This window comes from Morus notabilis, unplaced genomic scaffold (assembly GCF_000414095.1).
Source record: "Morus notabilis unplaced genomic scaffold, ASM41409v2 Scaffold1315, whole genome shotgun sequence".
Lineage (NCBI taxonomy): Eukaryota > Viridiplantae > Streptophyta > Magnoliopsida > Rosales > Moraceae > Morus > Morus notabilis.
In genome coordinates, this window is record NW_010361046.1 from 353,634 (window position 1) to 414,581 (window position 60,948).

The following is a 60,948-nucleotide window of genomic DNA, read 5'->3' on the forward strand; positions in this document are numbered from 1 at the left end:
ATTGGAAAATAATCTTCTTACCCAAATACTAATTTTTGGCTTTGACATGATAATTAATTTGGTAATGCATTGGAATACAGGCTTTTCTATATTTCTTTAGTTTTTTTTCCCCCCTTTCGAAGTAAAGAAAGCTCGCTTTCAAATAGCTTGACTAGTTGCTAGATTTTCAACTTGGTTGATAATTAGTAGAATTTAATAAATGCTCCATTACTGGTTCTCTGCATGTAGACTGTAACTTTATCTAGTAAGAAAAGGTATATAATTATCCATTTAATTAAATTATATCCCGTTCATTTCGCTGATTCAAGTTTAAAATTCGAGTTTTACTACAGTAAAAAACTCTCATAAACAATCACATTTAACTTTTTTGCTACAGTAAAAAACTCTCATATAAAATCACATCTCAATTCGAATTAAAAACTCAAATCGGCGAAGTGAACGGACATTTCTCATGAACCAGAACCCACATGATTTATCTCAAAGGAAAGTGGAATGCACATAAGTGTTGTTACTTTAAGGCCCGTTTAGTTTGTTAATTTGAGTTTTTAATTTAAGTTGAGATGTAATTTTATGTGAGAGTTTTTTACTGTAGCAAAAAATGTAACTGTTTCTAAGTGCTTTTTACTGTAGCAAAACTTGAATTTTAAATTCAAATCGGTGAAATGAACGGACCTTAGAATCTTTGATCCTTCGGATTCGAGTTTTTAATTTAAATTAAGATGTAATTTTATGTAAAAAAATTTCACTATAATAAAAAAAATTAAATGTGATTATTTATTAGAACTTTTAACTGTAATAAAATTAAAATTAAAAATTTGAATTGATAAAATAAATGAGACCTTTAATGTATCTTATTTTGGCAATCTGTATTCATCTCACTTAGCCGTCCATGCAACCTCAATGTCAGAGCTTTTAGATTAACAAAAATAAAGAAAGAAGCAAACAAACCGGAGCCCGTTTGGTTCATGAATTATAATTATGAGATTAAAATTATTTTTGATTTATATGTATTTTTTATGAGAAAAAATACTATAGTGAATCATGAACTATGATTCAAATCAGAGAACGAATCCTCCGACCAAATAGGCTCCTTAAAAAAAATAATAATAATAACCCTGAATATCCTTTCAAAGAAATAAATTAAGGCCCCGTTTATTTTGACGATTCGAGTTTAAAATTTAAATTTTATTACAGTAAAAAGTTCTTAAAAATAATTATATTTAATTTTTTTATTACAATAATAAAATTTTCACATAACGTCACATCTTAACTCAAATTAAAAACTTAAATAAGTAAACTATACGGGTATGAAATAGAAAAAGTCTCTTAAGTTGATGCAAAGCAAACCATTCATGAAAAGAATGGAATATGGATCAACTTTCTGACGCAGTGTCGAGGGTCCAAGAATCAAGGTGCTTTTTCCATACTGGGCTCACAGACTCGTACAGTGGCTAGAGAAAATTATATAAATTATTTTGAAGAATCGTCTTAATTTTTATTTTTTATTTTTAATAAATATTTTGTTATTAATATAATTATTTATAGGATGTTTGTTTCATATATTTTTTTTTAATTTTAAATTAAGATTCTAGAAACTTGGGTGAGTTAGATACAGAGCATCGTCTTATTAGTAAATACAACGACCAAAAAAAAACATTATTAACGAAAGAAATTGAAATATGTTATAAACAAAAAAAAATTAAAACCGTTATAATAAATTATTAAGTAATTATATAGATAGCATAAAATGTAAAAATTACTACGGCATTGATGCAGTAGAAAAGATAATAACGGAATTTTATCGACCTAATTCGGACGATGGAACATATAATTTCTATCTACTTAAAAAAATCTAACAAGGCAAAAATTTTTCAATTGGAGAAAAAACTCAAATCTAATATTTAATTTTCAATTATCCAAGTCTCTCTAATACCATAGTTAAGTGGTTATTTATAATCCATTCACAAAAAAAAAAAAAAAAATACAAATTAAAAAAGTGACAAACTAATAACAAAACTAAGTTAAATTAGAAAGCTATAACTAACGGCAATATAATATAAAAAAGACTATTTTTATGTAGAACTCCTACATCAAGCATATAATGTAATTTTCAGTATTGATTTCATAAAAAAATTTCCTGAACTATCTATCCTAGTTTAACATGCCTTTCAGATAGATTTTGTAGCTCCTACAAGTGATTATCAGAAAATTTAGTAACAACCTTCTTCATAAAAAAAGTTCGATAAACCTATTCTATTGAATTGAAAGGTAACTTTCACAGTTATAAACACAAAATTCAACCATTTTTCACATAAATCTTGACAAGTTAAAAATTTTAGGGCCTGTTTGGCAACCCCTTTTTTGAATTAAAAATTTAAAAAAAGCAACTCGAGTTATAACTTTATTCAAGTTCATGTTCTTTTAAGTTTAAACTCGAGTTTGAGACTAAAACTCGAGTTCAAGTTTCCCCTTCAACTCGAGTTCAGAAACTCGAACTCAAATTAATGAACAATATTTTTTCTATTCTTAAAAATTCTATAACTTTTTCGTTTTAATTTTGATTGATATGATTTTTTTTTCTATGCGTTGACAACGAAAAGACGAATAAAACTTCACCCATATACCCTATTAAAAATTTCCATCAACATTGTGTTTTTATTAAAATACTATCTAAATACAAATTCAAGTTTTGACTCACTCAAACACAAACTCAAAAAGATTATTATCTCAAATCATAACTCAAATGTACACAACTAGACACAAACTCAAGTTACAACTTCAACTCAAGTTATAACTCAAACTCAACCCAAAATCTACACTCAATTCACCTAACTCAAAAAGGGTAAAAGAACAGCCCCTTAAATTTTTAGCTTTTAAAAGTACTCCTCAAAGAGCACAACATGTACTTAAGTTACTGGGGGTTGTTCTTTTGTATTTTTGAGTTATGGTGATTTGAGTGATGATCTTAAATTGAGTTTGAGTTATAACTTGAGTTGAAGTTGTAACTTGAGTTTGTGTTTAGATGTGCACATGGCTCCGTTCACTTCGCTAATTCGAGTTTAGAATTCGAGTTGAGATGTGATTTTATATGAGAGCTTTTTACTGTAGGAAAAAAGTTAGATGTGATTATTTGTGAGAGCTTTTTACTGTAGAAAAACTCAAATTCTAAACTCGAATCAACGAAGTGAACGGGGCCGAGTTATGATTTGAATTGAGAATCTATTTGAGTTTGTGTTTAAGTGAATCAAAACTTAAATTTGTATTTAGATAATATTTTAATAAAAATTCAATGGTGATGAAAAATTTTAATAGGGTATATGGGTGGGGTTCTATTCGTATTTTTGTTGTGAATGCATAGAAAAAAAATTATCTCAATTATAATTAAAACGAAAAAGTTATGACATTTTTAATAATAGAAAAAATAATGTTCATTAACTTGAGTTCGAGTTTATGAACTCAAGTTAAAAGGGAAATTTAAACTCGAACTTAGCTTTAAACTCGAGTTCAAATTCAATTTTTATAAATAAACAAAAAACTTAAATTTAAATAAAATTGTAACTCAAATTATAAAAAGTGTCCAATAAGCTTGTTAACATTCAAATGTCCAATTCCTTTTTAGTTATCGGGACACTTGAAGTAGAAGGAACACCCAACTGCTTTTTCTCTTTATTTTCACTTGTAAAATCAACCCACCAAACTCGATCAAGAACCTTTAAAAAAAAAATTTTTAAATTCTAGATTTTTTTCCGGGTCAATCTTCCTAGCTGGGACCCTCACAGATTTTCAAAACGCTGCCGTATTGACTTGCCCCTTCAGTCGAGTGTCCATGTTCCAATAACTGTTTTATGTAGATTAATGTTAGGTTGGATGATAACTTTTTTTTTTTCTTTGTTTTTTTTTTTGTTCTCTCTCTCTCTCTCAAAATTTTTGGAGGGACTGACCGTTAGGTTAGTTAGAAGCAAAAGTTCAGAAGTTTTGAAAGATAGTTACGCCAACCGGGCATTCAACTCTAGGTCTCTTTTAACTCTCAACACACAACGAAAAATAACAATTAACAATAATAATATTGATCAGTCAAGAAAAAGAAACCGTTGAAAAATGGCGCGACCAAAATGTAGATAACAAGATCCCGTTCATTTCGCCGATTCGAGTTTTGTTACAGTAAAAAGCTCTTAGAAACAGTCACATATAACTTTTTTGATAGAGTAAAAAGCTCTCACATAAAGTCATATCTCAACTCAAATTAAAAACTCGAATCAGCAAACTAAACAGACCCTAAGATTGCAAAGAGGAAGATATTACTATCTGCCTCTTCAGCTAGTAGACTAGTACGTAGTAGTACAAGTGCCAACCAACGGTCAGCTACCAAATGATCATTTAGATATATGTTCATATCAATGTACTCTCTTTTTATACTTCCCGCTTCTTCACCCACCTTCCTTGCAATACGAATCCCAAACCCGAACCGCCTTCATCGGAGGAGGAAGGAAAAGAGGCGGCTGATCTCTCACTTCTGCTTCTCCAATTCTTGGAGTACTCCTTCATACCTCAAAAGACTTGCATTACAAGTAAGTAAGATACTTTTTTTATAAAAAAAAAAAATTTTTGTAACTGCTTATGTATTTGGATTGAATCTGGTTAATTTCTTAAGGCACTTTTGGTCAAGTCCACCACTAAACATAATTGTGTCAAATGGTGCATTTGAGTCCCAAACTATCTGCCTGATGTTAATGAGAAATATTTTATTGGATCAAAGTATAGGTTTTGAAGACTGAATCATGGCTGAGGATCTGGATAAGCCATTGTTGGATCCCGAGAATTTCAATCGGGAAGGAATCGATTTGGTCAGTTTTTGCAACTATGATACTTCCATGACAAAATTTTTGACAAATTTTGTGGCCCATAACAATTTCTGTGCATAATGATGCAATAGGAACGGTTGCCCTTGGAAGAAGTTTTTGAACAATTAAGAACATCAAGGGAAGGACTTTCATCCGAAGATGCTGAAGCAAGATTGATGATTTTTGGCCCCAATAAGCTTGAAGAGAAGCCAGTAAGTACTAAACTACAATTCATCTTTGAAAGCTGTTGTTTAAAGAATCTGGCATCTTGATTCCAAATCATTATATGGCTACAAAAAATGATATAATTACCGTTCAAAAGATGAAAGTGCCAAGCTTTTGCCAAGAATTTTAAGTGGAACTGTTAAGGACGATGAGTTTGTCAATTTAATCATTAAGAATAAGATTTTTTTTTTCTCAATGTTATACTTTTAGTACTGGTTCCCAATCAAGAAAATGACGAGGAAAGTTGTAGTTGAAGAGTTCCATATTAATTAGATCATCTTGCTTCAGAAATCCAAAGTGCTCGGATTAATGGAATGCTACGAACAAATTTGATTTTGCTAAATCGATAAAATAGAATTGTTTAAATTCTGAAAAGTATAACCCATTGATGCAATTCCCAACTCTGTGAAATTTAAATGCAGGAGGACAAATTTCTGAAATTTCTTGGTTTTATGTGGAATCCATTATCATGGGTCATGGAAGCTGCAGCTGTGATTGCAATTGTCCTTGCTAATGGTGGAGTGAGTAGACTCACTCCTTGCAAGCCCTTTTCACTTCAGATATCACATTATACTCCACCAAAAAGAAATTCTAAACATGTCTATTCCAAAATGAAAGTTTTTCTCTTGTTAATAATGAAATGAGATCTCAGGAACAAGGTCCAGATTGGCAAGACTTTGCGGGGATTGTTTGCTTGCTAATAATCAATTCCACAATCAGTTTTATTGAAGAAAACAATGCTGGGAATGCTGCCGCAGCCCTTATGGCTCGCTTAGCTCTGAAGACAAAGGTAAGCCTTGTTTAACACAACCGTTCATCTTGGAGATTATTGATACAAAGATGCAGATCAATTCACATTTCTTGAGACAGGTTCACAGAGATGGTCAGTGGCAGGGGGAAGATGCAGCTGTTTTAGTACCTGGAGATATTATTAGCATAAAGCTCGGGGATATCGTTCCTGCTGAAAACTGCTGATGCCCGCCTGCTCGAAGGGGATCCATTGAAAATCGACCAGGCAAGCAGTGGCCGTGTGAAATTTCAACTTTTACACCTAAAATTTTTAACAACTTCAGTTTCACCCCCATGTTATAACCAAAATTCAATTTATGGCCCCGCTCAATAATTATCTCTTATTTTCTTTGATTGTGCCCCCATTCACAAAATATTTTGGCTCCGCCAATGCAGACAAGTTCTCAGAAACAGTGAAAGAACTATCGATTAATAAATGTTTAGCTACACATGATAGATATGCACAATCTTTTTATTACTTGATTGGTTAGATGAACTTCAGATGATAAGTACCAGAACTTGTCCTGTACAGTCAGCTCTTACTGGAGAATCTCTACCAGTCACCAAGAGAACAGGTGATCAAGTCTTTTCGGGTTCAACATGCAAGCATGGAGAGATTGAAGCTGTGGTTATAGCAACTGGAGTTCACTCTTTCTTTGGAAAAGCTGCACACTTGGTTGACTCCACTGAAGCTATAGGACATTTTCAGCAGGTCATTCTCAATATTTTCGTTTCCCATGAACCTACAGAAATAACCCCACTAACACAAATAGTAACAATAGTGACCTCTTTTTTTTTTTCTGCAGGTCCTTACATCCATTGGGAATTTCTGCATTTGTTCCATAGCTGTGGGAATGATTATTGAAATCATTGTGATGTTTCCCATACAGCACCGAACTTACAGGGACGGAATAAACAATCTTCTTGTTCTCCTAATTGGAGGAATACCTATTGCCATGCCCACAGTTTTGTCTGTAACACTTGCTATCGGTTCTCATCGACTCTCTCAACAGGTTCATCGCTTTACAGACATAGCACATTTTTTAGATTCTTACGGTATGAGCAAAAGATTTTGTTGCATCACTCACATTAATGCTACGAACTGGAATCAATGCATTTGGTTTCCTAGATTGTCTTCCTTGGATTAGTTTAGCTAAAATAAGCTTTAACTCCTGTGTATTTCCTGATAAACTAAGTCCACATGAAGAATAAAGTATCCAGAGTAAGACTTAGCAACTTTTTTAAAATGGAGTTTATTTGTTTTGTAAGGGTGCCATTACAAAAAGGATGACAGCAATTGAAGAAATGGCAGGCATGGACATTCTTTGCAGCGATAAAACTGGAACTTTGACTTTGAACCGCCTCACCGTTGACCAAAATCTTATTGAGGTACAGACGACAACTCAACTACATGACTGTAAAAGAAAGAAATCTCAACTTCAGCATTGCAATTCGAAGATGAATTCAGCAAAAAAAAATAAAAAAATGCGTTTTACTTCTGACCAAGTTATCCTGCAAGGATCACTTTAGTCCTTTTATTTCCTTATTTGTCCAAAAAGGGCTAATATTAGTATATTTATGGATGCATTTTGCAGGTCTTTAACAAAGACATGGACAAAGACACAATTGTGTTGCTTGCAGCTAGAGCATCAAGACTGGAGAACCAGGACGCTATTGATGCAGCCGTTATCAACATGCTTGCCGATCCAAAGGAGGTAGGCATAGAAAACATGTTAGTTTCGCAAGTACTACCGTTTTGTTCTTTTCTAGACACAAGCTAAAAGACATTTAAAAAAATAATAATTTTGCTAGGCACGTGCAAATATCACGGAAGTGCACTTTTTGCCCTTCAATCCAGTTGACAAGCGTACTGCAATTACATACATCGATCCTGATGGTAATTGGCACAGAGCCAGCAAAGGAGCTCCAGAACAGGTATCCAAAAGGTTACAACTTTTGGCACAAATTATCACTTTTGAAATATTTCAGAATTTTGTGTAAGAATCTGAAGTTCTATTCATTTTGGAGAAAAACAGATCCTAAATTTATGCCAAGAGAAAAATGAGATTGCTGGAAGAGTGCATGCCATCATAGACAAATTCGCCGAAAGGGGTTTGCGATCACTTGGAGTTGCTTATCAGGTATGTATAAATTTATGGTTTACCTTTCTCTGCATTTCTAATCCTGGTCTGGTTTTTGTCATAAATAAACCAGTTAGGCCTTTAGTCTCTTGTTGAGTTAACAGCTTAGAGGAACTTTATGTGTTTACCCTTGTTTATTTTTCTTACTTTCTTAGTTATATTTGAGTCTTCTCAGGAAGTTCTAGAAAAATCTAAGGAGGGTCCTGGAGGTCCTTGGACGTTTTGTGGACTGTTGCCCTTGTTTGATCCTCCAAGACATGATAGTGCTGAGACCATCCGTAGAGCTCTAAACCTTGGCGTCTGTGTTAAGATGATTACCGGTAATTAGGAACCAAGCGTCACCTTGTGCATAGTTCAGTGACTAACAGTGCTAATAACCCAACAGAAAATACTAATACATTAATTCTTGTGCTGATATAGGTGACCAATTGGCCATAGCAAAGGAGACGGGTAGAAGACTTGGGATGGGGACAAACATGTATCCATCGTCTTCATTGCTTGGTCGAGAGAAGGATGAACATGAAGCTCTGCCAGTGGATGAGCTCATTGAAAAGGCCGACGGCTTTGCTGGTGTATTCCCCGGTACTCCCATAGGACTTCTCAACAAGGAAAACAAAAAAGGAAGTTATTTCACTTACGTTTTCTATTCTTTGTTAAGGTATCTACTAATCCATGTGATCCTTTCTATACAAACATTCAGAACATAAGTACGAAATTGTGAAGATTTTACAAGAGAAGAAACACGTGGTGGGGATGACTGGAGATGGTGTAAATGATGCACCGGCTTTGAAGAAAGCAGATATTGGAATAGCAGTGGCTGATTCTACAGATGCTGCAAGAAGTGCTGCTGATATAGTCTTGACTGAGCCTGGCTTAAGCGTGATTGTCAGTGCAGTCTTAACTAGCCGAGCCATATTCCAAAGAATGAAGAATTATACGGTTGAGGATCAATCTTTTCATTTTGCAGATTAAATGACACTAATATCAAAATCAATATGCACAACCTGGCTACTCATGTGTTTAAGTCTTTTTTTTTTTTTCATTTTAATGCTGTAAATAATTGCTTTTGAACTGTTTCCGTAACAAACTAATTACCCTGCATATTTTGCAGATATATGCCGTCTCCATAACTATAAGGATTGTGGTAAGTTTGAATTAATTTCAACTTTTTAAATTTTTAGTTTCACTTTAATAGAATTTTGCACTAAGGATTGTCTGTTAGTGTCACATGGTTATCTACACTCAATCTTGCTGCAGCTTGGCTTCGCGCTCCTTGCATTGATTTGGGAGTATGACTTCCCACCTTTCATGGTTCTCATAATAGCAATACTAAACGATGGTAATGTTTCAATCCATTATGCTTCTCTGCACGTTTTTTGTTCAAATAATGAAGTTTGAATGAAAATGCTTTAGCCACAAAGTTTTACATAATCCTCTGACAGAGTGGATAAAAATGATCGAAGTGTTTCATGTTTCTGGTGGTTCTGAAGAAAAATGTATGTTTCTGAACAGGAACCATCATGACTATTTCCAAAGATCGGGTAAAGCCTTCTCTAAGGCCTGACAGTTGGAAACTCAACGAGATATTTGCAACCGGCATTGTCATTGGCACGTATCTTGCTCTTGTCACTGTGTTATTTTACTGGGTCGTAGTTGACACCGATTTCTTTGAGGTATAACACAAGAGTACCCCCATAAACACATTTTTTCTGCATTGTTTCATAACATGTCATGGGAAATCCTATTCCTACTTTAGTACTTAAACCATTTTTCCTACACTTTTAGACACACTTCCATGTTAGATCCTTGTCTGGGAATACCGAGGAAGTGTCATCAGCCATTTATCTTCAAGTTAGCATAATCAGCCAGGCTTTGATATTCGTCACGCGTAGTCAGAGTTGGTCTTTTCTAGAGAGGCCTGGAGTTCTTTTGATGTGTGCATTTGTGGTTGCCCAACTGGTAAGCCGTTGAAGCAGAAGTTGTTCAAGCATAAAACTCTGGTTTTTTTTTTTTTTAAGAGATATAATTAAAACCAAGAAGAATGACAAACGTTTTGTGTAACCATTTTTTTAGGCGGCAACCTCAGTTGCTGTCTATGCACATATAAGCTTTGCTTATATTAGAGGCATTGGATGGCGTTGGGCTGGAGTTATATGGTTATATAGTCTGATATTCTACTTACCTCTTGACATTATCAAGTTCACTGTTCGTTATGCATTGAGTGGAGAAGCTTGGAATCTATTATTTGATAGAAAGGTTAGTTGATCAGTACTACTACTTTTCTTTTGTTGCATGCAAATCTTGGTTCTTAATAAGATGACTCTTCTGATTTTTTTTTTTTTTTTTTGGGTGTTCAAAAGACTGCTTTTACTTCTAAGAAATACTATGGAAAGGAAGATCGGGCAGCTAAGTGGGTACTTTCTCAGAGAAGTCTCCAAGGGTTGATGTCTGTAGATTTGGAAGCCAATGGAAGGCGCAGCCGTAGATCTTCTCTGATCGCTGAACAAGCCATGCGCCGCGCTGAAATAGCCAGGTAAAACTACAAAAAGATTTCTCCAATTTTGGAAGTGTTTTAAGAGCTTTTCAATTAGTGTTTAGAACTATATCGTTGAAAGAGCTTAATGAAGAAAAAGAAAAACCAGAGATTTTTAAATATTACAACGTTGTGAAAATGTTAAAATGAAGTTCATAAAATCTTATTAAAACTCTACTAAAGTTCCAAACCAGATTGCAGGAAATCATGCCAAACTGGCCCTTAATGGGGTTTAAATGTTTAGTGATTATAAGATTGATGTATATAATTTGTTGAATTATACTTTGTATTATTTATCAGGTTGGGGGAGTTACACACTCTAAGAGGACATCTAGAGTCGGTAGTAAGGCTTAAAAATTTGGATTTGAATGTGATCCAATCAGCTCATACAGTCTAAAAAAATGTCTTGTGAACTAAGGACGAACATAGCAGCATTGCTGAGTAGAACATGACTGATGCTGTGCATATCTGCAAACGGAAATGCTTCTGGAGAGTTACCAGAGATGACAATGAGGATCTACGCGCTTCCTTGATTTTCGGGCTCGGAAGATAGCAATGTAATTTTTATTCATCCCAATTCTTAGCTCGTATTTTCAAATTTTTCATGCAAACCTGTACGGTCGATCATAAGCTTTTCAAAATGGGCTTTCTAGTTGTAGCAAATTTTTGTCAAGCAACTCCCAAATAAGGCCATGCAAAAAAAAAAATCGCTTAAAGGATACCAATATACGCTTTTTACTTAGAAATCCGCGGCAATTATAAGGGATGTTAGGGAAAGTATATATTTGGCCACCCACTGGCTGTAACTCGTAACCAATTAACTCGTTAAAATATTTGTTTTCTGTAACTATTTAGCAAGTCCCACATGTTTTCTAGAAACTCAGAGTTTGGATTTTAACTCTTTATAAAACACCCCACCCATCATATACAAGCAAGCTTTTGTCATTTTTTAAGTTGTCCAAAATTAGTAATTTTTTTAATTGAGTGGGGTAGGAAAAGCAAATAGTCTATCGTCGGATCTTTAAAACTATATAAATGTTTCAATCAACAAGTTAAAGATTTAAAAGGATAAAATATATTAGAAAATAACTTCCTAATCTAATACGTCACACAGATAGACACATGAATGCCTCATCGTGTCTACTTTTAATTGCAACATCTAACTCCCCAATTATTTTTGTATTTTGTGTCTTTGTTTTCATTTTTTATTTTGTATTTAATTGATGTTGTGTTTATTATAAGTGGCTTAAAAAAAGTCACAGTTTGATGTAGGAATTAGAATAGCAACTTTGTATATAAATTTTAATATTATGTTGACAATAAATAGGAAAAGATATTCTTTTACTCCGTGTTCATTGATTCTTACCATACATGCCAATAGGGAAACATGTACTTTTACCATCTTATTGTCACGAACTGCACATTTTTTTCTCGTTGTCATGTAAGTGACTCATTTAAAGGCTCTAAATTCTCTCGTGTATTCTTTAAATGTTAGAATCAAGCAGAATATTATGGAGCATCTTAAATAAATTAAGACATTTTAAAAGAAGAGTGAACTTTTTAGAATGTTTTACAATGTTTTAAAAGGTTCCACAATAGTCTGGAATGACCCTAGAAAGATCTATAACTCTTTGGAAGAACTCAGAAGCCATCGGAAGTCTCTAGAAGTTTCGAGAGTACTCTAAAACATTCTAGAAGCTTTAAGATACATGTAATGTACTAGTGGATTGTAGAAGTTTCTAGATATAAGTAGAATCTCCTACACTTGTACAAAAAAAAAAAAAGTATTCTAGAATGTTCTAGGCTTGACATCGTTCCACAAAGTTCTGAAATGTCCATTAGAAGGCCTCTGGCCTATAAATAGGATGAAAGGTCCTCATTTGGGACCAACCAAGAGAGCTACCACACTTTGTACTCATTTCTTGAGTTAGTAAACTTTCCTTCATTAAAGCTTCTATCTTTGTTCTCTTGCCATTTTCCTAGCCATTTGCTCAAGTTTTTGGGGTTAGTAAGGCTGATTTAGTATCGAGGAAGTGCTAAGTGCCGAACCATCGCGTTGTGAAAAGACTGGGCCGTGACATTATGCTAAAAAGTAATAACACACGTAATCGATAACAACAAATCAACAATTTACAATGCTTTTCACCAACAAAACCAATAAAGCAACACAGACAAACCAAACCGAAGAACATAAACAAATAAATTTATACAAGGAAGACTTGATGATTGCAAACTGCAAACCACATCGTACTAAGTTCACAACTATGACCTGAATTATTTGATAGAGATAAAAAGCTCAGAAAGAGGACATCTGAACGCCGCGTTCCCGCCCAAGCCTTGCGGAGTTTACATAACCTGTGGGGCAATGCGCAGAGGCACCAGGAAGTATGAGCCCCATCAGCCTTGCCACGGTGGAAAACTACCCTTCTTCATTGTTAGGATCCTAGTTGAGTCTCATATTATTAAAATATGGGCTTAGCATGTGGGTTTATAACCACTTGGGCACCCTCTTCCTACAAGCTAGCTTTTAGAGATGAGTTCTACCAAAGGGTTATAACAATTGGTATCAGAGCATGCTCCTCCTCAGGTCCACGTTGTGGAAGGGGCGACCTAGAAAGGCCAGAGTGGGCCATCCAGAGTGGGCCGTCGTGGACGTCGGTGTCGCAAGCGTAGTGGTATGTTAGGATCCTAGTTGAGTCCCACATTGCTAAAGTATGAACTTAGCATGTAAGTTTATAACCACTTGGACACCCTCTCTCTACAAACTAACTTTTGGGGATGAATTCTACCTAAGGGTTATAACATTCATATTCTGGCCCATACACATAGCCAATGATAAAACTTCTAATCAACTCCCAGATGGCATTCAGATGCACAGCTGCAGCAGATGTCAATCCAAAAAAGTTCTTGTTTGGTTCCTCCTTTACTTTCTGCAAATAAGCATACATCACAAAAGAAAACAGCTCAATGCTACACAAAATATCAGATTGAAATAAAGCGTATACAAACATTATTTGTATATTTCCTTTCATAGAGTTACTTATTAATAAAGGTTTAATAAAAATGTTTAAGTGAAATTACTTTTAAAGACAACAATATTAAAAATAAAAATAAAAATAAAACTCATTATACACCCTACAATTAAAAAAAACTATTACCTTCAGAAAATTATGGTGCCCTACTCTTTCAAAAAAAATAGGGATAAATTTCAACGTAAAAGAGTCTTTCTATAAAAAAGTACAGGTTAAATTTTTTTTTTTTGTTAATATCATAAATGGTCCTGAGGTTAATCTTTAACTCACTTTGGTCACTCACTTTTAAAACATTCCACAGTTAGTTTGTTTCTCGCATATTCTTCTGCTTCTTCTGCCTACTTTGGTGTTATAGACAAATTAAACTCAGAACAAGCAGATAAGCCTGATGAGCCAAAGGTGGCTTATTCTTTTTCACATGCGTCATCTACGAAGAGCCCTGAGAACCTGGAAGACTCTATCAGCTGGTTAAGAATGCCCTTTCTAAATTTCTACCATTCACTGAACAAGAACTTTTTGGATCTAGTGAGGAAGGACTTTTATCCTTTTCTGGATCTCGCAGTTTGGATCCATCTTTATATACAAAGGCTTTACATGCCAGTGTTTCTTGGAGAAGATGGTCCACTTGGGAAGGTGAAATATTCTGTGACTTGTTACTATGCAAAGCAGTTTGACGCCTTAAGGAGGATCTGCTGTCCTTCTGACCTTGATTTTGTTAGGTCTCTTAGTCGTTGTAAGAAGTGGGGAGCCCAAGGTGGCAAGAGCAATGTCTTTTTCGCGAAAACCTTGGATGACAGGTTTATTATCAAACAAGTCACAAAGACAGAGCTTGAATCTTTTATCAAATTTGCTCCCGAGTATTTCAAGTACCTGTCGGAATCAATTACCACCGGGAGCCCAACAAGGATTCTCGGGATCCATCAGGTAATCTTTTTCTTGGTCTTTGCATTTGGCACTCTCAAAGACTTCATACATAAACTTAAGTTTGTTGTTGGCTTTATTGACAGGTTACGTCAAGGCATCAAAAAGGAGGGAAAGAATCAAAGATGGATGTTCTGTTCATGGAGAATCCTCTGTTTGGAAGGAATGTGACACGACTGTATGATCTAACGGGATCTTCTCGGGTCAAGGTACAATAATGATCCTAGTGGGAGAAACAAAGTTCTGTTGGATCAGAATCTTATTGAAGCAATGCCTACATCTCCCATATTTCTTGGGACCAAAGCAAAACGCTTGCTAGAGAGAGCCGTCTGGAATGACACTGCTTTTCTTGCAGTAAGTTCTGAAACTCTTTTTTCTTGTCAGTAGTTTACTCTACATGCCCTTATAGTGTAGATTGTCCAGCATTCAAGTTGATCACATTCTTTTTAGCCATTTCTAGGGCCGGTTTAGTATTGCTTTTGGAGGTCCCAAAAGTCCTTTGCATACGGCAAGATGCAAGTAGTGTGTTTGATATAGATGCTTACAAGTGCTTTGCATAGATACAAATCCACTTTTATACTTTATTTGAGAAGCTAAGATTTTTAAAATTTTTTAACTTTTTAAGAAATGCAACTATCTGAACTAAGTCTTGATGTCAAATTGGCTTTCACTATGCAGTCTGTGAATGTAATGGATTACTCTCTGCTGGTTGGTTTTGATGAAGAGAAGCACGAGTTAGTTGTCGGGATAATTGATTTCATGAGGTAGTACACATAAGATAAGCGCCTTGAATCATGGGTGAAGATTTCTGGCATTCTTGGAGGGTCAAAGAACTCGCCTCCGACGGTTATTTCACCAATACAATATAAGAAGAGGTTTAGGAAAGCCATGACAACCTATTTTCTGATGGTCCCAGATCAGTGGTCTCCTCCACCTATGTTCCATAGTAAATCTCAGTCTGATTTAGGTGAAGAGAACTTGCAAGGCAGGACATCGGTCGACTGATGCCGCGAGTCCTTGATTGTACATTCATGCATTTATTTCGGGATTAATCTTCCGCCAGATGGCTTTCTTTTCTCATTCATTTACTTCCTTTATTATTGTTATTATTTTTCATACACCAATTCTTTGATATAGCAGTTTCATTTTTATTTTTGTCAAGAAAAGAAAGTCGTTATTATTTGTTGGAAGATGCAGAAGAAGGCTGTTGAAGCCAAGGAAATTCTTGTCAGAGGTACGAGTAATGGATGACCTCTCCATGAAATCCTTGTAGGAAAAGTAGAAAAGGAATATATTCATGTTTTCATGTAGATGTAGTCTATATCTGTCGTGTATATCTGCAACATGTATTTAGCTTTGTACGTTTTCAGCAGAGTATTCCGGTTGTTTATTGCAACATCCTGATCAATACATATAAGATTGGTTGAGTGTGTCAAATATATATATATATATATATATATATATATATTATATACACACACATAAAAAAACACCAAAAAATATAAAACTATTTTTCTGAAAACGCGCTGAAGTCGTTTTTTTTTCCCATTTTTATTTTCTCCGGTCTTTAGGCTAATATGTGTGTATGGTAATTGGTATCCTAATTGTTTACTATTTATGTATGTCAAGACAACTGATAAGTAGTAAGTATAATTACATATAGCAGATATGTATATATTAAATTAATTACTAGTGTATTGATTGGGGAGTTTATTAATTATTTAATATATTATTTAAAATACTATTACATGTTTTCAAAAATGTAAAACCAAACGGAATTCAGTTTTTTTCTTATACTAAAAACAATCTCTGAATAAAATTATCAAACGCATTTTCAGAAATGATTCCTGCCTGAGATTGAAAATGTTTTCATTTCCATTTTCATACAGAAAACAAAATCATTTTGTAACGCATTCCAAACGCGCCCATTGTGTCCTGCCTTTTTTTTTTAAGAGAAAATGAGATAATAGATTCTAACATGAAAGATCACCATGTGATTTTTCAGTTTGCTTTTTTCCTTCAAGATTCTTGTTTTTTTTTAATTCAATTCACTTTTCTTATAAACGAATAGTTTTTTATTATTTTTTAGGGAAATAGTAGAAAATAGGCCAATATGAAAAGTTTAAGAAAGTATATAGGTCAATTTTTAGTTATAGAAATTAATAGGCCATAACTTGTCAAGTTATGGTTCATAACCAGATAAGTTATGGACAAACTTGTCAAGTTATGGTTCATAGCCAGACAAGTTATGGACAAAAACCGTAATTTATGGACAATAACTTGTCAAGTTATGGTTCATAACCAGACAAGTTATGGATAAAAACAGTAATTTAGCCTATTTATTAACTTATGTAAACTATTGGTCTATTAATTTTAATTCATCTCAAGTCTTGGCCTATTTCTCTCTTTCTTCCTTAAATTTATTAGACTTAGAGTCGGACTGGCCGACCCTCTCTCTTTTAGGGTCGGGTCGGCCCAGCGCAAATATCATATTTTTAAAAAGAATTTTAAAAAGACCTTATAAAATTTTAAACCGACTTAAATTTTTTAGACTTAAAACCGGACTGAACCAACTCTCTTTCTTTTAGAGCCGAGCCGATCTGACCTGAAATTTTCCTTCACCCAAAAAAATGACCTTTGTGCCGCCCTTCCAACATTTTTGTTTATACAATATTCCTTAACAACTTTTTTCCTAAATTTTAAAAGAATCCCTAATTTATTGAAAATTATAAAATTGCCCAATTAAAAACTTCCAAATCAGAATCATCATCATTTCAAAACCTAGATCTACTGTGTAACAACGTCGCGCGGCTGTCTCACCCGAAAAATATAACAGTGAGAACGGCAAATCTCGCGAAGAAAATCCATGGCCGCCGCTCCTACACACATTCAATCATATTCCTTCTCTCATCTCCTTGGTCTCTCCCTTTGGCCAAAGAAGAAGCATAGCAGACATAAAAATATAAAAATAAATAAATAAAATAAAAACCTAGCACACAAAGTAGACTATCGATATTATGACCTCAATCGCTCTCCCTTTTTCTCTCAAGCGATCAAGACTTATGTTGTCGCTAATATCAAGTATTTTTTACTTTTTTTATTTTTTATTTTTTACTTTTGATGCTTTGAATATTTTAAACATGAATACTAAGTGAATGTTTTCTGGTGATCAAGGCTTTTTTTTTTTTTTATGATGTATTTTTTTTTACTAAGGCCCCGTTTATTTCGTTAATTCGAGTTTAGAATTCGAGTTTTGCTACAGTAAAAAGCTCTCACAAACAATCACATCTAACTTTTTTGTTACAGTAAAAAGTTCTCACATAAAATCACATCTCAACTCGAATTAAAAACTCAAATCAGCGAACTAAACGGGCCCTAAGTGTTTGTTTAATGTGACCGAGGTTTCTTTTCTTTTCTTTTTTAATGAATTTTTAGTGTTTCTTTTTAAAAAAAAAAAAAAAAAGAATCCAATGATGTGTTTTCTATTCTAATGATTCAACTTTTTTTTTTCTTTAACCCTACTCTTTTATTCTTAATTTGAATTCCAGTGTTCTAGTCATAGTACGATGCTATTCTTTTTAAAAAATTTTACTTTTTATTTTTTACGATAATGTGCTGAATCTAAAAATCTGATTGTTGCTATGATCGTCTTATTTTCCCTGTAATATTTTGACCCTCTCCTAACGAGAAATATTCTCGAAACAACAAATTGAAAAAATAAAAGAAAAATGGAAATGGAAATAGCTGAAACCAGTCGGAGAGATTCGCTTTTCTCGCAACGGAATCACGCCATCACGAAGTCGTTGTACTTGCCAGGCACCTTGCGAATTCTGACCTCACGCGAATTGCCCTCTTCAGCGTCCCAAGGCTTTGCTGCTGCCTTCCTCAAAACGACCCCCATCCAATGTCGTATTCGCTTGGGTCTCCTCTCCTTGGGCTTTAGGATCAGCCCACCTCTTCAGCTGCTCTTGGACCTGAGGCCCGTCAAGTGTGAGACCAGCCCAGCTATCATAAAGTAGCCTCGGTTGACCAACGGAACAAAGCTTTAGCAACCTATGAAGTTCTCCGCATTATTAGAGGCTTATGCGCCAATGACTTGTACCAAAGCCAAAGACACATTTTTTATGCGTGGGAGAAGAATGAGGAAACCAAGAGACTTTATGATGACCAAAGTGTAGGCTGTGTTTGGGGTTGTTTTTATTTTTATTTTACGTTTTTTGAGAAAAAAAAAATGAAAACGGATTTTTTCTCTCTCTTGAGTAAAGAGATATTAATAAATTTTTTTATACTGAAAATAATTTCTTGATAAAATTACCAAACACATTTTTAGAAATAATTTTTGTTTGAGATTAAAAACCGTTTTTATTTTCATTTTCATACAAAAAATAAAATTATTTTAGAACGAGTTCTAAACACACTATATATAACAACATTCATGATATTACTGGTCATATTTTTGGAACTTATAATAAAATAATCGGTGAAATGAACGGGACCATAATCTAAAACGAAAATTGGTGAAGCACTTAACTTCAAAGGATTCTGTCAAGGTTAGGAAGTTGATGCGAGATGAGGCAGTGCAAAACAATGAAGAGTGGGTTCGCGAGTTGCAACTGATGATGGCAAATGAAGTCAAAGTTATTATGCAAGCAATTGATTCCACCAAATTACCTTAGCCTGACCATATTTTTGGAACTTATAATAAAATTAGCTAACACTATAAGGAAAATGGTCTTTAGTGATGACATTTTTCGTCGCTAAAAGTAAAAATATGACTTTTATCAATGAAACTGTTGCTAAAAGTAAAAAATTATTGTCGCTAAATTATTAAAACTCATTGCTAGAAGGCGTCATCATACAACAAAATTTTGTCATGCTGAGAGTTTTAGCTAAATTTTAAGACTCGTTGCTAAAATCTTCATCGCTGAAAATCTTTTTTGTTATAATGTAATGTACGTGTCAATATAATTAGACATGTTAACCAAATACTATTTGGTGTCAAATGGTCGGGCCTGAATCCGGCACAATCGTGTTATCGTGTCGTGCTAAGCCCATAATTTATTAATGTCGTGCCTTGTCTTGCTATAGATGCCTATCTATTGGCCTATATCTTTATGTGTCGTATCGTGTTATGCCATGTTGGTCTGCGTACTTAATCGTGCTAGCTCATTTCAAGTTTATATTTAATTAATTATAAAATTATAATAGAAGTTCATTATTTTTATTTTTTAATCTCACCATCTTCATGTTGCAAATTCGCTAGGTCTAAATGTCTAGAATCCATTATATGTGTCTGACAACGACAATTAATGTAATATATATAGATAGAAGACAAGAAGAATAGAGAGGAGGCGAAAATGGAAGAGTTTGAAGAATTTAGAGAGAAGAAAGCCAAAGAGAGGAATATATCTGTAGTTTGAATGAAAAATACACATAATGTATACCTATTTATAGAGACATAGAAATCATGATGAAAATCTAACTTTTAATAATAATCAAACTCAAATAAAACATATATATTCCTAATAAAACTCAAATAATCTTAATAGATAAACATTAAATAAAACAACTTTAAATAGCTTTAATTTTAATATACATCTAACTATGATTTTCATCATTACTATAAAAAAGCACAAACGATTTTTACGCTTAAATGATTTTGCTTGATTTGTGTATATATAGCATATGTGTACCCAACGGCTAAATAATTTCATTATCATTAACCGAAAGAAAAATAAAATAAATCAATTAACTTAATTAGATGATTTCATTATAATTTGTTGGAGGCGATCTTAATATTATAGATTCCTTGAAAATTGAAGAAAAAAATGAAATAAAAGTATATAATTTAGTTTCAAATTTGTCGTGTCTAGCGTGTCCGTGTGCCATGTCATGCTATATTTGTGAGCCATGCCGCGCCGTATCGTGCTATATCACGTGTTGTGCCCAACGTGCTAAACATTTAAGCTAGGCACGTTTTGCCTAACCCGACTCACGAATTAACGTGACGTGTTGTGCCTAATCCTTATGTGTCGTGCCATCCTGTGCTATTGGGCCGACCCAGTTCATTTGACAGCTTTACGACAAATAGACGTACATACTTAAAGATGTGGTTTTAATAGTTACTTACATATTTATCTATTGATGGATATTATTATTTTAATCGTAAGATATTAATCTGATTATTATAATAATTTAAATAATTAATTTAAAAAATGATAATAATTAATAAAATTAATTTTTTTATCACACTACATCATTAAATTTTTATATTTAATGTGAACACCGATGAAACTAGTCCATTTACTTAAATGTGATTATTTTTAAGAATTTTTTACTGTAACTAAACTCGAATCAGTAAAATAAATAGGATCATACATCTTTTTTCATTTCTCAAGAAAAAATGATCATTAGTGTTATTTCGTACCCCATTTTCGTTATTTATAGAATATGACCATCATAAACCCAATGTTGCTTAGCATATTGACCGAACAGAAACCTTTATGTGTGTGCATATATGTTCTCTTACCATTTTCGTTCTTGGAACTTTTTTGTTTTTTGTTTTTTTTTTTAAGGTTTACGGTTGCCTTTTGTTTGAACACTATTATTTTAGTATTATGCTTTTTTATTTTACTTTTTTGCTGAAGATTTTTAGTAGTATGCTCAATTATGCACATGCACACTGAAAATTTGTTGTAATGGAATGTTAGATATCAACTACTTTCTCGTAAAAAAAAATAAAAAAAATATATATATAACTTATTTTCAATCTATGTATATTATTAACACATTTAACAACGGTTTCCTGTTTGTTGTATTTTACTAATTCGGAGAGCTATATCTGATTATAATTAAGTAGATGGCCAGAGGAGGACATGGAAAACAATTTACCTTTAGTTTCTGGATTTAGAACCATGATTTATAATCATTCTCATTTTACGTATTTTTTGTGAGAAAAAAACACTGTAGAGAATCATGAATTATGATTCAAAATCAATGACGAATACAGTATATTTTAAACACATGCATAAGGTTTTAACTAATTGTGTATTTGTCTGAAATTTGTCATTGCCATACACAAATTGGCAACAGACTAAACTAGTTCTATATTATATCAGTTTGTATGTTATCACATCAAAACCATTGAAGGGATGTCTAACCTAATACAAAAATATTCAAATATTTAAATATAAGTTTTTTTTTTTTCCTGATCATATTTAAATATAGGTTAAAAAGCATTTGATAATTCTGGGAAAAAAAAAGGAATAAGAAATCGAAAAACTAATAACAAACGGCATAAAAAATGATGTTTTTTTTTAATCACTAATTTTTGAATCACAACCTGGTTAGTGATTTAAAAAAAAATGCAATCATAATCATATTGAAAATTTTCTGAAATGCAAATTAGTGGTCTTCCATTTTCTTTCCATGGCTGTTGTTATTAATGATAATAATAATGATGACGACGAGGACGAGGATACGATAACAATAATAATAAAACTAATATCAGCATCACGAAAACCTAGTTATATTAACGTTAATGTCGTATTGTTTCACTTTAAAAAAAAAAAAATGTCATATTGTTGACCTCGTTTTCTCTCATACGCGTGTCAATTTGGATCGGATTCGGCAAACGAAATGGGCCAACTAGGGCGCATGGATTAGCCCAACATCGTCCTCCAAACAGCCACTGTTGGAAATCTAACATTACATTAGTCGTCTTTTTCCCTTTTTCAAGTTTTTTCGTTTTTTTTTTTTTTTGTTTTGTTTTTCTTTTGTTTTTGGTGCAAACCCAATATGTTATTCAACCTCCATAATAAAACCCCACTATTCATTTGCAATTTTACTTTTATGGGCTTGAAAGAGAGGGAATAATATTTTACATTAATCAATCATTACCATATTTTAATGTAGAATAAACCCAAAAGCGTGTGATCCTTAAAACGTCTTTTTTATTTTACAATGTTTTTCACCAACAAAACCAATGCGCGAAAGCAACACAGACAAAAACCGATTTAAGAAGATAAACAAATAAATTTACACAAGGAAGACCTGATGGGTACAAACTGCATAAGTGCAAACCAGATCTAAGTAAGATCACAACTATGACCCTGCATTATTTGAGAGAGATAAAAAGCTCAGAAAGAGGACATCTGAACGCCGCGTTCCCGCCCAAGCCTCACGGAGTTTACATAATCTGTGGGGCTATGCGCAGAGACACCAGGAAGTATGAGCCCCATCAGCCTTGCCACTGTGGAAAACCACCCTTCTTTAAACTCCGGTCCATACACATAGCCAATGATAAAACTTCTGATCAACTCCCAAATGGCATTCAGATGCAGAGCTGCCGCAGATCTCAATCCAAAAAAGTTCTTGTTTGGTTCCTCCTTTACTTTCTGCGAATAAGCATACATCACAAAAGAAAACAGCTCAATGCTACACAAAATATCTGATCGAAAATAAAACAGTTATTCCTACGTTTCCTTTCATAGAATTACTTATCAATAAAAGCTTTTTGTTCAACTTATAGGCTCCGTTCGTTTCACCGATTCGAGTTCTATTATAATAAAAAACTTTAGAAGCCGTCACATTTAACTTTTTTGCTACAGTAAAAAAATTATTACATAAAATCACATCTCAACTCGAATCAACGAACTAAACGGGCCCCTAGTCTTTCATAAAATATACCCGTGTGTCTACATTTTTTTCGATAGTGTTTCTTGATAAGCAGAAGGGGAATGTTGTGACGATGGGGATATCAGAAGAAAGTAATGACAACATATTTCTGTGGAACTGCAGAATAAGACAAGTCCTATTCCCTAAGAAGCTAGGAGGGCTAGATGAGAGCAGGATAAGAAGAAAATGAAAAAAACAATAATAAATTGGCCCATTCATTTCACTAATTTGAGTTTAGAATTTGAGTTTTACTACAGTAAAAAACTCTCATAAACAGTCACATCTAACTTTTTTGTTATAGTAAAAAGCTCATATAAAGTCACATCTCAACTCGAATTAAAAACTCGAATCAGCGAATTAAACGGAAAGAAATCAAATTCAAAAGCACGAATAGGTACCTGTTCAACGTATAAGCTGTTATAGTAAAGGCAGACCCCAAAATGCTTATACAAGAATGTTTTGTCATCGTAAGGCAACCTGGGCACAAGGTCGTTGCAGTAGACTACCCTGAAGTACTTTGGAACCAGACTATTCAAATGTGCTTCCATGAATCTTCCCAGCTTCCTATTACCAATTCTGGGCTGTCCGTATGTGTAGACGCCCAACAACCTGTGCATTAGTTCCGTTTCCTCATGCAGCACCAGCACTGTTGGGAACAATATGGCTAGTGCCCCACCTAAACTGTGCCCGGTCACTACAAATTTCGCGTTCTTATGCTCCTTGAGTAAGCTCTTGAGCTTCCTTCTTACAGCATTGTATGCAGTCATTTCCACCATTGCTGGTTGGAGTTCCCTTTCACCCGTAGATTGCCCCTCTGACTCAGAATACTGATCCGCCCCACCTTGTCCCAGGTTGGATTCAGTTTTACCGTGATTTCCTAGAAGGCAATTTTTAAATGTGGTAGTGTCGATTCTATTGCCTAAACCTAAAGCTTCTAAGAACCCCATGTGAACCTTCCCAAGTTTGGGTATCTCGTACCAAGAGTAGTCAAAATCAGTACTCCAATCATCCGCATCAAAAGGTTCTGTTCCCCGGAAACTGATCAATATAAAGTTTGCATCTTTAGGCTTGTCGGAGAGAATGAACACTTGGGTTGACCTTTCCTTTTGGAAATCTATCAAAAGTTATCCCATGAAAAAGAAACAAAAAAATGATTAGTAGGAAGCAAGACAAAAAGTTCACACTTTTCCTCAGAGCAAAAGAGAGGAAGTAAGTTCATTTGTAGATAGAAATAGAAAGAACCACTTGTAAAGTAGAAGAATTTGCACTTTTTGGAAACAAAACAAAACAAAACCCAAAAAAAAAAAATACATCACAGAAACAAGAAGATGATCTTTGTACGTTAGGCTATAAGTTCAATGAACAAAAATCTCCTCTAAAATGCAATTCTTACCATTCCAACAGTCGTAGAAGTCCACAAAGTGCATCTGCTCTTTGAAGTCCAAAACGAACTAATTACTATGTGTAGCAAGAAGCTTATATTGAAAAGTGAAAAAGAACATAACAACTTGCCTTCCAATGATAATTAACAATATTCTTAACAACTTTGGCATTCTCGTAGGCTAACTTGGATGCCATGATGCAGAGGTCCATAAGAGCCCGGTCCCCCATTCCCACTTCCCCTTCTCTCTCTGCAAAAACAGAAGCTCTAATTTCTTCTGCTAAGCTCTCACCCTTGTAGAGATCTATCCGCCCATCTAATTGCCCAATCGTACTTATAAAATCCTCTGTGCCCCTCTGCGGTATCACTACTTTTCCTGCTACCAAATTTACACATCAGACTAACAGACAAAGCACAAGCACGCACAATATATATATATATATATATATATATATGTATGTATGTATGTATATGAGTGTGTGTGTGTGTGAAAAAAAAAAAAAAAAAAAAAAAAAACGTTTTATTAACTTAACGAAACTAGAGAAATTCACCAAAAGTATGTTTTTTGCACATCTCTTTATATTTAACCTTGATTTTAAAATTTCATAATTATCTTCTTTTCTAAAGTTTATTTTATTTGTATTCCACTCAAATAAAATCTTGAATCCATCTCTACTCACTCCTATCAACATCAAAACTCCCACTAAAGTTCTCTCATCATCAGACAATTAACATGCAGCACCCTATTTTTCTTCCTCATCACTCAAAAAAAAAAAAAGGAAAAAAAAAAAAAAGAAAAAGCAAAAGCAAAACACAAAACAAAACAAAAACGTTGTTCGTTTGTTTCTTTTTTTTTTTTCCTTTTGTATTGGACAATTTAACAAACAGATACAGATGATAAACAAAAGTCAAGTAATCTGACCACGGAGAAGGTTCCAGAGCAAGCCAGAGAGATTGCCATTCTGGGAAAGGAGGTTAAGAACAAAGTCCACCACGTAGCCACTCCACTCCATGGGCTTCCCAAGCACACCAAGGATTTTCCGAACAATTATCGAAACGACAATAATCCACCTATAATCCGCCGCGAGGCCGCCCAAAACGGCGTCGTCGGAGCTCTCCAAGAACGCCATCCCACCGCCCACGTCATTCCTCACCGCGTACCTCAACAAGTCCCCGACTCCTCCCTTCTCCGGCCTCACTATCAGGTACCTCGTCACGACGTCGTTTTCTTCTGATTTAGATTTAGTTGTTTCCATTGGTCTGTATGTTTGTTCGTGTAATTTCCTCTCACTCACTAATAATTATTAATCGAATTTCTTGGTCGTCCGATCTTGACCGGAGGGTATTTATAGATGGCTCCATTTTTCGAGAGAAAACGGCGAGCGTGTTTGCATTCGTGAAGCTTTCATGAGGCTTTTGCATTCGTCACCGACCGTTTATGGCCCATGTTGTGTTGTTCAGTTTTCGTGTCTTTATCTAGCGAGTGGGAAAAGACACGTCTGCCCTTGTGTGCACGAACGCCAAATGGATTTGTTATGGGATGGGAACGGGAATGTGGTATGTACAGGAGTTTCGGAAAGACATCGTGCATTTCGTGAATTTGAATTTTTAATTTGAGTTGAGATGTGATATTTTTTTAGAGTTTTTTACTGTAACAGAAAAAATTAAATGTAACATTTTCTGAGAGTTTTTTACTATAAAAACTTAGAACTGAAAACTTGAATCGGTGAAATATAATATATTCTTATTTCTTTTTCAGGCCTTTTTAGTGCGCTGATTTGAGTTAAGATATAATTTTATGTTAAAATTTTTTATTATAACAAAAAAAATAAATGTAATTATTTTTAAGAATTTTTTATTGTAGTAAAACTCGAATTCTAAACTTAAATTAATAAAATAAACGGGGCATTTAAATACTGTGTTTATCGTGAATTTTGACTGATATGAAAAGTGTTAATTACGTTTAGTATTAGTACGTTCCTTGGAGTTGGGTGTACTCTTCGTATGAGGAATAATAAACATTCCGGGACTCTTTAGTAACGCTCAAAGGTATGCTAATTAACTATGGCTGTCTTCTTTTCCTTTTTTTTTTTTGAAAAAAAAAAAAGAAAAAAAAACTAGGGATAACAGCAAAAATGTCTGTTTCTTAAGCCATTTATAAATAATTGTCCTCAGTTTTATGAAATTAGGAGAATGGCCGTTTTACTAATTATAATAGGTTACCAAAAAACAAAATATCTCTCCACATTCAGACTTTATCCAATCCGGCCGCACACAAATTCTTCAATTTCTCCTTGATAAGAATGTTTTTTTTTTAAATAAATAAAAAAAAGAAAAGAAAAACCGCCTTTTTAAAATTCTCTTTCATTTAAATTAATGAGTAAGACTAATGGGAAGAAGACGTTGTGCAGACTAATAGGAAGAAGATGTTCTTTTATTTTTGTAACGTGAAAGGAGCAAATCTGGACAAACAAAACTTCATTTAATTGATCCGGCCATTCTCCTAAATTAATAAAACAGGGAACAAAACATTTTTGTGTTTCGTGGTTAAGCGGCCATCGGGTGCAAATTCCCAAAAAAACAATACTTAAAGAAAATATATATAGGTCTCGTTCATTTTACCGATTTGAATTTTCAATTTTAGATTTCTACAGTAAAAAACTCTCAGAAAATGTCACATCTAACTTTTTCTGCTACAGTGAAAAACTCTCAGAAAATGTCACATCTCAGCTCGAATTAAAAACTCAAATCCGCGAAGTGAACGAAGCCATAATAACTCTTTTAACGGATGAAATTTTCTAAACAGTGCAAAAATGACATGTTTGTCCCTAACGCCAAATGGGTTCTTCGTTTTGGGGTACAATTAAGAATATACAAGAGCTTTGGAGTTTTACGTAGGAGGAGATTAAGGGTCCGTTTAGTTTGTTGATTCGAGTTTTTAATTTGAGTTGATATGTAGTTTTATGTAAGAATTTTTTATTGTAATAAAAAAATTAATTGTAACTATTTTTTAAAATTTTTTACTGTAACAAAACTTAAATTAATGAAATAAATAATGCCTAAACTTATTACTGCGTATAAATTCCTTCCTCGTGCAATGTTGGCACTTTCCTTTGCGATTAATATTAGAATGTTTTTGTATCAGACAGTAATATGATAACATGCAACAATATTCTTTAACCGCATGGCCGAAAGGAAGATAAAAAAGAATCTCAGATTGTATAGTAGAAGCAAACTGCTTGTCAAAAGCTTCCCTCCAGATATTGTTAAGTGGTTTGCTTGTGTAACATATATGGGCACCATTATGTAAGCAAATTGTTATACTTGGCGATGCGTGGAAGTATTGAAACTCGACAAGGGGTGAGTGATGGTGTGTGTTTTGACGTTGGATTTTGCCCAATATAGTACATAGGAAAATTAAATTGTGTGTATAGTTTGTTGGGATTTTGGTGCAAAAAATAAGCATATGGATGCGCCTGTTTTTTACGTTAATAAGGATAAGACTCGCCCTCCCCGAGGCTGCCGATGACGATGAAATGGTCGATACGTTTTTTCCACGTAATTTGATACGTCTATCCTTCTCTAGTATATATGCGATACAAAAGAAGGCAAATGCAAATATTTGGTTATTGTATGAAGTCGTGTGTTAAAGTATAAAATTATTGTTGGTTCACCTTTTAATAACTTAAGGTTTGTTCTTTTGGAGTTTAACTTGAGTATAATTCTTGAGTTAAATTTGAGTTATAACTTGAGTTGAACTTGTAACTTGAGTTTGTCTTTGGTTGTGTACATTTGAGTTATGGTTTGAGATAAGAATTTTTTTAAATTTGTGTTTGAGTAAGTCAAAACTTAAATTTGTCTTTAGATAGTATTTTAATAAAAACTCAATGCTGATGAAAAATTTTAATAGGGTATATGGTTCGGGTTTTATTCATCTTTTCGTTGTCAACGCATAGAAAAAAAATCATCTCAATCAGAATTAAAACGAAAAAGTTATAGCATTTTTAAGAATAGAAAAAATACTGTTCATTAATTTGAGTTCGAATTTCTGAACTCGAGTTGAAGGAAAAACTTGAACTTGAGTTTTAGTCCTAAACTCGAGTTTAAACTTAAAAGAACATGAACTCGAATAAAGTTGTAACTCGAGTTATCTTTTTTTGAGTTTTTCACTCAAAAGAACAAGCGCTTAAGTTTTTTGGATTGATTGGTAAACTAACATGATATCAAAATGGAAGATCATGGGTTTAAATTCCCGTAATTATACTCTTTATCATGGGAGATCGTGGGTATGTTTTATTAAATTTTCAACAAAATGTACATCCTTTTGTCTCTATACTATATATACATATGTATGTATGGTATGTATATAACATCAAGCGGGGAAGAACATGCGTATTGCATGGAATAGGAAGTGAGTTGATCTTGCTTTTATTTTTAACGTGTTATTTTCTTATTTGCCATGAAAGTAAGAAAAAATAAATAGAGAAAAGATGAAATACACCATCACTTGTGAGATAAAGAGACATGTAACATTTATTTGAAACTTGTTTGAAGTAAATACGTGTTTTGAAATATTTGAAGTAAATAGTATATTTATTTACCCCATATGGGGTTTATTTATTAAGAATAAAGAATATGGATGTCTTTATTTATATATGATAGTGGGTATTTGTATAAACAAAATAATAAGTAAGTATTTTTAAATTTAAGGTACTTCAAATATATATTTATGTAAATAACCCACTTTTATAAAACCCGAACATTTTTCTTGACAACCCCGACGTGCAAATCGAACCCATTTTTTTTTCTTCTCTTTCTTTTTTTTTTTTTGTTGCCATCAAAGAAGCGAGATTTGTTTTTGGAGCAAACAAAGAAACGAAAATTATGACTTTTAATTTATGAATTCATTATTATTCTCAATTTATATATATTTTTTTATAAAAAAAATATTATAATAAATTATTAATTATTCAAATTGTGACATAAATTTTTATTCTAAACGCACTCTCAAATAAAGCGTATTATCGCTTTTTTTCCCCTTTATTTTGCTTATTGCTGAATTAATGTTAGATCCTAGACAGTGGAACCAGGAGAAACAGATGGCGAGCTGAGTCAACAAAACAACGCCACCGAATGACCGACACGACCGAGTCGCATTTTCACAGACGGAAAGAATACCAGAGATTGCCACATCAACCCAAAAAAAAAGAAAAAACATGTGAGAGTCAGTTGCGCTGCTTTTTTTTTTTGTTTTTTGTTTTTTTTTGTTTTTTTTTTTGTATAGAAGAGAGTCAATTCCTGATATTTGACGCTACATGGGCGTGGCACCCAACTCTTTATGGCTTTTTTTAATCAGAAAAAAAGAAAGATTGTTTTATAATAAAAAAATAAGAAAGATTGTCCACCGCTAATTCCTCTGAAGAAAAAAAAAACAAATAAACAAAAATTACGGAAGCGTTTAGTAGATAAATTTAAAATTATGATTCTAAATTATAATTTAAAATTAATATTTATTTATAGTGATTAGTATTTAATTTAAATGATTTTAAATTATAATTTAAAATTTGATATAATGTTTTAAATTAGAGTGATTTTAAAACTATCATCTCTTTAAGGTGATTCAAACCCTTTATTCTGAATCATAGTTTCAGAATTATGATTAGAACCAAAAATCATGAATTATAATTTTAATTCTAGAATTATTATTAAAATTACATTAATTTAAATTCTCATACCAAACGAACCCTACATTTTATTTTTTTTAGATTTTTACTTAAAAAAATAAATTACTGGGGGATTGTCCACTTTAATTCATTTGCATAAAAAAAACAAATGAACAAAAATTATATATATATTTTTTTTAGAATTTTACTTAAAAAGTAAATTACCGGTGGATTTTATTTTCTGTTGGTTATGTTATAAAATCTTTGTTATGCATATTTTTTTAATTTAATCTGATCAGATTTAATATAATTCTATTGGTAAAAAAATTTACCGGAGATATTTAATATTTTTATACTTATGTTGTTTAAATTTAATTTCGGTTTAGTTTGTGGCCGTCCTTGTCATCCAAACAGCGGCAGAAACTTGACATGTGCTCTTTCAGTTCCGTCAACTTGTCAATTTGAGTTCCATTTGTTTGATATTGTGTCAAAATTTTAATCACTTAACAAAATCTACTTACCAAATGGTAATTATTACGAATTAAATACAACTACAGGTTAGATTGCTGAGTTTCAACAGCTATAATATTATCTGCATATGCCATTGACAGCTCAATTTGAAATATTCAACCTTATCAATTATGTTTTCTTGTCTGGCTAATATTTTTCTTCTTGCCAATTAGTCTTGTTAATAAAATGTGAACGTACTCAAAAATGTCCTTCCTTGTTTGTTTTGTTGGAGTAAAACTTAAAAAAAGTTTAAATTTAAGTTATAATTTTATTTAAGTTCATATTTATTTATAAAATTTGAGTTTAAATTTGAGTTTTAATTTGAGTTTGAGACTAAAATCTGAGTTCAAGTTTTCCTTTCAACTCAAGTTCTCAAACTCAAATTCAACTTAATGAACAGTATTTTTTATATTCTTAAAAACATCATAACTTTTTCGTTCTAATTTCGATTGAGATGATTTTTTTTCTATGCGTTCACAACGGAGAGACGAATAAAACCCTACTCATATACTCTATTAAGAAAATTTCATCACCATTGAGTTTTTATTAAAATATTATATAAATACAAATTCAAATTTTGACTCACTCTAACACAAATTCAAATAAATTCTCAATTTAAATCATAACTCAAATGTGCAAATCCAAACACAAACTCAAATTACAACTTTAACTCAAATTATAACTCAAATTCAACTCCCATTTCACCGATTCGAGTTTTACTACAGTAAAAAACTCTCAGAAACAGTCATATTTAACTTTTTTATTACAGTAAAAAGCTCTCACATAAAGTCACATCTCAACTCGAATCAACGCACTAAATGGGCTAAAAAAATGCAACCGAATAAGCCCTTTGTAATTTGGTGAATTATGGGGTTAGGTCATAAACTCAAACAAACTAAACTCTTGTTTACTTGAAAACGAAGTTGATGAAATTAGTATGAATGATAAAAATAAATATAAAAGAGAACAAGTCTTTCACCATCCTTGTTACATCACTTCAGACAATTGCCTCTCTGATTATTGGTTAGGGATACTCTATCATTGAGTGTATTAACCAACGGAAATTTGACAAATTATTAAAAAAGAAGATTCTCTAATATGTCTAACGTATTGGTAAATCAAATTTTTTTAATCGCTAAATTTATATATTTTTTAATTTTTACGTGATTTTATATAGATCCGACATACAAAAAAAATTAATCTATTAGTATGTTGGTGTAAGCAAAAATATTATATATATATATATAGGTAAAGCCTCCAATCCAATATTAGATTAGAGCGGTATATATATATATTTTTTTTAAAAAATATGTATATTTTCCTCTTAAAACATGTATATTTTCTCTTAAAATATAGGTAAAGCCTCCAATCCAATATTAGATTAGAGCGGTATATATATATATTTTTTTAAAAAAATATGTATATTTTCCTCTTAAAACATGTATATTTTCTCTTAAAACATGTATATAGGTATTTAGATAAATTATAGACGTCTCCACACATTATATATGTTTTAAGAGAAAATATATACGTATTTTAAGAGAAAAAAAAAATATATATATATATACATGTGATGCTCCAATTTAATATCGAATTGGAGACCATTTATATATATATATATATTTACCTAAATCATTGTGCAAATGTTCATGATGAAGAAAAAAATAATAATTAAATTAATAGCTGGCTATCCTCTCTGGATTGGCATTGAATATGTCCAATAAATCAAAGAATAGAAGATATAAGAAATAAAAGGATTGGGTGATGAACTTGTTAAATGAATATGCGTCATGCGTCCAAAACCTAACGTTTGACACAAACATTAGTGAGCGATGCACATCCCAACTAATGTCCTACGAAAACAGAAGAAAGATTATGTGCTTGGTCACAACTATTTATCATATTAGATCAAGGAAACAATTTGTGTTTTAATAGTATTGCCTTTGGTAGCTTCCTTTTTATGCTCATTTAATTTATTTTTAATGTTTATGGAACTAATATTGGCCCCACATGCCAGCCGTAATTCCTAAATTATTAGGAAGTGCGACTTAATATATGCAAATAATTTCCCCATCATAACTTAATACATTTACAAGTAATTGTCGCCGCCACAAATTTATACTTTTCCTTGCAAATAACACATACTACCCAATTATCATCCCACTATGATGGGCTTTTTTTTTTTCATTTTAAACGCCAAGAAATAAAGGGTCGTCCCATTTTATTCTATCGAAACAATTTACGCACTAAAATGTTAGATACCAAAAGTTCCCTATGAAATGCCTATAAGACAAGCAGTAGGTTTTCAAGCCCTTGGGTTTCCCTTTCTTTACATGGCGATTTTACAAAGGGTGAGTTCTACCTAATGAGTTTGTAACAATTAGTCCACCACATCGCGGGTTTGAGTCTAAACGGTTATGTTATAGGTTGGATTAAGTGCGTTAGTAAAGTTGTTAAAGTGTGACATACTGATAATCGAGTGAAACCGTTACAGAGGAAACGATTACCGTTAAATCAATGTTAATAATGTGGACTGTCGTTGATTTTGGCCCAAACATAGCAGAATGGTACAAAACCACCATGTTGAGCATGAGATGAGATGTAGTATGAACTTTAGTTCTATAACCATTGTCCACAGATAGGACGACTTAGAGATGACTGCTGCTACCTGATAGTGTTAGCTACTAAAATGTCTACTTGAAATGATTATAAAACAAATAGTGGATTCACAAGTCTCTGGGTAATTTCCTATTCTTAGAAGTCGGTTTTGTAAGAGTTAGTTCTATAATGGAGTTTATAACAACACAAGATAAATGTCCCCGCATTTGCTTGAATTCCTTCATTTTAAAGTCACTTGATTGTAAAACACAAAGGTTGTTTGTCTCTTTCATTTTGTCAACCTGACGCCTCACTCAGACACGTATGAATCTGTCAAAATTTAATCAGACGTTAATGTGTAATTGTTTGTGTGATGAAGATTATCATTCTACAAATTATTTTATTTTAAATGTTGACAGAGACGACCTTTATTCTTAAAAAGTAAAAAATAAAAACAAAAAAAAATCCTTTCTAATTTTTTACACAATATGAAATTACGAGTGCAAGACTTCATGTGATATTAATAATTCAATTTTGTTATAAACTTTTTCTTTTTGAGATATATTGAAAGCAACAACAGCAATTGAGGTCCATAATCCATTCTGGTTTATCATGCACCACATGTCATCTCATATCTTGGCTTTCTATTCCCATCTAAAAAAGAAACTTCATCCATTCTCTCACGCGGCTACAGTTCGCTTAATAATCGTGATTTATGTAACTTTCAAGGAAAACTACTACCATGCAAAAAAAAAAAAAAAAAAAAAAAAAAAAAAAACCCACCCAGCAACACTTATTATCTGAAAAAAAAAAAAACTATACCACCATGCAATCATTATTATCTGTTATTTTTTAGAGGCAAGTTCTTAAGTGAAATTCAACACCGAAAGAAAGAAGATGAAAAAGAAAAATGCAAAATATATATATATATATATATTTTAACACGGGTCTCTCACTTTAATAGTAAAAAACGAAGCTATTAAAATTCGAACCTTACCGAATACACCAATACATTCACGCACGTAATTATTTGAGCTAATGGTAAAAATTCATTTATTTGACTGATTTGAGTTTAAAATTAAAATTTTATTATAGTAAAAAGCTCTAAAAAATAATCACATTTAATTTTTTTATTACAATAAAAAATTCTCATATAAAATAACATCTTAACTTAAATTAAAAATCCGAATCAATAAAGAGATGTTTAGTCTATGGATTAAAATTATGTGATTAGAACTATTTTTGATTTACGTGTATTTTTTATGAGAGAAAATATTATAACGAATCATGAATCATAATTCGAATCATAATTTAAATCATCTAACCAAACATCTCCTAAATTAAACAAACCAAAATTATTAAAATTTAAATTACGATAAATATAAATACATATTCACGCACGAACCACTTCAGCCAACTCAAGTCGCAGAGACGTACGCATTGGTTAGCTTTGGAGTTGATCGATTCGCCCATTCACCTACCTCAACGATCTCTCTCTTTACAAGACTTTTCTAATTGCCGCGACCCCAAAAGTGAAGTGAAAGTAAAAACTAGAAGTAAAAGTAGAAGAAGCAGCAGCAGGCGCTTCGCTGGCTCTGAAGTTTACCATCATCACCCCAATTTTTCAGCCGTTATCTTCGATTCTTTTTTAGTTTCGTTAATTTAAATTTTTAATTTTATTGAGATGTGATATCATGTGAAAATTTTTTATTATAATAAAAAAATTAAATATGATTATTTTTTAATGTTTTTTATTATAATAAAATTTAAATTATAAATTCAAATCGATAAAATAAACGAGATCATTTTTAGTTGCTTGCCTTCAACTCGATTTGTTTGCATTTTTAACTCATCGCTTGGGCACCACAGATTTCCCCAATAGAAAACCCCACCACCAAGAAAAGCAAAAACAAACAGTTAGGCTAAGATCACCACTTAATCTGTTATTACCTTATTTTACAAGAATCATGTGAACGTCACTGTTGGAAATCTAACGTTACATTTAGTTTTGTCCTTTTTCCTTTTCTTGTCTTTTTTTTTTTTTTTTTTTTTTTTTTTTTTTTTTTTTTTTTTGTTGCAAACCCAATTTGTTATTCAACCTCCACAGTAAACTATTCATTTGCGGTTTTACTTTTACGGGCTTGAGATTGAGAGAGAGGGAATAATGAATGCGTTTAGAATTCGTTTTAAAATAATTTTATTTTTTATATGAAAAAGAAAATAAAAATATTTTTAATCTCAGTTAAAAATTATTTTTAAAAATATGTTTGGTAGTTTTATTAAAAAATTATTTTCAGTGTAAAAAAACTCATTAATGTATTTATTTATCTCTCTGTTAAAAATCGTTTTTCGTTTCTCATTTATTTTATACTAAACTAAAAAATTATTTTTATTTCCGTTTTTTATTTTTATTACGCCAAACATTATTTTAAAAATATTTTTTTTTTCTTTTTTAAAAAATATAAAAAATAAAAATGAGATTAATTTCAAACACCGTCAATATTTTACATTGCCATGGAAGCCACTAATGGCTTACCCTTTAATCAATCATTACTATATTTTTAATGTAGAATAAACCCAAAAGCGTGTGATCCTCCTTGTGAAGGCTACTACTTATAATTTATTTATTACATGTATTTATTAATTTATTCTTAGAGTGAGAGAAAAGAGGAGAAGAGATATGGTCTAAAAAGACTTGTAGATAGTAGATGCACAAAAAAAATACAAAGACACACCAACCGAGAGCCTATATTCCTAGTTCCTACTACCAAGAAGGAACAAAACAAGAAGAAAAAAAGGAAAGAAAAAAAAAAAAAGGGAAATATATAAACAAATAAAACTGAGGAGAAAAAACGGAACTTTTTTCTGTGGCTTTGGATTCTTCTGGCAAATCGTGCCTGCCAGCTTTGCTTGAGTATGGCTAAACAAGAATAAAATTTAGTGACAGAAATTGTTGTTGAAAATTAAAAAAAGAAGAAAAGAAAAGAAAAAAAGTTTGCTCGCTTGATTGACGATATTGTGGTTTTAGGCCGAATCTGTGGAGTCCGGACAGTGACTCTTTCGGAGCTGAGACATGAGAGAGATGTCGGAGATATGGAGGATTTTGGTGTTCTTCAGCGTCTGCATTTTGGGATTCAAGCCAAGTTTCATCAATGCCGCCACAGATCCACAAGACGGTCGGTGCTAAACACTTCTCTGTTCCTCTGTTTCTCTTTTCCTCTTCTTCTTCTTCTTCTTCTTCTCTCTCTCTCTCGGTTCTCTTTGAGCTAATCTTACCCATCTGTACTCTTTTCCTTGTTTTTTCACAGATTGAAAGCTTTTTTCCTTGGAAAGATTGTATGAGAAGTGTTCTAGTTGACTTTTGAGGATAGATTTGTGTTTAAAGATTGTAGATTTGAGTTCTCAGATGTGAAAAGTTGTTCGTTTTGCTCCGATTGTAGTGAGAAAAGGAATTTTCTCACTTTTTTTTTTGAGTGAAATGCTGAGATGCCATTTTTACTTTGATTGACTGTGGTTTAAGCAACTGAAGATATGATTTTTAGCTGTTTATTTTAACGAGTTATTTTGTTCTATGACTTCAGTTTGATTGTTCTGCCTTCACAAATGAGAAAATTGTTACTGAGAATTTCAATGCTTTTAGACATAGAAGTAGTATTTGCCGCGTTGGTGTTTGTTGAAATGGAAATTTCTGCTAATTTAATGGAAACTTGTACATATGTGTGTGTGTGTGTGTGTGTGATTTGTTTATCATTAGATTGGTTCTAATATGTATGAAAGTCCGTTTTTGTGAATTTGAGGACACAGCTCCATGGGACTTGGTTATTTCTTGAAAGATGGGAGAGAAAAAGATAAATCCTTTGAGTATTCTTATGAGAATCATGAGTTTCAAATAGTGGTTTAGGCATTTTATGGATAAATTGTAAGATTTTACAGTATAATCTCTAAACAAATTAGGAGGTTAAATGAAGAGCATTTGCTAAAATTTGTTGCAAATTTGTTTACTTTTTTCACTTGATTTTCACAGCTGCTGCTCTAAGGAACATGTATACTAGCATGAACTCCCCGCCGCAGCTAACTGGCTGGAATGCAAATGGTGATGATCCATGCGGGCAATCTTGGAAAGGAGTAACTTGCTCGGGCCAAAGAGTAACTGAAATGTGATTCTCTATTCTTCATTCGTTTCCTTTAGAATGCCTTTTGACTCTTTGCTACAGGTTTTCTGAATCTGTTCTGTTGTGTTTTCTTTTGTCCCAGTAAATTATCTGATCTTGGGCTTTCTGGATCGTTTGGTTATCAATTACAAAGTTTAACATCAGTAACAATCCTGTGAGTATCATGTTTCTTCTTATTGTTTTTATAATTATGATTGTTTTTCGTATAAATCTTTATTTTTGATGTACTATGCGGTCTCTTGATAAATTATGCAGGGACCTGAGCAATAATAACCTCGGAGGTGGTATGCCTTATGGAATACCTCCAAACTTGACGAGATTGTAAGCTTCATTTTTGTGCATTTGAGCATATTCCTAGTTTACCATGTATTTGTGGCGTTTTATGTGAGGGGTTAATTCTTTTTTCTGCAGAAATCTTGGCGGTAATAATTTTAACGGAGGCATCCCTTATTCTATTTCCCAAATAACATCTCTTAAATACCTGTAAGTTTCTGGTTTTAAGTTTTGTTTTGAGACAACATATATGAATAACAAGTCCATATCTAATTCTTCGTTTTGGGACTGTAGGAACATCAGCCACAATCAGCTTCAGAACCAATTGGATAACATGTTTGACAAGCTTACTTCCCTCTCAACATTGTAAGTTTGGTTTTTAATCTTATGGGAAAAGGCTTATGTGAGTGCCTGTTTATATCATTACTATCTTGCACACATGTCAAAAGAGTGCTTCTCTTTAAAAAAGGATAGTCAAAAGAGTTCTCCTCTTTAAAAAAGGTTTTGGAGGCTTGCAGGTCTTCTCGTAATGTTTCTGTTGATTGAACGTTTTGTGATAGTATTCATTTTTAGTTATGATTTTAAAAGTTTTTTCCTAAATCAAAGTGACAGTGACCTCCTGGCTGTTGGATTATTCAGACACAGTGTTTGTTGTGTTCTTGCTTGCTTATAAGTTATCTTTTCCCCCAAAAATCAAAGTGATTATAATCTGTCTCTTTTGCTTTAGGGATCTCTCTTTCAATTCTATTCAAGGTAACCTTCCTCAGAGTTTTAGCTCTCTTTCAAGCATGAACAAAATGTAAGTATTTAATGATCCAAGTTACTCTGGTACTAAAACCCAGTTTATCGTCATAACTGCTAAACTGATCATCCATTTTCATTCAGGTATCTGCAGAATAACCAGTTTACTGGCACTATTGATGTTCTTGCCAATCTTCCCCTTGACGTTCTGTGAGTAACAGTATATTGATAAACTAAGTCAACTGCTCTTTCTTTTCTGTAAGAAGAGAATCCTGTATTTCATCGAATTACAGTTGTTTTTGTATTCAACAGGAATGTAGAAAATAACCGTTTTACTGGTTGGGTTCCTGAACAGCTGAAAGGCATTGACTTAAAGTAAGTGTTTTATGGTATCAGTACTTGTTGCTTCCTTTTTTATTTTTTTCCTTTTTGTTTTTAGCCTCTTGAGGAAATTCAAAAAACTTGACAAAGCAATATCACGACAGGTCGAATGGTAACTCTTGGAGGTCAGGGCCTGCACCTCCACCTCCACCTGGTACAAACCCAGCAAGCAGAAACAATCGAAGTCACAAAGGTGGTAACAGTGACACATCAGATGGTGGTGGGGAAGGTGGTAAAAGTTCAGGAATAGGGGGTGGAGGCATAGCAGGAATTGTGATATCTCTTTTGGTTGTTGGAGGAATTATAGCATTCTTCCTCGTAAAGAGAAGATCCAGGAAGGCATCCTCAGATATAGAAAAGATTGATAACGAGCCCTTCGCTCCTCTGCCTTCAAATGATGGGCAAGGTAATATGAATTGTATTTGCATCTGATTTTCAGTTTTATATAATTCAACCTACATATATAGATATATTTATTTGTCATGTTGCATTTGATGGCTTAGTGGTATAGAGATATTTCAAAGATATTTGATTTGATGCTACAATTGCTTGCAATTTCAGACTTCTAATATGCACTTTTTTTTTCTGTGGAAATTTAAAGCAGAGATGAAATCAGTACAAATTTCTTCGACATTGGACACTAAAACTTTTGATGCACCTGCCACAATAAATCTTAGACCTCCGCCAATTGAGCGTCACAAGTCATTTGATGAAGATGATTTCTCAAAGAAGCCAGTTGTTGTTAAGAAAACTGTCACTGTTCCTATTAATGTCAAAGCATACTCAGTAGCAGACCTGCAGATGGCTACTGGAAGCTTCAGTATCGAAAACCTTGTTGGAGAGGGGTCTTTTGGGCGTATTTATCGGGCTCAATTTGATGATGGCAAGGTATGAATTTTACCTAATAAATCATTGTCCATGCCAGTTTGGTTTGTGAAGTCAGTAACCTGATTTCCAGTCAGCATGAATTTCTCATCTCTTATCCAAGACAAAGTCTTTTTTCTGCGACTTAAATGCCACCTCTTGGTTAATGACTAATAAATTTGGTTCCGGGATATAAAGCATGCAAATTGTAAGAAAATCGATTGGAGTGGGACCTAGTTAGTCTTACGTCGCTTTATCTGATACATGCCTGCATTTAAAGTTAATTTAGCAAATTTTGTAGACCTCCATCTCTCTCTCTCTATGATGTTCATTGGTTTGATATTCATAGAGGTAACCATTTGTTATGATTTTATTTTCTGATATGAGACCCCGGTTATGTTGAGATTAATGATTTTGAATTTTGACATGTTCCTTTCTCTTGTCACTATATCATAGGTTCTTGCTGTCAATAAAATTGATTCAGCTCTTTTTCTGGGTAATCAATCATCTGAAGATTTCACGGAGGTTGTTTCAAACATCTCCCATTTGCATCATCCTAATGTGACGGAGTTGGTGGGCTATTGCTCAGAGCATGGACAGAATCTGCTAGTTTATGAGTTCCATAAAAATGGTTCACTGCATGACTACCTGCATCTATCAGATGAATACAGCAAGCCATTGATTTGGAATTCCCGGGTCAAGATTGCTTTGGGGGCTGCTCGTGCACTAGAGTAAGTTATTAGTAAATTTATTTTTCCTTTTTCCGAAAGATAAAATATTCAGGAGTTATTTTATTATTATTATTATTAGTATTATTTTATTTTACTCTGACGATCCATGTCTCTTTAAAGTACCTTGTAAACTACTCTAAAACTCAAGTTGAGACTCCTAAAACTATTTATTGTTAACTCGTAAATTACTCTCGGATAAACGTTGCCAAGTATCCTTAATTAATACTTAATACAAATCCTGCTCGAGATTTTAATAAAACTGCCATCTGGACAAAATATGGTTGATAAGATACTTCATGCAAGCATTGACAAATTCCATTGTAAAAAGAAGGCAATTCAATTTTGTGACTTGTGGCAAGATCCAGATGTACATAAAGAATCTCGAATATTTTTTCTGAGATATATTTTTTTGACTGCTAATACTGAGAATGGCGTTTTTTAGGTACCTCCATGAAGTATGCTCACCATCAATCGTTCACAAAAATGTAAAGTCAGGCAACATATTACTTGATGCGGAGCTTAATCCACACCTTTCGGACTGTGGCTTGGCAAACTTTATACCAAGGGCAAAGGAGGTATGTTTGAGCTATTCTTAAATAATTAGTTTAAGGATTACACGTGCTCTAGGTTCGATCATTTAAACTAATTTCCAAAACTGTTAGTAGTAATAACCACCCAGTGATGGTAGCAAACTTCAAAGATGCTTAAAACGCGTTCATGTTATTTCATTAAAAATAAAAAATAAAAAAACACTGTTATGCTGCCATTCTAGCACTGGTGCAGGCGTTGCCACATGTGATTTATTGTTATTTTCATTTTATTTAAATATCTATGCTAAGCACTCCAATCATAATGCATAAGCTGTGCAAGCTATACGTAAACTTGAGTGTTGAATGTGCAGTATTTGAGTAGCCATGTAGAAGTTGGATTTAACGCTCCAGAGATTCTTATGGCTGGCCAATATTCTGTAAAAAGTGATGTGTACAGTTTTGGGGTGATCATGCTGGAGCTTCTTACTGGTCGCAAACCATTTGATAGGTATTTATATCGACATATCTAGGTTATTAGTGCTTTTCCCATTTGTAAAGTAGGGAGAACTTCGGTCGTTTATCTCAGCCTTTTGTGATTGTTTTATATTTCTCAACAGCTTAAGGCCTAGATCTGAACAATCACTAGTTCAATGGGCATCACCCCAGCTCCACGACATTGATGCTCTATCGAAAATGGTAGATCCAGCGCTTGAAGGTCTCTATCCCGTTAAATCTCTCTCCCGGTTCGCCGATGTGATTGCTCTTTGTATCCAGGTAATCCGAGAGTTAAATTACGGAGTTGGTTTAAATTATGGCACGAATAACTATCAGTTAGAAGTTGGCCAACATAGCCATCCTCAAGCTTGAAATTATGATCCTTAAATTTCACAACATTGCTGCAGGCGGAGCCCGAGTTCCGACCACCTATGTCAGAAGTTGTTCAAGCGTTGGTTCTGTTGGTGCAGCGAGCTAACATGAGCAAAAGAACAATCGGAGTCGACCAAGGAACATCCAGACGGGGAGACAGCCAAGATTTAGGAGACTAACTTTTCTTGAAAGCAACTTGTATCCGTTTGGCCATGCATGATGGGGCTTGCAGTGCACCTTTCGTTGCCTGGATACACTCTTGGTAAAAATATGCTTTGTCCATAAGTACATAGTTGAGTTAGTTCTTTCATTGTTTGAAAAATAATATCAATACTGGACCTGCTGCGGAGTTAATTATTTAAACTTTCAACGGATAAATGAGATTCTATTTTCCTGATTACGTGTGCCCTTTAAAATTATATTGCTCTTTCGATGTATTGCTGTGAACTACATAATTGAGTTTCCATTGTATATGACGCAACTTTCTTACCAATGTCGACGTATTTGTAGTCCGCTATCTCCTTATTAAGATCATTACTCATTAATTTAAATTCTTTTTTTTTCCTTTTTGGTTTAAACTAAACGATGCATCATTCACCAATAGAAAATGTCATTAAGATTTAAGAAAAGTGAGGGTCATTTATACAGGGTTTATCGAAAAATTGCAAGGCTTTATCTTGTCTCACAGTTTTAAAGTATCACTTTCCAAATGAATTTTTCTCCCTTTCCTTCTATCTTTTTTTCCCCCACAAAATTACAGGCATTGTGTCACATTTTAGTATTTGAGTTAAAAAAAAAAAAAACTATTTTGCAATACAATGCTATTTTTTAATCTAATCTATAGAATCCACAGGGGCATTTACTTAAATGGTCTCGAGTTATATTTTAAATAAGTGTTAAGGAACCGCTATCCCGCCAGTGATTTAGGCCTCATTTATTTCACCATTCAAATTTTCAATTTTAATTTTACGAGAGTTAAAAATTCTCACGAAAAATTATATCTAACTTTTTCTGTTACAGTAAAAAACTCATATAAAATCACATCTCAACTCAAATTGAAAACTCAAATTAACGAATTCTTAAATGCAGAACTTAATCAATATGGCCTCGGGAAGACCCAGGAAGAATGGATCATAAAGATGTCTAGCAAAGGGCAGCACTATATAAACCATGCAGATCCAAATTGAAAAAACAGCGGTACAGAAAAGTGATGTAAAGATAATCCAGGGGCATTATAAAAAATGTACAACAAAAGCAGATAAAAGTTCAAACAATTGATATGAAATTGGATAAAGCCTCCGACAGAACTATGTGAACATATCATGTCTTCCATATTGCCCCCCGTTCAGTTTGCTCAGACAATATCACATTCACTTGGAATTGTACGACTGAAACTGAAATTGTGGAACGCTAACAAACCAAATATGCTGCTCAGTTGTAGACCATGTACTTGGGCGTTGCACTGAACTTCTGGTACCCCTTGATGACTTTGTTTACTGCATCGAGGAAGTCTTTCTCTGTCACCGTCTTCCTTCGTGCTCGGATGGCATACATTCCAGCTTCTGTGCATACACTCCTTATATCAGCTCCTGCACAGGATAAAATCATATGTTAGAAAACCCAATGTCTGGAACAAGAGACCAGTGAGACCATCAAACAATGGAAAGCACAAGTCATCTTACCTGTGGAATTTGGGCAAAGCCGAGCCAGAAGTTCAAACCGAACATCCCTTTCACAGTTCATTGTTCTTGTGTGAATCTTGAAAATTTGTGTCCTGCTCTCCAGATCAGGGAGGCCAAACTCAACCTTCCGATCCAATCGTCCGGGTCGAAGTAGTGCTGGATCTAGTGTGTCAGGCCTAAAGAAGGGTCCAAAAGTCACAAACTGTGCAAGCAGGACATAAAATCTGGGAGGTGCACTAAAAATGACATGCGACTAATGCTATCCAAAGAGTGAAAAATAAGGTTAATGATCGCACCTGTTTGTTGCCATTAGAACTTTGATGTTTCCACGGGCATCAAACCCATCAAGTTGATTCACAATTTCAAGCATTGTACGCTGGACCTCATTGTCACCACCCACACCATCATCAAAACGTGCGCCACCAATGGCATCAACTTCATCAAAGAAAACAATACATGCCTTCTTTGAGCGAGCCATCTACACCAGAAAACAAAACTAGTTAAGACAACAAGGCCAGACGAAGTTAACTACTGCAAGAAAAATTTTAGTTGAATGAGCTGACCTGAAATAACTCACGAACCATACGAGCTCCCTCTCCGACGTATTTCTGAACGAGCTCGCTCCCAATAACTCGAATGAAACAAGCATCAGTTCTATTAGCCACAGCTCTAGCTAAAAGTGTTTTACCCGTCCCTGGAGGACCATAACAGAGAACACCTTTAGGAGGATCAATTCCAAGCTTCACAAATTTCTCTGGATGAAGCATTGGAAGTTCAACAACCTAAGAAAAAAAAACCAAAATCAGCATTGAACGTACAGACATTAGACATAACTAGTTTCTACATTCAGGCTATCACTGTTAAATACTTGAAACATAGATTATTGTCAAATGTATTCAAAGTCAAAATAATTGACAAAAAGGAATAGGTAGCATACGTACTTCTCTCATCTTTTCAATTTGCTCCTTACATCCACCAACATCATTGTAAGTTACGTCTGGCTTTTCTTCAACAGTCATCATGGTCACACTTGGATCAATTTTCGGAGGCAAGGGAATCTGAATCTGATATTTGTTTCGATCAACTCTGCAGTATCAGTACAATTTGAAAAGATGATCAGATAACATTAAACTTTAAATAGAAGAAGGATAATTGCCTCAAACAGGTATATCATAAAAGTCTCTGGAATAAACAATATAATAACATTACTTCTGGAGCTAAAAACAAATAAGGAGACCTACCCAACACGCATGCCTTCTTCTATATCGGTTGGAGAAACTTTGTCACCAAGCCCCACAACGAACTGTGTTCAAAAAATAGAAATTATATTAGCCACTGCTGGTGTGATGACGTGACCAGATAAAGATAATCAAATTCAGATTGCTTCAAAGTCAGATGTTATTGGAAACACACAACATATATCATGTAAAGATCAACAGGTAAAATCATGTAAATTAATTTCTAAACAATATTAGACCAAGTGCAATAAATTATGCTAAGCCAAATAGAACTAGAAGAGAAAACCACTTGTAACAATCAAACTGATCATCCTTGTTGCTTGTTTGCTTCTTATCAAGTTGCAAAAGGAACAAGGGTCTAAAAAATTGGAGTGCAATGAATAAGAGAGGAACTACTTATTACAACAAAAGGAGTTGAGAAAAAATTGTACCTTGGCAATTTGCTTAACATTAATAACGTATTTTGCGTCTTCAGTGTTCGGATTAATAATCTTAGTACACCTTGCCACCTGATTAATGCAAGTCATGAATACCTCAGAATCACATCATATGAAATGAATAACAGGTCCATACACACAGCACGAAGACAAATACATATAAAGAGAAACACGGCACCTGAAGTGGCTGCTCTTCCTGCATCATCTGCTTATCAGAAACAAGATCCCACTGGCTGGGTGCAGCTAAGCCAGTATCAGACTCCTTAATCCCTACAAAGAATGAAAATTAAGTTAGACCAACAAAAGAAAGGTCTAGTATAAGCATCGCTTGGCTAAATGAGAAATCGAAACCACCTAGCAAGACCAAAATGTTACATTCAGCTTAGAGTATAATAAGCTAGAAGCTACAAAGGCAAATCAATGTTACAAAAATTTGTTGCATCCAATATCTACGAGTTACCCTATTCTGTAATGAAAGTTTTGGAAAATCTCTCTATGAAAAGCAGGTAAATTATAGGAAAAGAATACATACCACATAAATCATTGACCTTCTTTGCCATTTCCTTAATTTCTTTCTCTGCCTTCTTGATATGAGTAGAGTAGGGTCCTAAACCCTGCTCGGTCCATTAAAATTAAATAAGAATGGTGCCGACACAAAAAGAGCCAATAAAAATGACAGAATAACTGTACTCTACAAAACACAAAGACTAAACAGTGTACAGAATACAACTCCTAAGAGAATTAGAGTTTTCAGTTCTCAAATATGAACTTGATGTTTTTATCCGAAAAAGAAGCTGCCCATCTAGCAAAAGAGCAGTTAAAAATCAGGGAAAAAGCACAACGGTTGTAGATTTACAAAATTAATTGCTCACAGTTTGTCACGAGTTCAGAAATAATAATAATAATAATAATAATAATAATTCCATTGAACACAAATAGAAACAGAAAAAGCAAACCTTCACCCATAGTCAACGTTTGTAACCTTATTTTGCTTCCACCGATTAAAAACTAAACACCTGGATTACTAAAGACCCGAAATTTCTAGGTTTACGAGGAGCTACAAAGTAACTACAAAAACAAAATTGCAGTATTTCACAAATTGGATTCTGTTCAAGTGCACATTTACAATCAATTCCTCTGCTCAACCTCCAATCCTCTTCGTTTTAAATCCAATAACACCAAAAACGCAAAACGACTCAAAGTCTTAACAATTCAGATCCAAAATTTTTCCAAAACGCAGCGCAAAGCCTAGATCGAAAGAAACCCTAGAAAAGGGGGAAAACGATAGAGGAAGAATCGGATTCGGGGAAAATAAGGTTTAGGGGAAGCTTACGTAAGTTTTGAGGAGAGCGATGTCGTCCTCGTCAAGAGGCTTAGGGTTCTTCTCGTCCTTGAAATCGTCTTCCGGTTCGGGAGCCATCTGATTTTCTGGGTTTCTAACTTTCTTCCCAATCAAGCCAAGTATCTCTCTCTATGCACTGAGAACAAGCTTTTCCAATTTCGACTAAAACCCTCGTTTATATATAATCGTCGAACTCAGTACTTGTTTTTTCTTTTTTCTTTTTTTGTTTTTTTAATTTATAAAGAAAGAAAGAGGACTTGAATTTTTTTTAGTTTTGTAATTACTAAATGTGCCCCACAAAAATACTCTCTCTCTAATTTACCTCCAATAGGTTATATTTTTAACAAATACATCCTCACTTAACCTATAGTGCTCTAATGGCATGTTTACTTACCAGGATTGAAGAATGGGAGTGGAGAATGAGAGTCAATCTCATATTTACTTATTTTTTTTTTATCCTGAAATGAGAGTGAGATTGGTGGGCCTCACTCAAATTTGAGATTGAGGAATGGGATTGGCACTTCCATGCCCCCTTGGGATTGAGACTCACATTCCTCATATTAATATTAATTTACTATTATACCCTTATTTTACTTATAAATACACAATTAAAGATAAAATTCAAAAAATAATAAATGCAACATATATTTATTATTTTAGTACCCAATTATTACACAAAATATTTTAATTATGATTAATTTTAATATAATAAGTACACTATTTTTTAAATTGAAAATATCAAATTGATTTAAAGGGTATATTAGTACTTTTACACTTTTTCATTCTGATTCTGGGTGTAAGTAAACGTATGAATGAAATTTGAAATAACTCTGATTCTGAATCCTATCACTAAATAAACAGTTTATTTTGACTTCGAATCCTATCCACTCCGATTCATGCTCATTCCGATTACGTGTAGGTAAACATACCATAAAAATAATTAAAACAGATATTATAACCTCTTTAAATAAACAAAATTTTCTCAATTGCGCTGCTATTTTAATATTTTTCATTCTCGTACTCCTCTAAAACATTGTTACAACAAAAGCTATCTCATAAGTATCTATCTAAACAATTTTTTTTTTCTCTTTGCCCATTAAAATAATTTTTTCTTTTCAAAATGCATCTTTATTCAAATATATATAAACATATTTCTTCAAGTGGCGTTCTCAACTACTATTTTGCATACACACCTTCTCATATGATATTTATTGGTATAGTAAATTTTTTTTTAATCTAATTTATCCATTATTTATTTTGAAATGTGTTCTGTTTATCTATTTTTCATATGTACTTCCTAATGCATGTCTATCTATTAAATCAAATTCAAAACCATCCATGTAAAAAAATAAAAATACAGCGAGAATGATATTATTTTAATAAAATGGATAGATTGATAATATTCTTTAATTAAAGACATCCTAAACATAGAGTTTAAAAGTCATTGTTTCATGTAATTATTTATTAGAAAATTGTGTGAGGGAACTTTTTTTAACCACCTTTTTTAATAAATGACTAATTTTTTTTTTATTTTACGAAAATGGTCATTTTGTTTTGATTCATTATTAATTTATAAATGATTAATCATTAATAAATATGTAATTTGTTTGATTAAAATTGATTAATTTCTAATTGAATTTGATTAATTATTAACTAATTTTGATTAATATAAAGAATAATTGAGTTAATCTGTGATAAATTATAGTCAATCATGATTGACCAGTAAGTTAATTAGTGATTGACCACTGAATCAAGTAATGATTGACCACTAAGTTAATGAAAAAGACCATTTTTATAATTTTGTAAAACTTTAACCATTTATAAAAATAAAAATAAAAACATCCTTTAAAAAAGGCCTCTTGTGCTTAAATCCCTTAGTGTGCATTTGGTTTAAGGATTCGTGTCGTGGTTCAAATCATGGTTCGTGGCTCGCTACAGTATTTTCTCTCACAAAAAACACATATAAATCGAGAATAATTCTAAATTATGATTTTGAATCCATCAACAAAACATCATCTTATTTATTCTCTCTCTCTCTCTTTTTTCCCCCTTAAGACACGTTGGTTTTTCACATTTCAAGGTGCGGGGAAAACGACATGACATATTATGCGCACTAGATGTATGCTGTTTTTATGTTAACACAAAACTACGTGTCGTTTCTAAAGTTAGTGCGCCTTTTGAAAAACGACTTACCATTTCAAATTTCAATTTAAACTACATGTCGTTTTATCTTACATCAAATGAGATGCGTTTTTCCAAGAAGCGACTTTCTCTAGGCACAAACGGCACGAAATGAAAGTAGATGCATAAATTATTGTTTTTATTAATAAACAAACAACATATCGTGTAAAAAAAAAAAAAAAAAAAAGAACAACACATCGTATCAAATTTTTAGAAACAAAACGCCCTAAACTTCATATAAAGTCATTTCATCGATTCGAGTTTAGAATTCGAGTTTTGCTACAGTAAAAAACTCTCAGAAACAGTCACGTCTTTTGCTGCAGTAAAAAATTCTCACATAAAATCACATTTCAACTCAAATTAAAAACTCGAATCAACAAACTAAATGAGAGTATATCACTTACTTAAATCGAAAACGGTAGGCAAAAGCCAATCTCCTTGTTAATCCGAAATTTCTAATAAAAGAAAATCTAAATTAACTGAAAAGACGCATGCCTCTAGTTTTGCAGCTTGGTGAGGAGTTGTGTTTGTAAAACTTAATTCAGCATGCGCAAACATCAGACGTCAAAAAGTTTTCATTTAGGACTTGGTTCTTCGTACATGAAAAGTGAAAAGAGAAATTTTTGTTTATTATCCAAGGCCACCTTTATCCAGCAAGTTAAAAAAATACTAATAATATCCCTTTTTTCCAACACAAAGTTGGCTCATCTTGTTACATTTCCGATCGCAAGAACATCTATGTAAACTACATTGTATTCCTGTACTTAAGAACATCATTTGGGTTCAAATCAAACGTGTTGCAAATATCTGAAATTGCAGTTTTACTAAGACCATCACCATCAATTCCCCGTTGAATAAGTTCTTCAAGCTCCTTTGACGGCTGCAACACCTGATGAAGCAAGAACACAAAAATTAGTATTAAGTATGAAAATACTAATAAGAAATATGCAAAGTTTGCGGTGTATCAATACGGTTCAAGTGTCCCTGTCTCGAGAAATTTTTAACAGGTTGACCTCATCAGCCATGAAATCGCTTCGTCTTCCTACAACCGATCTCACCCAGCAGTATAAATCCGAAGTCCAGTTATTGTTATCAAGTTTAGATAATCAGAAGCAGACTTACCCATGCAGAACTGAGCAACCTTTTCAAATCATGCTCAGAGAAGGTGGACTTAATGTCATCTCCCTCGACGGAATTTGAATTCTGAGATCCATCTGAGACTAGCTGAAGGAGCTGCTCACTTCCCTAAAATATCAATACAGACAACGCAAGAAGCTTAGATAGGTAAATTTTCATCCATGGAATGGAGAAAGGACCCGAGATTCTAAGAAATCCCTGGGACCAAGAGTGACTCGCAGTTGCAGATCATTAAGGCAAACCAAAAGAATAGTGGAGTTACCATAAACAGAATATTACTCTCATACGGGTAAAAATAGCTTAACAATACTTGGATCAATCATCAATCAGTTTAAATGGTAACACCATCCCCATTAGACACATGAATCAATTCCCAATGCAATTAACTACAGCTACTGCTGTTACATGACGGATATTAAATTTTTCTTTGGAATTCTTTAAAAAAAAATAGCTATCTACTTTTCCAACATATTTAAGAACTTGGGCCACCAGGCTTTATCAGTTGTCATATCTAGAAAAAATAAAAACATATGGTACCTGCAGAGCGCGCCAATGTGAGTAGGTGCGAAACAAGACCCTGAAGAATGGAATATTTGGCAACGGTAAAACCTACAATAACATTGGAGATAAACTTAAAGCAAGAACAAATAGGAATATAATTCAATTTCAGAAAAATGATCCAATAATCTATACGTTTAAAGCATGCAATTACCAAAGCAAAGAGCAATCAAAAGTTTTAATAAACGTACAGTGAATGCAGTGGTCAACGGAAGCAACGAAACAGAACCATAGAAGTATCTCCTGTGTATAACGGTTCCCCTGATATTCAGATGGTTCATATCATCAACTCCAGTTGCATGGTGGGTAATGCAAACTAGATACCACTATGAAAACTATTCAAAGGTGAATAGATGTATCATAGAAGAGATGGCTTCGGGTTAAAAAACCGGAGGACAGAAGCTTCATTCATACATCTTGAAGGAATGTTAAGACACAAATGTTCGCATCATCTACATTCATTTTTCACTCCACATATCGACTCTCAATATATTAGCCTCTTGCCACTCCAAGTGACACTTGAAGAAACAAAAAGTAGATAAAAATAACCTTAACCTATTTAAACTTATGTACAGTATTAACAACCTAGCTAGTTGTCAGAGATAATTTAAAATACAAACAAGGTTGATTCATTAGCGGCAACACAAAGATATTCAACCTGCGCCTATTTAAACCAAACAAGTGAAGAAAATGTACCTCAGGGCAATATGTTGTAGTCTTCGACGCACAAGCCGTGGATTTAAACTGCAGAATCGCTATAAACAATAACTAAATGTACACTACAACATTAAATAAATAAAAACGCAGTAAGAAATCAATGAATACTAGACTGGTTCTCTCCTCTAGTTAGTCAGATTGCAGGTTTAAGCTTGTTCTCCTCGTATAACCAACGATAAAATAAATAAAGGAGTTTCTCTAGTAGGCCAGTCCTACTGATAGTGTCAGTTTCTAACGGTTGGATCAGGTTAAAATTACATCAGATCGAAAAAGTATGCAAAATAAACAGTTTTCGATACATATCTACCCGCTGAAAACAGAGAACAACCCGTAGTGCTTTATTTATTTATTTATTTTATTTTTTATTTTCAGAGAAGCTCCCAATAAATAAAGATAGGCAGAACAAGAATGATACCTTGCAGGGTAAGTGACTTCAACAGCTGTAACATCCTTAGGAATAGATTTGAAGAACATCTCAGACGGCTTTACCCGAGCCAAGAGCCGCAATCCCAACCTACAACGTCAAAATGCAAAGTTCCAAGGTTCAAAAACATCATAATAATAATAAGCAACAACCTTAAGTCTCAAATGCTTCATTTCAAGTCTACCCATGAATCTTGTTTTTGAAAGTCCCTCTGGGCGCCTTCTCCAGACCCATCCAACCTTTATTCATCTAACAAAAAAAGAAAACCCAAATAGAAAAGAATAAAGAAAATATACATAAAAGACGCAAAGAAAAAAGAGAAAATGCGAACAAGTAAAACCTTGTTAGCGACGAAATCAATGAGAAGTTCAGCATTGGAGACGAAAGGTTTCGGATTTGAGAAAGAGATCTTGGAGAAGAGTTCTTTGAGAGATGAAGGAGTTACTGAAGTGGCTGAATCCGAAGGCAAAGGCTGAACAGTCGTCGAAAAGCACCAATTTCTTCCTCTCACCGGAAACACCACCACTTTCGCTCTCATTTCTTTCTTTCCCTGAAGCAAAACCTAAATTACCAGTACTATTATTTATCCCTCCAAGGAAGCGCTTTCTGTGAACCCTAAAAGATCTTGATTTGTTCTCTGAAAATGCGATATTCCAATCAAACAAAAAATGGGAATGAATCTCTCTCTTGTTTCTCTTTTCCTTTTTGGTCGGAATGGATCAGGAAATCGAAATCCGGAGAATATTTTGTATATACAAAGTCAACAATGGAGGAAAAGAAGAAATGAATCTGTCTATAAAGTTGGGTTTTAGAGGCCTCTGATGAGAAAGTTGGGGGTTAGTACTAGAAGTAGAATTCCAAATTTTACCGCGAAGAAAGAAACGGAAAAGTGGTGATATGAAATGAGAGTGAGTTGGGATTGTAAGGGCGGTTTAGTTCGCGATTTGAGTTTTTAATTTGAGTTAAAATGTAATTTTATGATTTTATTTATTTCATTGATTTGAATTTAAAATTTAAATTTTATTACAATAAAAAATTCTTAAAAACAGTCCCATTTAATTTTTTTATTACAGTAAAAATTTTCACATAAAATTATATCTCAACTTAAATCATTAAACTAAACGTATTTATATGTGAAAATTTTTTACTATAATAAAAAAATTAAATATGATTATTTTTTAAAAAAATTTATTATAATAAAATTTAAAATTTAAATTTAAATTAATGAAATTAACGAAGAGAGAGAGAGAGAGAGATTAGAAAAAGGCAAAGCGAAAGAAAGTGCATCGCTGAAGCGGCGCGTTTTTCATAACCCCCCCTGCGGTGAGGAGTCGCTTTCCAAACACCAAAACGGCGCCCTTTTCCGGACCAGTTTCATAAAACATCCCTCGGTTCTCAGAACATTTTTCACCCTTTTAAACTCTGTGAAATCGTTCAAAGCACACCTTCCCATCTGTAATACTAAGGAAATAATGACGCGATACTAATTTTAATTTCATAAATACCCTCTGATTTTAGTTTTTAGGAAAGTTGAAATAAAATCAGTAATTCAAGGATAATTATAAACTATAAACTGCTTTAAACGGTGTTTTTGTATAACTCAGAGAATAAAGTGTAACTTCCGAATGAGAGTTCAACTAAGCTACATAATGTCAAAACATATATATTTGTCTATGAATTTTTTTGGGTTTAAAAGTCGCGTAGGACAAAAGTCTTTCTCTCTCTTTTCTTCGGTAGAAAAAGAATTCTCGTTATATAACTATCTGATAGTTCCCAAAGACGACTCCAGGGACATGGAGGAGGAGAAACTATTCGCACAGCATTGTGCAACAAATTAACAAAATAATTGCATTAATCATACTTCAAAAATTTGCAATATGCAGCATGAAAGAATCGTACACAAATGGCTGAGGCTGATATAATACATTGAATGTACACCACCAACAACTTTCAGGGCAGACACTGATCAAGGTTGCAAAAAGGCAGGTTAAGCAATAGAACGAAACATTCAAACAGCTTTTCCTACAATTTTTCTGTTTCTGTTTCTATTTATCTTTCATTCATTGTCCGCTACAAAGTTTGGTTCTTCACCTTGGCAGAGATACTTATCACACGATGATGCTGATCCCCAATCCTTGCGGAGCCGCAAGATATCCTCCGTGAAAGTGGATCCAGGGGCTCCGATGAATACACTAGACATGGCACAGATTGTCTTATCCAGCATAGCTTCCACCTATCGAAAGAAATAATAAATGAATGAGTATATTGCATTTCAAGCAAGAGTGACGCTATAAAAACCATACAGCTCGTAAAACTTAACGGTCTCATGCAATCATGGCAAGAAAACCACCTACAAAAGTAAATCTTGCCTCAAAAAAATGGTTTTATTTGCTGGAGTACAAAACTACAACTACTAGCCACCAGTTCTTTAATACTGCAAGCTAGTGTTCAGTCTTCGCTATTAGTAGCATTGCTACCACCAACTACTATGCTTTCCATCCCTAATTCAATACTCATTACTACTGCAACCACCCCACAATGCTACTATTGTTAGTGATAATGGCATCACAACCAATACCACCCTGCTTATTATGCTGTTGGCATCATCTCGCCATCATCGCCATCCCTTCTACCACATTTCCATAGCTAGCACCATTGTATTAAAGTTAATGATGCAGATGAGTTTTCCAGGAACTTTTAATTTCTTACAATTTTTCTCATTACCCATTTGACGCTCGACTTATTCACGAGAGGTTTTAATTGGAACAGTGTATCTCACCTGGGAGTCTCCCTCAAGACCATGCCTGTACAACAGAGCATCCCATTTTTCTGCTGAATTACGTGCAGGCCGTTTAACTAGCGGTACAGGTTTCCCATTCAGCACAATTAGTGATTGCAGCAAACCAGTTTCACTTTCAGCAGCATCTGTTGAAAGATATATAACCGGCGCATTTGCCCTTTCAACCACACTAGTGATGCAATCCGCAGCTTGAGGAATGGGAAAAAAGCAACTTGGTTGTTTAGCATTGCTGGAAATAGCAGAAAGAATTATTTAGAGGCACTGCACCATTTCTTCTCTGAGTACAGATTAACAAAGGCATGCAGGCACGGAATTTTAATAGCCAAATAAGAATTAGCAAGTAAAATGTATCATGCTCTACATTGTCAAGTGCAACAAAAGTCAGCCTCCAAAACATCGAGTTATCTATAAATTCCCGGTAAGCCAGTGATTCTATGAAATCAAGGCTAATTTAACAGAAGGTTGTTATGACTGAATTCTCTGACTAAAATTACAGTTTATCACTAGCGACTAGCAAATAATTAGGCTGCATTTTCAAATGCTAAGCTTAAACCAGAACATGGGTGTGGATCTAGCTGCTATATGCAACTCAAAATGACAGTTTCACCAGAAAGCAATTCAAACTAGAATTTGCAAATGTAATTTGAGACATGCAATAAGCCAATCCGCGATAGACACCTAGGTGAAGATTGAAAGTTCTCACTGTTTAACATCTAACCTGGAACTATCTATAACAAAATGTTCATTACGTGTGCACTGCCAGATACACCAGTAACATGCAATGACAATGAACACAAACAAGCTTCAAATACAATCACCATTGAAATAGAGATGAGAGAAACAAGAAAACTAAAAGCTTACCAAAACTTCAAAAACCCATGCCTTCGGAAATGAAGTGCTACGAAGTTCTTTCCCAGGAATGTCTGAATAAAACGCTGGGCAGTAAGCATTATAAGCCGACTGGGTTCGATGAGAGTCTGGCATTTGTGAGCCAAAGGACCTCCTGGCTGCATAACCCACTCTTGTTCCACATCGGCATAGAAAACATCCCCAATTGCAATCACATCATCATTGGTAGAAAACTTTGACTGAACATCTTGGACTGTTCTCTTGTTAGGCCCTTTTATATCCTCCGTCCAGGCAGATTCAAGTTTGCCCATCGTCAACCCCAATCCTTTTAGCTTCTTGATGTGTTCATCATCCACATAACAAGGCTGAGGCTGCGAAAAATAGCATATAAATCTATTGATGTGCATATGGTTCTTCTTCGTCTCTGCAAAGTCCTCAAACGAAATGACGACCTTTCTTCCCAAGCACTTGTTGATGTGATCAATGTCCAAAACCCTATTGTATTGGTAATCCACTTTGGAACTTGGAATGACCAAAACCCTGTTCAGCAGAGCCGCAAAGAACATGTGCTTCTCCAAGCAAATCAAACGGTTTGACATTTGGCCCGACAAGCAAATCGCGAAGAGAAACTTGTTCGAATTCGGCTTCCACTCAATTGTTCTTCTTTGGGAGAATTTCTGGTCCACCTTTCTACATGTATCGAAATCAGAACCCCCGAGATTCGGATCGCCGGCGTCGGTTATAGAGCTGGAATTCCCCGATCGGTGAGGCGACAAGAGGACCTGCTGAATCTCTTTGTTCAATGAAAGCTGCCGAAGAACCGCGAATTTGAGATCATCAATGACTGAATTCTGCTCCGTTCCCGATGCGGAGGAGTTAATGGAAGAAGAAGAAGAAGAATTGTTGGTCGAATTAGAAGAAATAGGGGGCGAATCATGGAAGGTCTGGTTCCAAAGAGCGAAAAGACCTAACTGCTGTTGCCTGAGCAAGAAAAGCGCGCGTAGCTCCGACTCGCGCAAGCGGTCGGAGAAGGAATCGAATCGCACGCCGGAGAGATCGGCCGAGAAGAGGCCGCGAACGTCGGTGGAGAGGAAGAGGACGACGATGAAGAGAGGCAAGAAAATGGCGAACATGAACTTCTTGTTCAGCAAGCCGAGGGAGCTTAAACGACGCCGTATCCGGGACCGGAACTCACGGTTTCCTCCATCGACGTCGTCAATGTGGAAGGTGGATCGAGGGTGGTTTTGAAGCTTCCTCTCGTTCTGCTCGATCAGGTTCTCCCGATCGTCGTCTTCGTCGGAGGACGAATCTTTTCTCTCCATTTCCGTCTTCTTTACCGTTGCTTCTTCTGTTTCGAAACTGTTACGGGCAATTGTTTTTTTTTCTTTTTTTTTTTATTGTCGTTTATGATTATAAAACAGGAAAATAAAGAAGGAAAACTGTGGCTTTATTGTCAGATTATATGCGATTAGATCGTCGTAGGGAGAGAGAGTTGATTGAAATTATGGGACATCTGATCAGTGAGAGCAGTGACATTGAGTGCTTTTAACAAACGGGAAAGCCCAACATGTACGGAAGGAACCAACTGTCGGTGGCTGAAAACGACACTTTATCGGCCTTCCACCACGGGTATGTTTAGCCAACAACTGATTGTTGGGCCAGCCCAACACGTCTAACTTGTGTTTGGTCCGTAATGAGAAAATTATTGGATATCAGTGTAAATTTTTATCTTTTATTTTTAATTAATATTTTTTAATTAATATAATTATTTAATTAAAAATATATTAATAAAAAATAAAAAGTAAAAATTTAAACTCATATATTTTTAAAGAATATTAGTCTCATTTCTCTAATTTGTAAAAGAGAATCCTCTAGAGTGCATGGAAAAATGAAAGTCCACAAGTATGCTAAACAAAGAATATCTCTTATACTATTCCAAAAAAGAAATGATAAATGTTTTGGAACCATATGAGAAGTTCCAACAATAAACATATTGTTGGAAATGTGTAGTCAGAAGTTCCTAAAGTCAATTTTAACAATTGAGTTTGGAAACATATTATTGGATGCATCTATTTTATTATATTTTCTTTAGGGGTATTTTTAGCTTTTGTTTGTAAAGAAACTAACCAATCAGCTCTTGATTTAGCAAAATATTTGTTTCGAATAGATAAACTAATTTCGTGAGAGGAAACTCCATCTCCAATTGAATCTTTTTTTTTTTTTTTTTTTATGGTTTCTACAATTGCATCTGTTGTTGTCTTGGATTCTATTGTCAATTAATAACAAATCCTGTTTTATATTAACAAAATGAACATTATTGATACAATTATCCGCCACATAAACCCTGATCAAAGGCTAATTTTGCTTCCTAAGTCCCAAACTAATGGTGATTAGCAAAAAAAATCCCAAATTAAATAACTAATGGACCCCAGTGACAATTGGACATGACACGTCTTGGAACACACGTGTCGAACGATCATGACATGCAGTGGTGTTTCAGCAATATTACTCATTGATGGCCTTTGATTTTAAATCTTAGATTTTTTAGATTCATTCTCTATAATTTCTCTCAAGTATATCTTTTCTTATAATATATATTACAGCCGCTTACTTCTTTTTTAGATGTTTAATTGTCATTATGGTTATTTGTATTCTCCCTTTTAACTCTATTAAGGATGAGCTTGCAAAGCTTTGCTTAAAAAGATAAATAAAGAAGATGCCTCTGTAGTGAAAAAAAAAAAAAAAAAGAGCGAACTTTTTGTATGGTTTCTGTTTGTTAATGTACGTATTCATTATTTTTTTAAAGAAGATTTTCTTGTTGTCTGTATTCATTATTTAAAGATTTTTTAGTACGCCGGACGTATAGGTAGGTTAGGTTTTTTTAATTGTTAAATCTGTATACTTTTAATTTTTACGTGATTTTATGTAAATTTAACATAAAAAAAACATGACCTACTAATATGTTAGCATATCGAAAAAAGTCTCATTCTTTAAAATCCTGTACCTTTTTTTAAAAGCTTTCTCATTATGTAGTTCACAATTAACATGATTAAAGTAACGCACGTGCTGGTCTTACTAGTGATATAACTATGTATATATGTCTAGGGGGGTAAGAAATCACCCCAAACCCGATTAACCTGGCCTATCCTACCCGAAAATATAGGGTATTCTTTTTTTATTAATTTTTTTAGTTTCAAAATAGCCCAACCCGCACTGTGCGGGTAGGGTCGCGGGCCGGGCTTTATTTGACATGTTAAACCCTACCCGGCCGACCATATATTGGTCCTAATGTAAAAAAAAAAAAAAAAAAAAAAAACCCCCTACAGCCCTACTTTCTTGTTTCTTCCTCAGTTTCTTTCTTTCTCGACCCATTTCTCCCCTTTGGCCGTTTCTTCTTCTTCTCACTTCCTCCGCCATTCCTCCTCTGCATCTCACCGCCTCTCCCTCAGACTCTCTTTTCTCTTGTCTCGTCGGCTTGGGCTGTGCAATGGGAAGGCTTGCTCGCGACAAGGGTGGATTTGAAGGGGTTGGTTGGATTTTATTTTTTTTCCCCTTTTCTCCTTTGAATTGCCCTGACAAGTTTGGGTTGGCTGTGATTTGTGCAAGGTAAGTGTTTGGGTTGGTTGTGATTTGGTCGTGTTTGCAAGGTAAGTATTGGTTGTGATCTTTTGGATGTGCTTTTTGGTATGAGCATTCGCATAGGTAAACCCATGGACTAGAAGCAAATTTGCTTTGGGTTTATCTAGGTACACGAGAGTCTTGAAATGAGAGTTGGTTTTACATGGTATTCTAGACAAGAAGCATAATTCTCAATGGAATGAGAAGCAATTTTTTTTCAGATGTTTTTTCTCAAGTATAAGTGGTTTGAAAAGCAAATTTTTTTTAAATTTTTAAAAAAGCTGATAGTTTACCCAAAGTAACCCGGCCGACCCGAGATTACCCGAGGTAACCGGATGTACGGGTTCTGAGGGCAAGTAGCTTGTTGTGGCCCACTTTTGTCTCAGCCCGATTCTTGGGGGCTGGCCCAACTCTTTGTTAAAACCCTACCCTACCCAGCCGAATTTCACCCTTATATATGTCTAGTATTGTTAATGAATAAAATGAAGAGTTACATTCAGAGTTACAAGCAATGTATATATACTGCCACAAAAACTAAGTAGCAACATATTTTGTATTTGTTCAGTAAGTGGGGGATTTGGAGTGGTTTCTTTGTGCATGTCTAAGATTGATGAAAATGAATACGCCATCAATAAAGCTACATAATTCCATGTTATATTGGTTAAGTAAATCTACCTCTATTTTGAATAGATAATATTCATATTCTATCCACATATTATATCGAGCTAAGAAAAAAATTCATTGAATTCCATTTATAATCAATATTCAAAAGAAAATATCATAGTTTAAAGTGCAATAGTGAAAGAAAAGTGTTGCACCACGGTCAAGCAATCGACCACTCTTTTAACTGCCAAGCGCTGAGACATTCTCAATTGAGAATTGGTCGCTATCGAGGAAATGGTTATATGTGAAATGCTATCAAGACGATGAGAGTTCTTGTAGGATGAGGATATGCGTCGAGAACTCAACCTAAGTTGTGAAGTTCACGACGTCGAGAGAGCAGCCTGGTCAGATTCAAATTAAATTCCATCAAATCAGAAAATGATAAGCTACAACAACTGTCAAAATTCGAATTTAGAAACCAGATAACCGATAAGGGTAATTTCCCAGATTCGGTCATTCAAATATGGAAACACAACTGTCAAATCCTGAGATTTAGGGATGAGGGAATGATCCCTGCGCGACTGGTGATGAGATCTCTGATTTGTGGAAGGCCTATAAATAGAGCCTGCCTCCTTCATTTAGTTTTTTACGCACTACTTTACTACTCTAAAGAGATTGTAATCTTGAGATTATTAGTGCATCCACGAGTGGACGTAGGCAAGGAGTTTTCTACCGAACCACTATAAATTTGTGTTCTTTACTTTCCTGTGATTTTTTCTCAATTAATTCGTGAGTGACGTCTGCGAGTGTTCCCGGAGTGGTTTTATCCCGAGTTGACCAATTTTCACCGTCAACAAAAAGCCTTATATAGAGTAATTGGGGGAACAAGGTCTCATTTTTTTTTATGTGGGACTCTTACGTGTTTAGTTTTTAGAAGTTTTTACACACATAAAAATATAATAAATGTTGTATTAAGAAAATTATAATAAATTCCTTTTGAAACTTAAAATTATCATCAAAAAGCTCTCTTATTCTCTTGTATAGCTACAAGTTTCGGCCGGGTTGAATGGGCCGACTTAAGACTCGTCACTGTTAGTCTGGCCTCGACCCTAAATTTTTAGATTTAAGACTGAGCTGGACCGATCATCTCTCTTTTAGGGTCGGCTCGGCCCCGCCCAAATATCATATTTTTAAAGATTTTTTTAAAATACTTTATAAAATTTTAGGCCAGCTCTAAACTTTTTAAATTTAAAACTGGACTGAACCAACCCTCTTTCATTTAAGGTCGGGCCAACCCCACTCGAAATTTCTTTTCAGACTATCAAACTCAAACCGTGCCAAACCGAACGACCCAAACTTACACCTATATTCTCTTTGGGTGAGTGAGGCTTTTTAACTTCTTTAAAAAAGCGTTGAACATAAATAAATATTATTTTGAACTCGGCGTTGAAATCAAATAACACTTGGGCCTCGTTCATTTCACCGATTCGAGT

At 33.9% G+C, this 60,948-nt stretch overlaps 6 protein-coding genes across 7 annotated transcripts; 2 read left to right on the top strand and 4 right to left on the bottom strand.

Moving 5' to 3' along the window:
• Window positions 1–4,778: 4,778 nt before the first annotated feature.
• LOC21400959 (ATPase 10, plasma membrane-type) lies at window positions 4,779–10,926 on the top strand. The gene is given in 22 exon segments (XM_024165733.1): window positions 4,779–4,844; window positions 4,934–5,053; window positions 5,489–5,587; window positions 5,719–5,856; window positions 5,937–6,026; window positions 6,028–6,081; window positions 6,388–6,567; window positions 6,662–6,868; window positions 7,125–7,244; window positions 7,451–7,570; window positions 7,668–7,790; window positions 7,892–7,996; window positions 8,172–8,316; window positions 8,417–8,578; window positions 8,697–8,935; window positions 9,108–9,140; window positions 9,254–9,335; window positions 9,509–9,669; window positions 9,782–9,955; window positions 10,070–10,252; window positions 10,357–10,529; window positions 10,830–10,926. Coding segments are annotated over 22 exon segments (2,871 nt in total).
• Window positions 10,927–22,391: 11,465 nt separating this feature from the next.
• On the bottom strand, window positions 22,392–25,974 carry LOC21400960. The gene is made up of 5 exons (XM_024165719.1): window positions 25,462–25,974; window positions 24,671–24,915; window positions 24,552–24,585; window positions 23,557–24,272; window positions 22,392–22,878 (listed from the first exon to the last, which is right to left on the bottom strand). The coding sequence occupies exons 1-5, from the start codon at window positions 25,793–25,795 to the stop codon at window positions 22,621–22,623; spliced, it is 1,587 nt and encodes a 528-aa protein (XP_024021487.1). The 5' UTR covers window positions 25,796–25,974; the 3' UTR covers window positions 22,392–22,620.
• Window positions 25,975–36,010: 10,036 nt separating this feature from the next.
• LOC21400961 (protein STRUBBELIG-RECEPTOR FAMILY 6) lies at window positions 36,011–42,266 on the top strand. Its single transcript, XM_024165688.1, has 16 exons — window positions 36,011–36,486; window positions 37,335–37,467; window positions 37,565–37,636; window positions 37,738–37,803; window positions 37,894–37,965; window positions 38,050–38,121; window positions 38,483–38,554; window positions 38,641–38,706; window positions 38,809–38,871; window positions 38,982–39,283; window positions 39,482–39,765; window positions 40,198–40,472; window positions 40,915–41,047; window positions 41,374–41,510; window positions 41,620–41,776; window positions 41,905–42,266. The coding sequence occupies exons 1-16, from the start codon at window positions 36,384–36,386 to the stop codon at window positions 42,046–42,048; spliced, it is 2,151 nt and encodes a 716-aa protein (XP_024021456.1). The 5' UTR covers window positions 36,011–36,383; the 3' UTR covers window positions 42,049–42,266.
• Window positions 42,267–42,996: 730 nt separating this feature from the next.
• Window positions 42,997–46,740, bottom strand: LOC21400962 (26S proteasome regulatory subunit 7). Its single transcript, XM_010098225.2, has 10 exons — window positions 46,560–46,740; window positions 45,759–45,840; window positions 45,405–45,496; window positions 45,221–45,298; window positions 44,793–44,854; window positions 44,493–44,637; window positions 44,115–44,333; window positions 43,848–44,029; window positions 43,552–43,727; window positions 42,997–43,458 (listed from the first exon to the last, which is right to left on the bottom strand). The coding sequence occupies exons 1-10, from the start codon at window positions 46,644–46,646 to the stop codon at window positions 43,301–43,303; spliced, it is 1,281 nt and encodes a 426-aa protein (XP_010096527.1). The 5' UTR covers window positions 46,647–46,740; the 3' UTR covers window positions 42,997–43,300.
• Window positions 46,741–49,344: 2,604 nt separating this feature from the next.
• On the bottom strand, window positions 49,345–52,389 carry LOC21400963 (uncharacterized protein C23H3.12c). The gene is made up of 8 exons (XM_010098226.2): window positions 51,926–52,389; window positions 51,770–51,834; window positions 51,577–51,675; window positions 51,141–51,188; window positions 50,636–50,705; window positions 50,424–50,495; window positions 49,872–49,994; window positions 49,345–49,638 (listed from the first exon to the last, which is right to left on the bottom strand). The coding sequence occupies exons 1-8, from the start codon at window positions 52,121–52,123 to the stop codon at window positions 49,495–49,497; spliced, it is 819 nt and encodes a 272-aa protein (XP_010096528.1). The 5' UTR covers window positions 52,124–52,389; the 3' UTR covers window positions 49,345–49,494.
• A 1,024-nt stretch (window positions 52,390–53,413) lies between these two features.
• On the bottom strand, window positions 53,414–56,734 carry LOC21400964 (O-fucosyltransferase 36). 2 transcript variants are annotated; one of them, XM_024165706.1, is made up of 4 exons: window positions 55,247–56,734; window positions 54,365–54,614; window positions 53,677–53,818; window positions 53,414–53,547 (listed from the first exon to the last, which is right to left on the bottom strand). In XM_024165706.1, exons 1-4 carry the CDS (start codon window positions 56,554–56,556, stop codon window positions 53,441–53,443), a joined length of 1,809 nt encoding a protein of 602 aa, XP_024021474.1. In that variant the 5' UTR covers window positions 56,557–56,734; the 3' UTR covers window positions 53,414–53,440. The 2 variants fall into 2 exon arrangements, with proteins under 2 accessions (XP_024021474.1, XP_010096529.1); XM_010098227.2 differs by having other exon boundaries at window positions 53,467–53,818.
• Window positions 56,735–60,948: the final 4,214 nt, after the last annotated feature.

Coding starts and splice junctions, on each gene's coding strand:
- LOC21400960 (XM_024165719.1), bottom strand. CDS start 25,795: ATGGAAACAACTAAATCTAAATCAGAAGAAAACGACGTCGTGACGAGG. Junction 24,586..24,670: donor TTGTTAATTATCATTGGAAG/GCAAGTTGTTAT, acceptor TTCAAAGAGCAG/ATGCACTTTGTGGACTTCTA. Junction 22,879..23,556: donor ACAGCTTATACGTTGAACAG/GTACCTATTCGT, acceptor GCTTATTCGCAG/AAAGTAAAGGAGGAACCAAA.
- LOC21400961 (XM_024165688.1), top strand. CDS start 36,384: ATGAGAGAGATGTCGGAGATATGGAGGATTTTGGTGTTCTTCAGCGTC. Junction 38,122..38,482: donor CTTACTTCCCTCTCAACATT/GTAAGTTTGGTT, acceptor CTTTTGCTTTAG/GGATCTCTCTTTCAATTCTA. Junction 38,872..38,981: donor CTGAAAGGCATTGACTTAAA/GTAAGTGTTTTA, acceptor ATATCACGACAG/GTCGAATGGTAACTCTTGGA.
- LOC21400962 (XM_010098225.2), bottom strand. CDS start 46,646: ATGGCTCCCGAACCGGAAGACGATTTCAAGGACGAGAAGAACCCTAAG. Junction 44,030..44,114: donor TGGTTCGTGAGTTATTTCAG/GTCAGCTCATTC, acceptor TTTCTGGTGTAG/ATGGCTCGCTCAAAGAAGGC. Junction 43,459..43,551: donor GCTTTGCCCAAATTCCACAG/GTAAGATGACTT, acceptor TATCCTGTGCAG/GAGCTGATATAAGGAGTGTA.
- LOC21400963 (XM_010098226.2), bottom strand. CDS start 52,123: ATGAGAGCGAAAGTGGTGGTGTTTCCGGTGAGAGGAAGAAATTGGTGC. Junction 51,676..51,769: donor TTCAAAAACAAGATTCATGG/GTAGACTTGAAA, acceptor TTGACGTTGTAG/GTTGGGATTGCGGCTCTTGG. Junction 51,189..51,576: donor GAAGTCACTTACCCTGCAAG/GTATCATTCTTG, acceptor GCGATTCTGCAG/TTTAAATCCACGGCTTGTGC.
- LOC21400964 (XM_024165706.1), bottom strand. CDS start 56,556: ATGGAGAGAAAAGATTCGTCCTCCGACGAAGACGACGATCGGGAGAAC. Junction 54,615..55,246: donor CATGGGTTTTTGAAGTTTTG/GTAAGCTTTTAG, acceptor TGCTATTTCCAG/CAATGCTAAACAACCAAGTT. Junction 53,548..53,676: donor TGATAAGTATCTCTGCCAAG/GTGAAGAACCAA, acceptor AACCTTGATCAG/TGTCTGCCCTGAAAGTTGTT.